Genomic DNA, 71804 nt, shown 5'->3' with positions numbered 1-71804 from the left:
ATCGGCGCATATTTATGCCGCCGTAGCGTATCTTCTTTACGCTACGCCGACGCAGCAAAGAGAGGCAAGCCCCGAATTCACAAAGCACTTGCCACCAAATCTGCGCTGGGTTTCTTAGGCGTAAGTCCTCGTAAGTGGAAGTGGGCGTGAGCCATGCAAATGAGGCGTGACCCCATGCAAATAATGGCCCGAGCGCCATAAAGATACGAATAACGAACGGCGCATGCGCTGTCCCGTGGATGCATCCCAGTGTGCATGCTCAGAATCACGTCGGAACTACTCCCTAAGATACGGCGAATCACTGCCTATGACGTGAACGTAACCTACGCCTAGTCATATTCACGTATAACGTAAACGACATAAGATACGACAGCTGTGTTCCCTGGTCCATACCTTTGCATGGGTTGCGCCTCCTGTATGGGGAATAACTTTACGCCAGACATACGACTTACGCAAACCGCGTATATTATGCGCCGGGCGCAAGTACGTTGGTGAATCGACGCATCTCCCTCATTTCCATATTTGGATAGGAAATCAATGGGAGCGCCCCTTGCGGCCAGCGTAAATATGCGCCCACGATACGCCGGCGTAGGAAAGTTCCATCGGTCGGATGAAGCCTACTTTCAGGCGTATCTTGGTTTCAGAGTCCGGGGCATAGATACGACGGCACATATTTACACTTACGCGGCGTATCTCGAGATACGTCGGCGTAAGTGCTTTGTGAATCCGGGCCTTGTTTGTACAAAGAGTGGGAACAAAAAGCTGCAGTTTCTCTAATTCTCCACAAGATGGCCACATCACTTACACTGAACAGCAGCCACAGACAGGAAGTGGCTGGGACCAATGGAGAGGAAATGATGTCATACAAAGGGGAAGTTGTGGAATGTACAGACAGGAAATGAACTAACAGACAGGAAATTGTGGGTGAGGGGAATTGTTGAGATGAAATAGAGGAGACATTGCTGAAACTGGCAGCAGAGAAGGTAATAAGATTTTACATTAATCGCTCACATCAAAATCTGTACCGGAGGAGCTTACACTCTAATGTCCCCTCCCCCACAGTCACACACTATTATTATTATTATCATACATTTGTATAGCTCTGACATATACCGCAGTGCTGCACAGAGATCACTGAGCCAGTCACATCAGTCTCTTTACCAGAGGAGCTTACACTGTAATGTCCCCTCCCCCACAGTCATACACTATTATTATTATACATTTATATAGCTCTGACATATACCACAGTGCTGTACAGAAATCACTGGGCCAGTCACATCAGTCTCTGTACCAGAGAAGCTTACACTTTAAGTGTGCTTTTTCCAGGACCAGCAAGGTTAGGGTGTTAAGAGCTTGGGAGGGGGTGTGAGGTTCAGGGACATAGGGAGGGTGGGCACTATGTGTAGGAGCGAGAAGGGGCGGCATGCAGCAGAGGTGTAGTAGAATTAGGAGAAGAGTGCACAGGGATGGTGATGAGTATGGATGAGCTCCGGCATGTTTGCATAGAACATGTGAGGAGCCCGCCAGGAAGTCGGCACCCGCGCTGCGCTAATCACAGCCAGGGAGACGTCCGATGCTCGGCTGCAGAGATCGGGAAATGTCTCCCTGGCTGTGATTAGCGCAGCGCGGGTGCCGACTTCCTGGCGGGCTCCGCACGTGTTCTATGCGAACACGCCGGAGCTCATCCTTAGTGATGAGTGTGTGTGTGGGGTGGGGGGTGAGGTTCAGGGACATGGAGGGGGAGGGTGGGCACTATGTGTAGGAGCGAGGTGAGAGCGAGGAGGGGCGGCATGTAGCAGAGGCGTAGTAGAATTAGGAGAAGAGTGCACAGGGATGGTGATGAGTTTGTGTGTGTGTGTGTGTGTGTGTGGGGGGGGGGGGTGAGGTTCAGGGACATGGAGAGGGAGGGTGGGCACTATGTGTAGGAGTGAGAAGAGAGCAGGGGGTAGTAGTAGAATTAGCAGAAGAGTGCACAGGGATGGGATTAAAGGTGGGGGGTGAAGTTCAGGGACATTGAGAGGGAGGGTGGGCACTATGTGTAGGAGTAGTAGTAGAATTAGGAGAAAAGTGCACAGGCATGGTGATGAGTGGGGGGGGGGGGGTGGGAGTGAGGTTCAGGGACATGGAGAGGGAGGGTGGGCACTATGTGTAGGAGTGAGGTGAGAGCAGGGAGGTGTAGGAGAAGCATGCACAGGGATGGTGACAGTAGGAATACTAGCAAGGTAGTGGAGGGAAGGCACGGGAGTGGTATTGAGAGGTGCAGGGATGGGATGAAAAGTGGGGGGGTGGGGGCTGTGGGTGAGGTGGTGGGGAAGGCGCATTGGTAAAAGTGGTGGGAAAACAATGCAAGAGATGTTGCATTGATGAGAGGAGAGGTAAAGGCTCAATAGTGAGAGGTTGGCAGTGAGGGTATACAGACGCACTGTGTTAAGGGTGGGGGCATTACCTGCCCTTCTTTAGAGAATGGGGTGTGGTTAATGATGGTGGCCCTGCAGAAGTGATGGGGGGGCGTGCTATTTCGGTGGTGAGAGCAGGCGATCTGCAGGCATGATGGAGGAAGAGCATGCAGGCAGTGGGGGGGCACCAGTACATGTGCACTGGGTAGGGGGCATGTGGGCATTGACATGGGTAGTGGTGAGAGTCCAGTAAAAGAGATTGCTTTGGAGTGCGGCTATCCATTTTCTCTTCCATGTTCCTGTTTGCAGCAGGGCCTGCACCCATCAATGCCGGGGGATATGGAGCAGCAGGGCAGGTGATACAATCCTAGAGCGATACTATCGATCCTTTATGGATAGTGGTGAGAGTGGTGTGGTGCAAGTATGACCATGAGAAGGGGGGCAGCATGCAGGCACAGTGGTCAGAAGGGAGGGTACAGACATATGGGTGGGAGGAAGCGTGCACACCAGTAAAAAAAAAAGCACAGTGGGTGCTAAAACAAGGGGGAGGCTCAGGGGTGGGAAGAGAAGGGGAGGTTCAGGTGCAGTGGGTGGTGAATGGTAAGAAAAGGTGGGCGCAGGCACTCTTGGTAGTAAGTCTAAAGCAGAACTGTCAGAGGTCCTCCTGGTCAGCTGCGGTGGAAATCGGTGGTTTCTGTAAACTGCTGTCACAGGAAGCCACAAGTATCCCAAGGCAGCCAGGGCTGGAGATTGGGGTGGCTCTGGGTGTTCTCCACACTACTTGGGTCACCAGTATTACTGTTGTGTATCTGTTGGGAACCGGTCCATCCTCAGTCTATGAGAGGAGCTAAAGCTGGGGGTGGGGAGCCCAGTACCAGCACCTCATTGCAGCAGACCTCCGGTCTTGGTGCCAGGACCAAGGCCGAAGACCGCAGTCCATCTGTAGGAGGGGTTGGGACTTAGGGCTGGATGAGGTAGGCGGTTTTACTTTGTGGTCACATTCCAAAAATGTACAACGGAAGACTATTGGTTGTTGGGGGGGCTGCAAAGACAGACCGTGTTTCAGACACATTCATAACAATTATGAATAGTCTGTGTAAGGCTCAGAGCCCTTATCAGATACTAATATGGTCTACAGTGCTTCACTCCACATAATTCACAACTTCTTATCAGTCTACAGAGAGGAGTGTCCTGTATACATCACATGACCACATCAATAAGAATGGATAAGAAGCGGAGTCACATGACCGAGAGGGTACTGGACCTCACTGTGGAGATCATCTACCTGCTGACCGGAGAGGTGAGGAGGATTCTGGGAGGTCACATGACATCACTCTTATCTCTATTAATAAAACACAGACCTGACCGGAGAGGTGAGGAGGATTCTGGGAGGTCACATGACATCACCTTTATCTCTATTAATAAAACACAGACCTGACCGGAGAGGTGAGGAGGATTCTGGGAGGTCACATGACATCACTCTTATCTCTATTAATAAAACACAGACCTGACCGGAGAGGTGAGGAGGATTCTGGGAGGTCACATGACATCACTCTTATCTCTATTAATAAAACACAGACCTGACCGGAGAGGTGAGGAGGATTCTGGGAGGTCACATGACATCACTCTTATCTCTATTAATAAAACACAGACCTGACCGGAGAGGTGAGGAGGATTCTGGGAGGTCACATGACATTACTCTTATCTCTATTAATAAAATACAGACCTGACCGGAGAGGTGAGGAGGATTCTGGGAGGTCACATGACATCACTCTTACCTCTATTTATAAAACACAGACCTGACCGGAGAGGTGAGGAGGATTCTGGGAGGTCACATGACATCACCTTTATCTCTATTAATAAAGCACAGACCTGACCGGAGAGGTGAGGAGGATTCTGGGAGGTCACATGACATCACCTTTATCTCTATTAATAAAGCATAGACCTGACTGTAGAGGTTGAGGAGGATTCTGGGAGTGTGGGTAGCAGTAATGATTAGTGTTTGCTTTAATAGGATTATGAAGTAGTGAAGAAGACTTCTAAGGCGCCACTAACGTCAACCAGTCGTCCTCATGTTCCACCTCCACCCAAACCCAGGAAACCTAATAAGCGCAACATTCAGAAGATTCTGGAAGCCACCTACAAGATGATTGAGCTGCTGACTGGAGAGGTGAGCGGTGCCGGGAATTCTGGGATATTATGGGATGTGTGATGGCTTTGTCGTTGTGTAATCCAGTCTAAATAAGGAGAATCCTGATGACGTAATGAGGCATATCAGGTGGACTCCAATGATGTATGGATGGACTTGAAATAATCTCTTGTCTATTCTCAATCCTAGTATTCCATAGGGTTGACTGTCCACAATAGGACCAGCCATGTGTGTTTGCAAGTGTTTTTGTGTCGCGTACACACGGTCGGAATTTCCAACAACAAATGTTCGATGGGAGCTTTTTGTCGGTAATTTAGACCGTGTGTAGTCCCCATTGGACATTTTCCGGCTAAATTTCCAACAACAAAAGTTTGAGAGCTAGTTCTCAAATTTTCCGACAACAAAATTCGCTCTCCTAAATTCCAATCGTGTGTGGACAATTCCGACGCACAACATTCTACGCATGCTCTGAATCAAGTACGGGATGGAAGCGCTCGGTCTGGTAAAACCAGGGTTCGTAATGGAGATGGCACATTCATCACGCTGAAACGGACGGAAAGCATGAATCGTCTCTCACCAAACTTCTACTAACACGACTGGTATTGAACTTCTCTTTAATAGTTCCGTCATACGTCTTGTACGTCACCGCGTTCTTGGCGTTCGGAATTTCCGACAACATTTGTGTGACCGTGTGTATGCAAGACAAGTTTGAGCCAACATCCGTTGGAAAAAAATCCACGGTTTTGTTGTCGGAATTTCCGATCGTCTGTACGCGGCATTAGTGTGTAAAAATATCAAAACTATGTTCCTTCTTGCTTCCAGTAGAGATCCATTCCAGGTTCTTCTGATATTTTCCTTCTTGGCCAGAGAGAGGGGAATTATTTGTTGTATGTGAAAGCAGCTCCTGCGGTTTTGTATTGTTTAACTTTAGATAGGTTTCTTGATTTATTATTGCTATATTACTGTGCTCCTCAGGTTCCTTTAAAAAGCCAAGATGCCGCTGAGCAGTGGGAGGATTTGGAAGAACACAAGGATTTCTTCAAGGACGTCATGATGGAGAATCAGCCGCCCCTCACATCACCGGGTAGGAGGAGACTTTATTATAAAAGGAGGAGAGCAGTCCACCTGGAATTCCTTTGACCCCCGAAACGTGTTTGCCGTCGTTTAACATAACATCAATCTATGAATTTGGACTTTTATCTTTTGGTCAGGTGCTACTTCCAAATATATAGTCTTCCCCATTGTATTCAGTCAGTGTGTTTGTTTTACCTACAGGTGGCTCCAGTACCAGAAGTCCACCAGAGAGATGTCCCAGCCCTGTTTATTTCCAGGATTCCACACAGGAAGATTACAACATGCCCCAACAATACCAGGTACACAGCGTCAAACATCTAGAACTCATAAAGGGTTTTGGAGCAGTTCTTGGAAAGAATTTGGGGTTTATGTGTTATAGATGTTTTATTTTCTATTTTAGGGGGAAGACCTGATTGTTATGAAAGTTGAGGAGAAGGATGAAGAAGAGGAGACATATATGAGGCCTGATCAACAGATTACAGAGGAGGAAGAAATCATGGTTAATATTAAAGAAGAGGAATTTCCACTAGACATTAATACAGGTAAGCAATGAATACTAAATGTAGAGAGGGGTTGTCACATTGTTATTGTACTTTAATACTTTTACAAATGGACAATGAGTAGAGTTTCAAATTGTCAATGAAGTTGGAGATGAATGGGAATCTATTACTCTAAATTACATCATGTTCCCAACAAATGAGGAGGAGATACTGTACACCATATGAAAGGTCCGTCTCCATTCCTCAATATAACGTCATGTTCCCAACAAATGAGGGGGAGATACTGTACACCATATGAAAGGTCCGTCTCCATTCCTCAATATAACGTCATGTTCCCAACAAATGAGGAGGAGATACGGTACACCATATGAAAGGTCCATCTCCATTCCTCAATATAACGTCATGTTCCCAACAAATGAGGAGGAGATACGGTACACCATATGAAAGGTCCATCTCCATTCCTCAATATAACGTCATGTTCCCAACAAATGAGGAGGAGATACTGTACACCATATGAAAGGTCCATCTCCATTCCTCAATATAACGTCATGTTCCCAACAAATGAGGAGATACTGTACACCATATGAAAGGTCCATCTCCATTCCTCAATATAACGTCATGTTCCCAACAAATGAGGAGGAGATACTGTACACCATATGAAAGGTCCATCTCCATTCCTCAATATAACGTCATGTTCCTTACAAATGTTGATGTCATGACTGTACATTACTCCCCGTTGACTAAAAGACTTTTCTGAATGTGTTCTGCAGCAGGTGGATATAATGTCCAGGATACATTGGAGAGACAACTTTCTTCATCGGATTGTAATGCAGAAGATAATATCACAGAAGAATTTTCCCCGGGAGTAAACCTATACTGTTCAGATGGGTCACCAGGCCCCTCCCATCTCGAAGAGTCCTTCGAAAATTCACACGCTGTTAACAAAATAATCTACCCAAGACTTCTTCATAGTGTAGATAGATCTTCAAGTCTTCAGAGTTCCTCTTCCGGTAAATTAGAGAGTGTTACTAACCCAGATGATAAAATATCCGCAGGTTCTGAGATTGATATAGGTTTACCATCAGAAATCGGTGAAGAAGAAGGCGCAGATAATTGTGAGGGACCATTCACGTGTCCAGATTGCGGAGAATGTTTCGCGTGGAATAGGGACTTTCTTAAACACCAGAAAACCCACACGGGTGAGCGCATTTTCCCCTGCACAGAGTGCGATCAGAGTTTCACTCGGAAGGAACACCTTCTGAGGCACCGGCGACTTCACACAGGTGGGAGTCTCTTCTCATGTGGAGTGTGCGGGAAATGTTTCACTCGGAATGAGCACCTTCTTAGACACCAAAGATGTCACACGGGCGAGCGCCCTTTTTCCTGTCCAGAGTGCGGGAAATGTTTCACCCAGAAAGGAAGCCTTGTTATACACATGACGAGCCACTCGGACGAGCGACCTTTCTCATGTCCAGAGTGCGGAAAATGTTTTACTCGCAAAAGGATCCTTATCGTCCACCAGAAGAGTCACACGGGTGAGCGTCCTTACGCCTGTCCAGACTGCGGGAAATGTTTTACTTGGAAAAAGAATTTTCACAGACACCAGAGAAGTCACACAGGCGAGCGCCCATTTTCTTGCTCAGAGTGCGGGAAATGTTACACTCAGAAAGGAGACCTTCTTAGACACCAGAGAGGTCACACGGGCGAGCGTCCATTTTCGTGCTCGGAGTGCGGGAAAAGTTTTATGCGGAAAGCAGACCTTCTTACTCACCAGAGAAAGCATACCGGTGAGCGTCCTTTTTCGTGTTCAGAGTGCGGGAAGTGTTTCGTCGAGAGGGGACACCTTCTTACGCACCAGAGGATTCACACTGGCGAGCGCCCTTTTTCATGTTCGGAGTGCGGGAAGTCTTTCACTCAGCAAGGAAACCTGCTTACGCACCAGAAGATTCACATGGGAGAGCGCCCTTATTCGTGTTCAGAGTGCGGGAAATGTTTCACTCTAAAATCGCATCTAATGGCACATCAGAAAACCCATACGACAACTTCATAGACTGTTCCATCCATTGAACGGTTGTATAGTTTTAATAGCCGAGGGGCTTACACATGCACTATATTGTCAAAAGTATTGGGATGCCTGCTTTTACACTCACATGAACTTTGATGGCATCCCAGTCTTGGTCCGTAGGGTTCAATATTGAGTTGGCCCCACCCTTTGCAGCTATAACAGCTTCAACTCTTCTGGGAAGGCTGTCCACAAGGTTTAGGAGGGTGTCTATGGGAATGTTTGACCATTCTTCCAGAAATGCATTTGTGAGGTCAGGCACTGATGTTGAAGGAGAAGGCCTGACTCAAGGGCCCAGATTCTCAAAGGGCTTACGACGACGCAGCGCCATGTACGCCGTCGTAAGTCCTAATCTGGGCCGTCGTATCTATGCGACTGATTCTTAGAACCAGTTACGCATAGATGACCATTAGATCCGACAGGCCTAAGGCTCTTACGCTGTCGGATCTTAACGATCGGTTTTGACCTATTGGTTAGGCGTCCATCGGTTCAATTTTAAAGCAAGTTCTAATTTTTTTGACCGAAGGATAACTGACCGATGGGGCCCACACACGATCGGTTTGGACCGATGAAAGGGTCCTTCAGTCTGTTTTCATCGGTTTGACCGATCGTGTGTACGCGGCCTTACAGGTAAGCCTTAATCTAGGCTTACCTGTAGGTGTCACTTGTCCCCGAGGGTTTACAACCACTTTAAGGCGTCGGCATACCAAGACGTTTTGGACAATTTTATGCTCCCAACTTTGTGGGAACAGTTTGGGGATGGCCCCTTCCTGTTTCAACATGACTGCCCACCAGTGCACAAAGCAAAGGTCCATAAACACATGGATGAGCGAGTTTGGCGTGGAGGAACTTGACTGGCCTGAACCTCAACCTGATAGAACATGTTTGGGATGATTTAGAGCGGAGACTGCAAAGGGTGGGCTAACTCAATATTGAACCCTACAAACTAAGACTGGGGTGCCATTAAAGTTCATGTGTCTGTAAAGGCAGGTGTCCCAATACTTTTGACAATATAGTGTACGAATAATTACATTGCATTAGCCCCCATTAACCTTTAAATGCTTCTTAGGATTTTGCCTGGCATTGTGTACTATTATCGAGCTTTCTGTCTACAAATATACTCCGAACCCCTTTTTCTATTTTAGCTTTCCCCATTGGTATTCCATTTAGCCTCTAATAATGGCATATGTTACTAAAGTCCTGTGTACACGATTGTTACCTACATCGTTTGCCATTTATATTACCCATAATTCAAGTTTTCAAAGGACTTTTGTAGTGATATCTGCAGTATGATGTATAACCCTACATATGGTCAATGTCTTCTGTGACTTTGGACACCATCCTGTAAAGGAAATCAAGCGAGACACAAAGAAAAATATTAAAGGGAATTATGTAGAGCAGGGGGGGGGGGCTCCAAACTTTCCAAACAAAGACAGTTTAATGTCCTTCAGACTTTACCGGGGGCCGGACTGTGGCCATTGGAAGTAGAAACTGTCCTGGCATCAATGGGAAGAAACAATGCCCCCTTTTTGGTGTCGGTAAGAGAAATTGTGGCCCATCGTTGATGTCATTGGGTGAAATCAATCTTTCCCCATCGTTGATGTCTTTGGGTGAAACCAATCCTTCCTCATCGTTGATGCCATGGGGTGAAACCAATCATTCCCCATCGTTGATGCCATTGGGTGAAACCAATCCTTCCCCATCGTTGATGTCTTTGGGTGAAACCAATCCTTCCCCATCGTTGATGTCATTGGGTGAAACCAATCCTTCCCCGTCGTTGATGTCATTGGGTGAAACCAATCATTCCCCATCGTTGATGTCATTGGGTGAAACCAATCGTTCCCCGTCGTTGATGTCTTTGGGTGAAACCAATCCTTCCCCGTCGTTGATGCCATTGGGTGAAACCAATCCCTTGCCGTCGTTGATGCCATTGGGTGAAACCAATCATGCCCCAATCGTTGATGTCATTGGGTAAAACCAATCATGCCCCATCGTTGATGTTATTGGGTGAAACCAATCATGCCCCATCATTGATGTCATTGGGTGAAACCAATCACGCCCCATCTGTGATGTCATTGGGTGAAACCAATCCTTCCCCGTCGTTGATGCCATTGGGTGAAACCAATCATTCCCCATCGTTGATGTCATTGGGTGAAACCAATCATTCCCCGTCGTTGATGCCATTGGGTGAAACCAATCATGCCCCATTGTTGATGTCATTGGGTGGAACCAATCCTTCCCTGTCGTTGATGTCATTGGGTGAAACCAATCCTTTCCCGTCGTTGATGTCATTGGGTGAAACCAATCGTTGATGTCACTGAATTGTGCCTCATCACTGGTGTCCTTGGGAGGAACTGTGCCCCTTCATTGATGTCAGTGAGAGGGAATTATGCCCCATGGTTGGTGTCAGAGGATAAAATATTGCACCATGAGACAGATAAAAACAAACGAAGACCCACAACTTTGGAGACCACTGACGTAGAGGTTTTGTAAATATTTTCTTTATTATATGATTGGGTCTAAAACATTTGTTAGGTTAGAAAATCTGAAATGTCGCATATTACCATTTTTGTATTCTTCCATCCTCCTGATATCTAATGCTATAATAATTAGTTCTCATGGATGGATTACATTTTGACAAGGTAATACATGTATCTTTTTATACGCTGTTTAAACTTTTTTTTTATTATAGTAGAGTAGAAAGTTAAATAAAACACGAAAGTGGGCACACCGGAAGTAGAAAAATTGAGAACGTTTTCACAATGTACTTTGATATATTTGATGATGTACATGCTGATGTATTGTATAATGAGCATAAATGAAAGTTATCGCACTGCTCTGGGAGTCGTTATTGTGTGATTGTGACAAGATGAAATCATATTTATATAAATATAGAGAATTCAAGTTGCAAAAAATAGTATTGGGTTTTGGGCAAGAAGAGCATGTGGAGGAAGGAGGACGATGGAAAGGTAAGTAGGGAAGGAAGGATGGGTGCGCGATGGCTGCAGTTCCTGAAAGTAAACGAATATCGTTTTATATGTGTAATTAGATGTGCCATCATTATGAGGCTCTGCTTTCCATAACACCCGGGGGAACAAGTGTTTTACAAGATAATGATGCCACTTCTCATCATTCTACTCTGCTTCTCGCTGTCCGCTCTACTTCTCATCATCCACTTTACTTTTCATCTCACTCTACTTCTCATCGCCCTCTTTATATCTTATTGTCCTCTTTACAGATCATCTCACTCTACTTCTTATTGTCCTCTTTATTTATCATCTCACTCTACTTCCCATCGTCCCACTCTACTTCCCATCGTCCCACTCTACTTCCCATCGTCCCACTCTACTTCCCATCGTCCCACTCTACTTCCCATCGTCCCACTCTACTTCCCATCGTCCCACTCTACTTCTCATCCTTCTACTCTACTTCCCATCATCCCACTCTACTTCTCAACATTTGTTCTACTTCTCATCCTTCTACTCTACTTCCCATCGTCCCACTCTGCTTCTCATCATTTGTTCTACTCTACTTCCCATCATCCCACTCTACTTCCCATCATCCCACTCTACTTCTCATCGTCCCACTCTACTTCTCATCATCCCACTCTACTTCTCATCGTCCCACTCTACTTCCCATCGTCCCACTCTACTTCCCATCGTCCCACTCTACTTCCCATCGTCCCACTCTACTTCCCATCGTCCCACTCTACTTCTCATCCTTCTACTCTACTTCCCATCGTCCCACTCTACTTCCCATCGTCCCACTCTACTTCTCATCCTTCTACTCTACTTCCCATCGTCCCACTCTGCTTCTCATCATTTGTTCTACTCTACTTCCCATCGCCACACTCTACTTCTCTTTGTCCTACTTGAATTCCCATCACTCTGCTTCTCATCATTTGTTCTACTTCTCATCCTTCTGCTCTGCTTCTCATCATTTGTTCTACTCTACTTCCCATCGTCCCACTCTACTTCTCATTGTCCTACTTGACTTCCCATCGTCCCACTCTGCTTCTCAACATTTGTTCTACTTCTCATCCTTCTACTCTACTTCTTATTGTCCTACTCGACTTCCCATCGCCCCACTCTGCTTCTCAACATTTGTTCTACTTCCCATCGTCCCACTCTACTTTCCATCGTCCCACTCTACTTCCCATCGTCCCACTCTACTTCCCATCGTCCCACTCTACTTCCCATCGTCCCACTCTACTTCTCATCCTTCTACTCTACTTCCCATCGTCTCACTCTACTTCTCAACATTTGTTCTACTCTACTTCCCATCGCCCCACTCTACTTCTCATTTGTCCTACTTGACTTCCCATCGCCCCACTCTGCTTCTCAACATTTCTTCTACTTCTCATCCTTCTACTCCTACTTCTCATTGTCCTACTTGACTTCCCATCGCCCCACTCTGCTTCTCAACATTTGTTCTACTTCTCATCCTTCTACTCTACTTCTTATTGTCCTACTCGACTTCCCATCGCCCCACTCTGCTTCTCAACATTTGTTCTACTTCCCATCGTCCCACTCTACTTCCCATCGTCCCACTCTACTTCCCGTCGTCCCACCCTACTTCCCGTCGTCCCACCCTACTTCCCATCGTCCCACCCTACTTCCCATCGTCCCACCCTACTTCCCATCGTCCCACTCTACTTCTTAACATTTGTTATACTCTACTTCCCATCGCCCCACTCTACTTCTCATTGTCCTACTTGACTTCCCATCGCCCCACTCTGCTTCTCAACATTTCTTCTACTTCTCATCCTTCTACTCTACTTCTCATTGTCCTACTCTACTTCCCATCGTCCCACTCTGCTTCTCAACATTTGTTCTACTTCTCATCTTTCTACGATACTTCCCATCGTCCCACTCTACTTCCCATCGTCCCACTCTACTTCCCATCGTCCCACTCTACTTCCCATCGTCCCACTCTACTTCCCATCGTCCCACTCTACTTCCCATTATTCTACTCTACTTCCCATTATTCTACTCTACTTCCCATTATTCTACTCTACTTCCCATTATTCTACTCTACTTCCCATCGTCTCACTCTACTTCTCAACATTTGTTCTATTTCTCATCATTCTACTCTACTTCCCATCGTCCCACTCTGCTTCTCATCATTTGTTCTACTCTACTTCCCATTGTCCCACTCTACTTCTCAACATTTGTTTTACTTCTCATCCTTCTACTCTACTTCTCATCTCCCCACTCTGCTTCTCATCATTTGTTCTACTTCTCATCCTTCTGCTCTGCTTCCCATCGTCCCACTCTGCTTCTCAACATTTGTTCTACTCTACTTCCCATCGTCCCACTCTACTTCTCATTGTCCTACTTGACTTCCCATCGCCCCACTCTGCTTCTCAACATTTCTTCTACTTCTCATCCTTCTACGATACTTCCCATCGTCCCACTCGACTTCCCATCGTCCCACTGCATCTCAACATTTGTTCTACTTCTCATCCTTCTACCCTACTTCTCATTGTCCTACTCTACTTCCCATCATCCCACTCTGTTTCTCAACGTTTGTTCTACTTCTCATCCTTCTACTCTACTTCCCAGAATCCCACTCTACTTCCCATCATTTGTTCTACTTTTCATGCTTCTGCTATGCTTCTCCTAGTCCCACTCTACTTCTCATTATCCCACTCTACTTCTCATAATTTGTTCAACTTCTGCTCCTGCTCTGCTCCTCACAATTTGCTCTATTCCTCCATGTCCTGCTCTGCTGCTTATAGTCCATTCTGCTTTTAATTCCCGAGCTCTGCTTCTCATCGTCCTCTTTACGTATTGTCTCACTCTACTCGTCATTGTCCCACTCAACTCCTTATTATTCATACTCTACTTCTCATCACCCTATTCTACTGTTTACAGGCCCCCTCAACTTTTCATCATCAGCTATACCTAGAATCCATTGATCTTCATTCAAAACTTGGGGGGGTACTGGTTAGATAGAGCAAGAGCAGTGATTCTAGCACTAGACCTCCTCTCTAACTCAAAACTGGTAACCCTTATGCCTCGTACACACAATCAGTTTTCCAGATGGGAAAACTGCGATGGAGCTTTTGGCCAGGAACCCCGGCCGTGTGTATGCTCCTCGCAGTTTTTCCGACAGGAAAACTGCTCAAAAACCGCTGGACAAAAAAAGAGAACCAGTTTTTTTTTTTTCCCGCCGAGAAAACCAGCTGACTTTTGCCCGGCAGTTTTTGCCAGCTTTCCTATGGGAGCATACACACGGCCGGGCTTCCCAGCCAAAGCTCCATCGCATCCATTTCCTGTCGGGAAAACCAGCCGTGTGTAGGGGAGAAAGACTGAACCAAGCAGGTTCTCGGCTTTCCCCTCGGGATTTCCGAAAGAAAGAACTTTTCCCGTCGGAAATCCTGCACATGTGTACGGGGCATTAGATATTTTTAAACGTCGCCTATGGAGATTTTTAAGGGTCAAGGTTTGTCACCATTCCAAGAGTGGGTTCAGTTTTGAAGCATGACATGCTGGATTTCAATTTACTCGGTGTAACATTATCTTTCACAATATGAAAAAAAATGGGCTACCTTTACTGTGTTACTTGTAAGAACACGCTGAGGGAACACACTTAACCCCTTGATCGCCCCCTAGTGTTAACCCCTTCCCTGCCAGTGTCATTTATACATTGATCAGTGCAATACGGTGTGACAAAGTATTGCAACGACCGCCATTTTATTCTCTAGGGTGTCTGAAAAAATATATAATGTTTGGGGTTCTACGTATTTTTCTAGCAAAAAAAAAAAAAGATATTAAATTGTAAACACCAAGTCTGAAAAATGCCCGGTCCCTAAGTGGTTAAGGGGACACACGGTCTCTGCCTGCAAATGGCAATTTCTAGAGCTTGACTGAGTCATTGTTGGGCCTAACCATGTGCTAGCTGTACCTGGAAGTGAAGTGCAGGAGAGAGAGCGAGAAACCGTCTGCAAGCAAGTGTTGTGCTGGAGGAGACTGGAGCTGTAAAGTGTATATACTGTAGTGGCTCAACGGATTGAAAATTCAATCAACCAATTGTTTGTTCTATTGGGCATCCCATATACTCCTATCCCTATCCAAGTTCAAATCCCTCAATAAAATAACAAAACAAACATCTAGACCGCACCCTGACAAGCAACGCCGGTTACACGGCAGGATGTAACACAGCGATCCCGCTGTGTCACGGAGATCACAGTGTTAACAGTTCTGGCGCGCTGTGATAAATGTCCCGCCCTCCTCCTAAAATAGCTCGTGTGATAGAGCCAGTGTTCTGTCTATCACACGAGCTGGTCTAGGAGGAGGAGGGCGGGACATTTATCACAGCGCGCCAGAACTGTTACCAACACTGTGAGCTTCATGACACAGCGGGACCGTCACACAGCGGGACCGTGACAGCAGTTTGGCACAGTAAGGAGTAAGGCTGTGATGGGCTTACGATGGTGAGGTGAGGGAGGGGGGGGGGGGCTTGCGATGGTGAGGGGGGCTGATGATGATGGTGGGGGGGGGCGGATGATGATGAAATGATGATGATGGTGGGGGGGGGGGGCTGATGATGATGAAATGATGATGGTAAGGGGGGCTGATGATGATGATGGTGGGCTTGCAATGAGGGGCTGATGATGTAATGATAAAGGTGGGGAGGGGATTGCAATGGTGAGAGGGGGTTGCAATGAGGGGCTGATGATGGTGAGGGGGGGTTGCAATGAGGGGCTGATGATGATGGGGGGGGCTTAAAATGATCTTGATCGGCTTGCAATTAGTGATTGCGAGGGGGGGGCTTGCAATGAGGGGCTTACAATGAGGATGGCGAGGGGGGGCTTGCAATGAGTGGATGATGGTGAGGTGGGGGGGCTTGCAATGATCATGATCGGTTTGCAATTAATGATTGTGGGGGGGGGGCTTGCAATGAGGGCTTATAATGATGAAGGGGGATGGTTGCAATGATCGTGAGGGGCTTGCAATGGTGAGGGGGGGGGGGGCTTGAAATGATGGCTTGAATTTGAAATGGTGGTGAGGGGGGCTTGCAGTGATAGTCTGAAATGACGGTGAGGGGGCTTGCAATGTTGGTCTGAAATGACGGTGAGGGTGGGCTTGCAATGATGGTCTGAAATGACGGTGAGGGTGGGCTTGCAATGATGGTCTGAAATGACGGTGAGGGGGCTTGCAATGTTGGTCTGAAATGACGGTGAGGGTGGGCTTGCAATGATGGTCTGAAATGACGGTGAGGGTGGGCTTGCAATGATGGTCTGAAATGACGGTGAGGGTGGGCTTGCAATGATGGTCTGAAATGACAGTGAGGGTGGGCTTGCAATGATGGTCTGAAATGACGGTGAGGGGGGCTTGCAGTGATGGTCTGAAATGACGGTGAGGGGGGCTTGCAATGATGGTCTGAAATGACGGTGAGGGTGGGCTTGCAATCATAGTCTGAAATGACGGTGAGGGGGGGCTTGCAATGATGGTCTGAAATGACGGTGAGGGGGGGCTTGCAATGATGGTCTGAAATGACGGTGAGGGGTCTTGCAATGATGGTCTGAAATGACGGTGAGGGTGGGCTTGCAATGATGGTCTGAAATGACGGTGAGGGTGGGCTTGCAATGATGGTCTGAAATGACGGTGAGGGAGGGCTTGCAATGATGGTCTGAAATGACGGTGAGGGGGGGCTTGCAATGATGGTCTGAAATGACGGTGAGGGGTCTTGCAATGATGGTCTGAAATGACGGTGAGGGTGGGCTTGCAATGATGGTCTGAAATGACGGTGAGGGTGGGCTTGCAATGATGGTCTGAAATGACGGTGAGGGTCGGCTTGCAATGATGGTCTGAAATGACGGTGAGAGTGGGCTTGCAATGATGGTCTGAAATGACGGTGAGGGGTCTTGCAATGATGGTCTGAAATGACGGTGAGGGGGGCTTACAGTGATGGTCTGAAATGACGGTGAGGTGGGCTTGCAATGATGGTCTGAAATGACGGTGAGGGGGGCTTGCAGTGATGGTCTGAAATGACGGTGAGGGTGGGCTTGCAATGATGGTCTGAAATGACGGTGAGGGTGGGCTTGCAATCATGGTCTGAAATGACGGTGAGGGGGGCTTGCAATGATGGTCTGAAATGACGGTGAGGGTGGGCTTGCAATGTTGGTCTGAAATGACGGTGAGGGTGGGCTTGCAATGTTGGTCTGAAATGACGGTGAGGGTGGGCTTGCAATGATGGTCTGAAATGACGGTGAGGGTGGGCTTGCAATCATGGTCTGAAATGACGGTGAGGGGGGCTTGCAATGATGGTCTGAAATGACGGTGAGGGGTCTTGCAATGATGGTCTGAAATGACGGTGAGGGGGGCTTGCAGTGATGGTCTGAAATGACGGTGAGGTGGGCTTGCAATGATGGTCTGAAGTGAGGGTGGGCTTGCAATCATGGTCTGAAATGACGGTGAGGGGTCTTGCAATGATGGTCTGAAATGACGGTGAGGGGGGGCTTGCAATGATGGTCTGAAATGACGGTGAGGGGGGCTTGCAATCATGGTCTGAAATGACGGTGAGGGGGGCTTGCAATGATGGTCTGAAATGACGGTGAGGGTGGGCTTGCAATGATGGTCTGAAATGACGGTGAGGGTGGGCTTGCAACGATGGCTTGTTCTTCATTTTAAATAATGTATTTGTTCCCATTTTGTTTTTTCACTTCAAAATAACATATGTGCAGTGTGCATAGGAAATTGTTCATAGTCTTTTTTTATAGTCCGGCCCTCTAACAGTCTGAGGGACAGTGAACCGGCCCCCTGTTTAAAAAGTTTGAGAACCCCTGTTCGAATTCAGCGATCACTTAGCGCCCTGACTGATCCCCAGTACAATGGATGACTTTCTACTCAAACCTCAGCTGCACGATTGTACAAAGGGCTGCAGTACCTCCACCCACCACAAGGTATACAAGGTGGAACGCATATACAGGAAGTAGTGGAACAAAGACCTAAATCGAATGATGGAACAGACAGGAAGTTCCGGGTTAGAGGAAGTAGAGAGGAGACATTGCTGGAACTGGCAGCAGAGAAGGTAATAAGATATTATTTTATATTTACACCCAGTAACCCCCGTCATGTCCGTCCTCTTCCTCCATAGTCACTGTGACGTCTTTTATCTCCAACAGATGATGATATATATATGTATAGTACAAAAAATATAGATTATATAAGTCTTTAATAGGGATGAGCTCTGGTGTGTTCGCACACTCCACGTGCAGAGCCCGCACGACGCGGCACGGCGCTTATCACAGGCAGGGAGACGTTCTCCCGATGCTCTGCTGCGGAGATCAGGAAATGTCTCACTACCTGTGATTAGGGCAGTAAGGATGAGCTCCGGCGTGTTCGCATAGAACACGTGCAGAGCCCGCCAGGAAGTCGGCACCCGCGCTGCGCTAATCACAGCCAGGCAGACATTACCCGATCTCTGCAGCCGAGCATCGGACAATGTCTGCCTGGCTGTGATTAGCGCAGCGCGGGTGCCGACTTCATGGCGGGCTCTGCACGTGTTCTATGCGAACACGCCGGAGCTCATCCTTATAGGGCAGCGCAGTGCCGACTTCCTGGCGGGCTCTGCACGTGGAGTGTGCAAACACACCGGAGCTCATCCCTTGTCTTTAATAGCTCTGACATATACCGCAGCGATGTACAGAGATCACTGAGCCACTCACATCGGTGTCTGTACCAGAGGAGCTTACACTCTAATGTCCCCCCCCCCCCACCCCACACTATTATTATTATACATTTATATAGCTCTGACATATACTGCAGTGCTATACAGAGAACACTGAGCCAGTCACATCAGTCTCTGTACCAGAGGAGCTTACACTCTAATGTGTCCCCCCCCCCCAGTCACACACTATTATTATGATTATTATTATACATTGATCATGCTTAATACTGAAAGGTCTATTTATAAAGCAATTAATAGGATTCTCCCATGTGTTTTAAATGACAATGATTGGTTCTCCACTAGGGTGACCACATGTCCCGGATTGCCCGCATTTTGCAGGTCTGTCCCGGGCACATTCATTCCAGGACAATACAATGTCCCTGAATGAAACTGACACAGCCAACCCCCCAGGCCAATCTGATGCCCCCAAAAAAGGCCTCCACATCACCGCTTTACTCACTGACAGTACTTGTCCTGGCCGGGAATGCCTGGGGAAGCACAATCCCATCCCCTGATTGTGATTGGAGAAATCATAAATCCCGCCTCTAGTGTCCAATCACTGTGCTGTGATTCGTTACAACACAAGCTGATTTTTGGGAAGGGAGGGTGTCCCTAAATGGTAGTTTGGAAATGTGGTCACACTATTCTCCACCTGATAATTTTTGATGAAAGTCCCGTTAGAGAGCTCAGCACACAGAGTCCCGAAATTGATAGAGTTTATTACCTTGTATGCACAGAGGTGAAGCAATGAGGATGGAGAAGGGCCGAAGTCCCATGACCAAGAGGATTCTAGATCTCACCTTGGAGATCATCTACTTGCTGACCGGAGAGGTGAGGAGGATTCTGGGAGGTCACATGACATCACTCTTTTCTTTAATAATAAAACACAGACCTGACCGGAGAGGTGAGGAGGATTCTGGGAGGTCACATGACATCACTCTTATCTCTATTAATAAAACACAGACCTGACCGGAGAGGTGAGGAGGATTCTGGGAGGTCACATGACATCACTCTTATCTCTATTAATAAAACACAGACCTGACCGGAGAGGTGAGGAGGATTCTGGGAGGTCACATGACATCACTCTTATCTCTATTAATAAAACACAGACCTGACCGGAGAGGTGAGGGGGATTCTGGGAGGTCACATGACATCACTCTTATCTCTAGCACTAAAACACAGACCTGACCGGGGAGGTGAGGAGGATTCTGGGTAACCTGGTAAATCTTAGTACCTATTTAAATAGGCCTATGAAATGGTGAAGAAGACATCTAATCTGGTCTTGGCACCGAGCAGCTGTCCCCATATACCAACCCTAGCTGACTACTTGGTACCTGAAACATATAACAAGAAGATTCTAGAAGTCACCAAGAAGATGATGGAGCTGCTGACAGGAGAGGTGAGCGGTGCCGGGAATTCTGGGACATTATCCAGTAACAGACAAGGGATGTGTCTGGATGGTGACGGTATCATTGTGTGTGTCAGGTTCCTATAAGGTGTCAGGATGTCACTGTCTATTTCTCCATGGAGGAGTGGGAGTATTTAGAAGGACACAAGGATCTCTACAAGGACGTCATGATGGAGAATCAGCCGCCCCTCACATCACCGGGTAAGAGGAGACTTTATTGTAAAGGAGAGAGCAGTACGGAGAGTCCACCTAGATCCCCCATCATCTGATAAACACATAGAAACAATGTATTCAGTCAGTGTGTGTGTTTCCTACAGATGGATCCAGTAATGGGAACCCACCAGAGAGATGTCCCCGTCCTCTGTATTCCCGGGATTCCACACAGGATGGTCACACCATCCCTCACCATCATCAGGTAGGTGGGACTGAGGGACTAGAACCATAAAAATAATTCTAAGCTATAAGAAGACATCTTTCTATGTAATCTCTTGTTACCTATTACCTGCGTATTCTACCGTTTTTGGGGTTTAGGCCACAGAACTGAAAGACCTCAAAATTGAGATTAAAGAGGAGGTGGAAGAAGAAGAGACGTTTGTGTGTGGAGAACAGCAGTCTACAGAGGAGGATGGTCCTCTGTGTTCCCAGGGTCCCACACAGGAACATCACACCATCCCTCACCATCATCAGGTAGGTGGGACTGAGGGTCAAAAACCCAAAATTAATAAAAACTGTGAGATTATAGGCTGTGGATCAGGGCTGACCTTTTAAATATTTTTTTTTCTTACATTTTTTGGCTTAGGATGAAGGACTGATTGATAGGAATGTTGAAATTAAAGGAGGAGAAGAAGAAGAGACATATATGATGGGTAATCAGCAGTCTATGGAGGAGGTTGGGATGACTGACAGAATTAATATGGAATGTTCGATAGAAATTAGCACAGGTAAGTAATAAACACTAAATGCAAAAATGGTCCACATTTTTATCTAATTTTTGAAGTTATGCAAAAATTTTCAAGATTGATTGAAATTCAGACAATCATTTATATCATCTTTTCAACAAATGATGAGGAGATACTGTACATCATATGAAAGGTCCATCTCCATTCCTCAATATAACGTCATGTTCCCAACAAATGAGGAGGAGATACTGTTCACCATATGGAAGGTCCATCTCCATTCCTCAATATAAGGTCATGTTCCCAACAAATGAGAAGGAGATACTGAGATTTCAGGCTTGGCTGGCTTAAATCAGGTTTGGTCTCCACCCAGAGACTGGCCACATTAATCACCTTGCAGGTGGACAGACAGACATGGAGGAGGCCATATGAAAGGTCCATCTCCATTCCTCAATATAACGTCATGTTCCCAACAAATGAGGAGGAGATACTGGACACCATATGAATTAAACCAAGATCCTGGGTTCCACTAGTGTGCTTTATTTCTATTGGCATATCGTGTGTAAATACTATCTAACATTATGCCTGTGCCATGTGTAATTGCTGACTGTTATTCTAGCATACATGACTCCTGAGTTGACAAATAAAAAAAAAAACTCATGTCCTTTAATTATATCCAATAGGTGGGACCAAGGTCCAGAACACATTTGAAGAGGGTCCTACATTACCTCAGAATTCTAATACTGCACACAAGGACATCACACAATCCTCTAAGATGCCTACTTCCCAGAGATCATCTTTTGTTAATCTGGGTTTTGAATTAAAAAAATGCTTTTCATCAAAATTATCCGTTCACGAAGATCAAAGGACTCACCCACAGCTTCCATTTCAATGTGCAGAGTGCGGGAAATGTTTCACTCAGAAAGGCGACCTTCTTGCGCACCACAGAATTCACACGGACGTGCGGCGATTCGCATGTACGGAGTGCGGAAAAAGTTTCGTACGGATGGGCCACCTTCTGGCACACCAGAGAATTCATACTGGCGAGCGTCCTTATTCGTGTTCAGAATGCGGGAAATGCTTCATACAGAAACCACACCTACTTACGCACCTGAGGAGCCACACGGGCGAGCGGCCCTATTCATGCACGGAGTGCAGGAAAAGCTTCACTCGTAAAAGACTACTCACTGCTCACCAGAAAAGTCACACGCACCATTATTCTTATTCTTGTTCACAGTGCGGGAAACGTTTTGCTCAAAAAGTACATCTTGTTGAACACTACAGGAGCCACGCGGGCGAGTTACCATTGCCCTCTACGTAGTGCGGGAATTGTTTCAACCAGTAAGAGCGCCTTATGGCACACCAGAGGATTCACACCGGCAAGAGTCCTTTTTTTTGCTTAGAGTGTGGGAAAAGTTTCTTGCAGGAAGGGTCGCCTGTGCACACACCAGGAAAAGCACTAAGGAGAGTGTTTGTCACGTTTAGAGTGCAGGAAATCTTTTAGGCTGGATTCACACCTGAGTGGAGCGATTTTTCTTTGAGAGTTGTTGAGTGTTTTTAGACGTGTATTACAGGCGTTTTACAGCATTAGGTGTTGTTGTTTAACCAATAGAAAGCACTCCCGTGCTGTTTTAGGGGGTGCTCCCAGGAGGGCTCCATGGCGCATATTTGGTGGTCCTGCCCGCGGGTGTGCAGACTGTGGATTAGAGCAGGGGTCTCCAAACATTCTAAACAAAGGGCCGGTTTATTGTCCTTCAGACTCTTGAAGGGCCGGACTTTGGCAAGCGGGGGTTGGAAATTTTCCTGGCATCAGTGGGACTTAACATCTGGTATTAGGGGGAGAAATAATGCCCCATTGTTTGTATCATAGGGAGGAATAGTGCCCCATTAGTGGTGTCAGTGGGAGAAATGGTGCTCCACTGTTGGTTTCAGATGTCAGAATAGTGTCTCATATAAATGGGAGGGATACTTCCGCAAGGGCCGGATAAAGGCAAGCAAAGGGCCGCATCCGGCCCTTGGGCCGCAGTTTGGAGACCACTGGATTAGAGTATACACTCTCCTTCGTAATCTATTTCAGATTACCATTAAAAGGGACCCTTATGTAGCACTCCTTGTTAAGCCTATCGTGGAATTACTGTGTCCTGAAAGGCAACTAGCCCAGCATCACTTTACTGCGACTCGGCTGACAATTGCGAGAGCTTGGAAGACCCCTACACTTAGCTTTGAGGCAGTCAAAAACCGCCCGAATGATGTCATGGTTAATAAGAAACTAACGGCTGTCCTTTGATATGCACGACAAGTTTCTCAGGGTTTGGCAACCTTGCATCACATACTACCACCCTTCTAGGTTTGACACCGCATTACTGTCAATATAGGCCTCCTCTTGCGCACACCCCGTGGACCTTCTACCCCCTTCTTTTTTCTCTCCCACTTCACCTTCTATTCTTCCTCTCACTCTTTTCCACTCCTTTACAGTCTCCTCCTTGGCTGTTATCTCTTTGAACTTTTTCTAGAGGATGCTAACTTTCAGATCTTTTTGTTGTTGTGAATTGCACACTCATTCTACAGGTTTACAGACAGCCGGGCGATGCCCGGACTTTAGACCATTTTGTTCTATTGACTTTTTCATCTCTCTTTTCAATAGAGTATAACATAAGACCTTGCTTCCTGTATGCTGATGTTGGCTCTCGGGTCCGGATCTATTTTATACTTTGTATGCTATAACACTGTTGTGAACTTGTACTGTTGGTTTATATGACAATAAAACCTTTGTAAAAGAAAGCACTCCCGGGAGAGGTCTAGAACCGGCCGTGCACAAATTTGCGGCCTCTCTGCGTTTAGTCCTTAGTGCCGAGGGGGCGCGTAATTGCGTTAATTGCTGCCAATACACCTGTGCTGAGAGCGTGTGCGCTGCGCGCCCAAGTCACAGTTACCGTCACCTAACTGAAAGCAGTAGATCGCTCCTTGCGATCGGGGGGCTTCGGAGCAGGTGACCGTCGTGATTGGCTGTCATGGCAGTCACGTGCTTCCGAAGCCTCCCTATAACGTGGATTAGAAGCATTTCGAAAGAAGAGAAACTTTTTTTTTTTTTTATCTGACTCGGTTTGTTGTCTCGCAAAACGAGCAGAATTCAAGCTAATGGGGCCTGCAGTACCGCCTTTGGCCTGAGGTGCGGGGGCGCCGGAGCAGAGCCGATCGGAGCTGTTTGGAAATACTCCGTTCCTGGGTGTTTCCGAGCCTTTCTAAAGGTCAGCCGCGCTGTCCTCAGGCCTTTCCGAGTGTTACCGAGGCTCTCCGGCGCTACCCCACATCTGGCCACATGCGGTATTGCATGCCATTGAAGTCAATGCCGAACAAATTATTTTAGTTTCCATTGACTTCTATGGGCAAACTCGCTTAGATATTTGAGTATTTTGGATTACGAGCATTCTCCTGGAACAGATTGTGCTCGTAATCCAAGGTTCCACTGTGTGTGTGTATGTATATATATATATATATATATATATATATATATATATATATATATATATATATATGTATATATGTATGTATATATATATATATATATATATATATATATATATATATATATATATATATATATATATATAAAATCATATTGCATTTATTGTAGTGGCTGTTGAGGACCATTCTTAAAGAAATAAGTTGTGTAAGTAGCCTAGGACAGAAATGTTTACGATATTTATTTGAGAGATACAAGACAGCTATTCAGCAAACCTTAGCAATATCATGGAAGTTGGCTATTCCAATGGTACAACGAGTCAAGTGGAAGATGTCTTGGTACTTGATTAATGGGGATATTGCACAACTCTATATCTACATTTCGAAACGTTTGGAGAACGCTTCCAAACATCTGACAGGCTCTGGACCGTATACTTTGCAGGACTACACCACCCCGGGTCTCCCTTCCCACCTTCTTTCCTTTATCCACTCATTCCCCCTCTGGTGCAACTCTGTCCTTTCTCTTGTTGTACTTGTCTTCACTTTCCCCCTTTCTTCTCCTTGATCCTCCTTCCGCTCTCTCCTTTTTTCCATAACTCATCTTCTTCCGCTTCTAAGTTGGCACCTGCTGCACATAATAGGCCAACAAGTCCTTCACCCCCAGGTTCATCACACCATGGAAGGAAATGTAACCTGTAGACTGCAGTGCCTTGTTTAATTCTTGTGAAACTCAATAACATTTTATTGTCAGAAATATCAGAAAAATCTTTCTTTTTTTTTCGTACCAAGTGGCAATATTTAGTAACACGTCTATACTTCAACTGATCCATCTTCATGGCCACTGAGGGAATCCTCTGCAGCCTTGGTACCCAACCTGCGGTTCAAGGACCACATGCGGCCCTATGGTATATGATGTGTGGCCTTCTTACCTCAGTAGTCTGTAGTGGGAACATTGGTTAGGACAGGGGTGTCAAACTCTATTTCATCATGGGCCACATCGGCAATATGGTTGTCCTCAAAGGGCCAGTTCTATCTGTAGGACTGGATGTCCAGAGCACCACACACCCACTTACACCAGATGTTAAGAGCCCCCCCACCATCAGAAGTCAAGAATCCCTCACCCTCTCTTACATTACAGTTCACCCCCCTTACCTTGTGCTGCTCCCGGGAAGAAGCTGGGGGTGGAGCTGGGAAGCAAAAAGTACAGGGTCTGGAGGAGGACCAGAGGAGTGTTGGAGCCAGCTGAATGGTGAGGGCAGAGACCAGGGGGTGCTGCGGCTAGATCGGTAGGAGGAACAGGATCAATAGAAGGAGTTCTGGCCTCCTCTCTGCTGCCAACTGCTGAGATGGGAAGGGGGACAGACACGAACCTCTCTGCAGCTGCACAGAGAAGGGCAGGATCTGTCCTCCTCCCTGCTGTCGACTGGTGAGACAAGGTGGGGGCAGGAACAAGGAGGTTGTCACAGCTGCAAGAGAGGTGCGAGGGCCAGATAAAAATGGCCTGGAGGGCCGGATTCAGCCCGTGGGCCTTGTGTTTGAGATAAGTTTGTGGGTTAAGATAATAGAATTGATCTCTGCTAGCCTCATGTAATGTCTTCCTAGGTTTGTATTGTATTCCCAGCCAACTATGAATCCTGTCCTCACTCTCTGACCCTCATTTCCTCTATTAGGGCTGCAGTCTCTGACAGTCCTATTCAGCATTACATATATTGATTGTTATTGTTACGGTTCTCTGATTAATGCTCTCCTTTCGGATAATGGAGTTATGAAGTGCGGAAACCGCCATGTTTCCAACAAATGAGGAGGAGATACTGTACACCATATGAAAGGTCCATCTCCATTCCTCAATATAACGTCATGTTCCCAACAAATGAGGAGGAGATACTGTACACCATATGAAAGGTCCATCTCCATTCCTCAATATAACGTCATGTTCCCAACAAATAAGGAGGAGATACTGTACACCATATGAAAGGTCCGTCTACTCAAACACAGAGGAAGAGATCACAGATCATCAGGGTGCAGCACCGTTTTTTAAGATATTAACTAGCAAGGCCCCAATAAAAAGGATAACATAAAGAAATAAAATAAAACAAATGTCACTGTAAAAATATAAATAGGATTGTGGAAGAATGAGAGGGATTAGCGGTGCCATTTAAACAAATCGTACAACATAATCAAATCAAAATTATAAATATAAACATTTTATTGATAAATGTAAAAATATAAACTTAGCTTACCTTTAAAGTTTGCTTCACTGAGAAATGTGGTATTCCCTTTCATGCACAATTTTGAGTCCATCATGAAGGAAGAAGAACGGTACTGTAGGCTGACTTTTTCAGCTAGCTTTAGGCTTGGCTGGACTGAGTTCTGGCCTGAGATCTGACCCGACTGGTTGGCTTGAGTTCTGGCTTGGCTGACTAGTTTTCGTTCTGACTTTGCTGGGTGGCTGGAGTTCTGTCCTGAGCACTGACTAGTTTTAGTTCTGACATTGCTGACTGGCTTGAGTTCTGGCCTGGCTGTCTGGTCCTAGTTCTGGCCCGACCGGCTGGTTTGAGTTCTGGCCAGGCAGGTTTGAGTCCTGGCCTGGTTGGCTAATCTTAATTTGGCCTGGCTTGTTGTGCGCGGTCTGACCTGTAAAAACAATATACATTTGGGCTAGTACAGTTCAAGGGACAGTAGTATGTAATGAAAAGTGTAGGAGTCAGGAGGAAGTAACACAGATTGCAGAGGACATGAGTAGGTAACAGAGTTGTGTGTACAATAGTTGGTTAATGCAGAGTCGAGGAGTCAGAAGTAACACTCATGCCGCGTACACACGATCATTTTTCGGCATGAAAAAAAACGTAGTTTTAAAAATGTCCAAAAAACAAAGTTTTTCCAACTTCATCATTAAAACGACGTTGCCCACACACCATCGTTTTTAAAAAATGATCTAGCAAAGCGCGGTGACGTACAACACGTACGACAGCACTCTAAAGGGGAATTTCTATACGCTTTTGGGCTGCTTTAGCTGATTCCGTGTTAGTAAAAGACGATTCGCGCTTTTCTGTTACAGCGTGATGAATATGCTTACTCCATTATGAACGCTCGTTTTACCAGAACGAGCGCTCCCGTCTCATAACTTGCTTCTGAGCATGCGCGGGTTTAAAACGTTGTTTTTGCCCACACACGATCATTTTTTACAACCCGAAAAACGACATTTTTAAAAACAACGTTAAAAAATGCAGGATGCTCGAATTTTTTTTTTGATGTTTTTTAGAAGCCGAAAAATGATGTGAAGCCCACACACCATCATTTTAAATGACGTTTTTAAAAACGTCGTTTTTTTTCATGCCGAAAAATGATCGTGTGTACGCGGCATTAGTGCAACGATCAGGAGTAAGTAATGCAGAGGTCAGAAGTAAGTAATACAGAGTACACAGGCCAGGAGTGAGGCCCCATACACACGACCGAGTTTCTCGGCAGAATTCAGCCAGAAACTCGGTCCGAGCCGTATTCTGCTGAGAAACTTGGTCGTGTGTACACTTTTCAGCGAGGAAGCAGACGAGGAACTCGTCGGGCCAAATAGAGAACATGTTCTCTATTTTCTCGTTAGTCAATGGGAAAAGTCGGCCCGCCAAGATCCTCGGCAGCTTCAACACTGAACTCGACGAGGAACTCGATGTGTTTGGCACGTCGAGTTCCTCGGTCGTGTGTACGGGGCCTGAGTGTTGCAGAATGTAGAGCGTAGGAGTAAGTAGTGCAGAGGTCATAAGTAAGTGAAGCAGATAGCAGAGGCCAGGAGTAAGAAACAGATTTCAGATGTTTGTAGTATATAAAACAGACTGCAGTAATCATGAATAAGTAAGGCATAATGTTTAGGCACGACGGACCATCAGTCAGCTTCATCGGTTAACCGATGAAAACGGTCCATCGGTCCGTACTCATCGGATGGACTGATCATGTGTACGCGGCATAAATCTCATGCTTCCAACAAATTTGATGGTACTGACCCTTGTCTATTCCTCAACATAACAATATAATAGGTGTATGTACACTGAAACCTAGTGTATTATTGCTGGTTTGGTTACAGTTTGTGTTTTATTCCTATTTTGTTGTTAGTGTTACAGTAGTACCCAAAAGTTAACTTGAGATTTGTGGAACTGCTCAAACATAGATGATTCCTTGAAACAACAAAAGTCAAAAATGAATGTCCTTTTGATATTTTCATCAGGTGGACCTAAGATACAGAATACCCTGGAAGGACATCTTAGGGCTCTTTCACACGGAGCGGACCGTTTCCGGGTCCGCTCCGTGTGTCTGCCAAAGCTCAGCGGGGATCCCCGCTGAGCTGTCGGCGGATAGGGCAGTCCCCGCACACAGTGCAGGGACCGCCCTGTCTGTGCTCCGCTGTCCCCTATGGGGGACCGGATGCAGACGGACCGTCTGTCCGTCTGCATCCGGTCCGTTCCGCCGAACGGAAGAAAAATAGGGTTTCTTCCATTCGGAAAAGCGGATCCCGAATGACGTGGACGCTAGCGGATGCTCCATCCGCTAACGGACGCGTTCCCATAGGGATTCATTACAGGTCCGTTAACAGACTTGTAATGAACGGACGAACGGTCCGCTGATGTGAAAGGACCCTTATGGTATCTTCAGATAAGAATACACAACAAATCAGTTCTCCTAGATCAGTGGACACCTCTGTTCTAAAAGATTGTCGCAAAAAGTCACAAACTGTCACCAGAAAATTCCATCCAAGCTTACACAGTGGCCGGTGTTTGTCTGATCTGCCAAATCCTCCGAGATCCTCTTCTGGTCATTTAGGTTCTAAAGATCATAAATCTTTCTCGTTGAAATCATCTGTTGGTGAAGATCAAAGAACTCTCACACGAGAACATTCATTTTCGTGTTCAGAATGCGGAAAATGTTTTAATCAGAAAGGAGACTTCCTTACACACCAGAAAATCCACACCGGTGAGCGCCCCTTCTCGTGTTCAGAGTGTGGGAAGTGTTTCGCACAGAGTGGAAACCTTAATGCACACCAGAGAATTCACACGGGCGAACGTCCTTTTTCCTGCTCACAGTGTGGAAGGTGTTTCCTACGTAAAGGACACCTTCTTATTCACCAGAAAAGTCACACAGGTGAGCGTCCATTTCCATGTTCAGAGTGCGAGAAAAGTTTTACTCACAAAGGAGACCTTCTTACTCACCAGAGAAGACACACTGGTGAACGTCCTTTTTTATGTTCAGAGTGCGGGAAATGTTTCTCTCATAAAAGAGTACTTATTGCTCACCTGAAGGGTCACAGGGGAAATTATACCTTTTCATGTTCAGAGTGCGGGAAATGTTTCACTCAGAAAGCACACCTTCTTACACACCAGAGGAGCCACACAGGCGAGCTTCCGTTTTCCTGTATGGAGTGTGGGAAAAGTTTCACTCAGAAGGGCCTCCTTCTTATACACCAGAGAAATCACACGGGCGAGCGTCCTTTTTCATGTACGGAGTGCGGAAAATGTTTAATGCGAAAAGGACACCTTCTTACACACCAGAAAAGTCACACAGGAACGCGTCCCTTTTCCTGTACGGAGTGCGGGAAGTGTTTCGTACGGAAAGGCCATCTTCTTACACATCAAAAATGTCACACTGGGGAGCGACCTTTTTCATGTTCAGAGTGCGGGAAATGTTTTGCACAAAAGGCAAACCTTCTTACGCACCGGAGAATCCACACAGGAGAACGGCCCTTTTCATGTACAGTGTGTGAGAAATGTTTCGTTCAGAAAGGATACCTTCTTATACACCAGAAAAGACACAATGCTAATAAGTCACAGCCTGGTCCATCCACAGAAGAATCCTAAGATGAGAAAAGTTAAATGTTTGTGGTTTTATTTATTCTTTCGCACTTTTACGTTATATGATGTAAATATAATGAATCCATTCAGCAAATCTCTTGTCTGGCCACATCTACTGTGTGTTGTGCAGAGTTCCAGGCTCCTATGTATTATTATTATTTATATCAAACAATAAAAACTTGACAGAAACCTGATGGGGTGAAGAGTTGTTTATTTTACTGGGCAGACACTTTACCGAAAATCAGATAATTAAACTGGGGATATTTTATTTTGATGAAGGATCAATTAGAATGTGAAATAGCAACTGCTTTATCGTACTGGAAAATGACATGGTGGGAAGATGGGCGTTGAGTTTCATGAGATAGAAGGAGATAAGGAAGGTAAATGGAAGTGTGGTTGCCAAGCACGGGAAGGAGAAGGGCGGGAAACAGCCAGATAAGTAAATGGCGTTTGAAGGGTTCGGGGAAACTCCAGACTAGTGCCCAACATCTACAATGTTTAAAGAAAAACTCCACAAAGGAAGAAAAAAAAAACAGAAGATGGACTCTAGTGGTATAGCAAGTTTCGGAGATCAGGTAAAAATGGTTGATGATTTCAGAGACCAGGTAAAGATGGTTTAGGATTTTGGAGATCAGGTAAAGATAGTTGATAATTTCGGAGATCAGGTAAACGTTTTTGATGATTTCGAAGACTATAGATGGTTAATGATTCTGGAGACCAGGTAAAGATGGTTGATAATTTCAGTGACTGTTTAAAGATGGTTGATGATTAAGTAGATCAGGTAAAGATGGTTGATGATTCTGGAGACCTGGTAAAGATGGTTGATGATTTTGAATATCGGGTAAAGATGGTTGATGATTCTGGAGACCTTGTAAAGATGGTTGATTGTTTCAGAGACAAGGGACCAGATTCAGGTAGGGCGGCGCATGTTTAAGCCGGCGTAGCGTATCTCATATAAGCTACGCCGCCGTAAGTTAGAGAGGCAAGTGCTGTATTCACAAAGCACTTGCGTCCTAAGTAACGGCGGCGTAGCGTAAATGTCCTGGCCTAAGCGCGCCTCATTCAAATTGTGAAGAGGTGGGTGTGTTTTATGCAAATTAATCGTGACCTGACGTGATTGGCGTTTTTACGAAAGGCGCATGCGCCGTCCGTGGACATATCCCACTGCGCATGCTCCAAATTACGCCGCAAAGACCTATTGGTTTCGACGTGAACGTAAATTATGTCCAGCCTGATGATTTCGAAGACCAGGGGGTAGATCCACGTACAACGGCGCAATATTGCGGCGGGCGTAGCGTATCTAAGATACACTACACCGCTGTAACTTACTTTTTTTTGTTTCAAATCCTCAACGAATTTGCGCCGTAAGTTACGGCGGCGTAGTGTATCTTTTGCGGCGTAAGGGCGCGGAATTCAAATGAAAGTGATGGTGGCGTGTTTTGTGTAAATACGTTGTGACCCGACGTAAACAATGTTTTTTCTACGCGGGAAGGACGGCCATACTTAACATTGAGTACGCCTCAGAATAGCAGTGTCCCGCGATCGGTCACCGGAGCTGAAGAACGGGGAGAGGTGTGTGTAAACACACCTTCCCCATTCTTCACTGTGGCGCTGTCAGTGATCGTCTGTTCCCTGATATAGGGAAAGACGAACACTGACTTCACACGTCCAGCTCCGCCCCCCTACAGTTAGAAACACATATGAGGTCACACTTAACCCCTACAGTGCCCCCTATTGGTTAACTCCTAAACTACAATTATTATTTTCACAGTAAACAATGCATTTTTATAGCACTTTTTGCTGTGAAAATGACAATGGTCCCAAAAATGTGTCAACATTGTCCGATGTGTCCGCCATAATGTTGCCGCCATTAGTAGTAAAAAAATAAAATATTAATAAAAATGCAATAAAACTATCACCTATTTTGTAAACGCTATAAATTTTGCGCAAACCAATCAATAAACGCTTATTGCGATTTTCTTTGGTTGATTTTCTTTGGTTTACCCAAAGGTAAAAGCATAATGGGCTACTATGCGATGCCATAAGTGTCCATTATGTGACACTTACCTACAGGAGAAGCCCGCAATGTCCCTGTCTTCCTCGTTGGCAGCGAGCATCCATTCTTCATTCTTCACCCCTCTTCCTTCCGGGGCCGCGAACTCCGGCTCTGTGACTGGCATTGAAGCTGCCTGTAACGGCATTATCCGAGCTAGAAACAGCACAGCGTGCCCTTTCTAACTCTGGCGCATGCGCAAAAGAAATCGCTGTATGGCGATTTGTAAATATCTCCTAGACCGTGTAGATCTAGGAGATATTTCAAGCACCTACAGGTAAGCCTTAATCTATTCTTACCTGTAGGTTGAAGTGGTTGTAAAGGGTTTACAACCACTTTAACTACTTTAGACCTGGGATATAGTCAAAAGACGGCCTCCCGGTGGCTCTATAAACCCGGGAGGCCGTCTTTTGACGTCCTCGCGTCCTCCGGCCACTGGGGGGCGCACGCACCCGGCGCGTCACCAAAATGCCGATGCGTGTGCCTGGCGGCCGCGATGTTTGCCAGGTACCTGCGATTGGCAATGAGATTTTTTTACCAAAAATATGTAGAATACGTATCGGCTTAAACTGTGAAAAAAAATAGTTTTTTTTAAAAAAAAATTGGATATTTATTATAGCAATAAGTAAAAAAGAATGTGTTTTTTTTTTCAAAATTGTCGCTCTTTTTTTGTTTATAGCGCAAAAAATAAAACCGCAGAGGTGATCAAATACCACCAAAAGAAAGCTCTATTTGTGGGAAAAAAATTACGAAAATTTTGTTTGGGAGGCACGTCGCACGACCGCGCAATTTTAATTTAAAGCGAAGCAAATTTCGCCTGGGCAGGAAGGGGGTATATGTGCCCTGTAAGCAAGTGGTTAATAGGGGGTGTTTTGGCATTGAAGTCAATCGGAATGCGATTTTGCATTGAAGTCAATAGGGGGGCATTTTTGGATTGAAGTTAATGGGACGTGATTTTATATTGAAGTTAATAGGGGGGGGGGCATTTTTGCTTTACGGTCAATGGGACACAATGTTGCATTGAAGTCAATTGAACGCGATTTTGCATCGAAGTCAATTGGGGTCATTTTTGCATTAGCGCCCCCTATTGACAACCGTTTGGTGTATAAGTGTCTCGGGGACAGGAAGTCTAGAAATCTGCTCAGCAGGGTAACACACAGAAATAATCACCAGGAAGGAATTGCACTTCACTCAATATTACCTGAGGAGAATTTTAGATGAGACACGTTTTGCTTTGAAGTCAATAGGGGGCGTTTTGCGTTAAAGTCAATCGGATGCGATTTTGCATTGAAGCCAATCAGACGCAATTTGAATTGAAGTCAATTGGACGCAGTATACCGTTATTGGCACTTTTTTTTTTTATCTGCAAAACTTCGATAACACTATTTTCGGCCGATAATTTTCAGTTTCCGATATATTGGTACATTCCTAGTTACAACTGCTGACCATGTTTCCGGTGTCAGCCCCACCCCCCTTTAAGTCTATGGGTGTCACGGGGACAGGAAGTGAGGAGAAATTTCCTCACCGGGCGGAATAGTACTTCACCCAATATTACCTGAGGAGAATGTACAGACACTGTAGAGAGGGATGAGGGGATAATACACTATGAAGGGTTAATGTACACTAACTACAGGACACAATGAGGGGTTCATAGTTCTACTCACCATGAAGGGTTAATGTACACAGACTAAGGAAGGCAATGAAGAGGTTAATACACGCTATGAAGCCGGCAATGAGGGGTTAATGGAGAGTGAACTCCATACGCTCAGTTCTCTCACACAGCTCCTCCTCCCATAGAGCACCACCCCGCACTGTGCTCTCCTCACAAAAATGTCTCCAGTCCGGGGATATCTCTAGGCGCTGGCGGCCATTTTGTTGAAGAACACTTTCTATTTCTAGCAATAGGCCTGACCCCAGAAATATGGCTCCGCTCCTAGGATACATTGGGTTTGCTGTAGTGATAGCTAAGGGAGGCTCGGTGATTGGTGGAAGGATAGTCATGTGACTTGACACTGTGCTTCTGACTGGGTCTGTTCCGTGAGGAGATTCCCGCCAGAGGTATATACCAACAGTTAAAAGTGAGGGGGGACTAGGTCTGTACCATCTGCAGCTTGAGGGGAACGTTTTCTGCCTAATAACTTCAATGAGCTTCTCTAGGCATGTTTGTCGCTCCTGCTCCCTTTTTTTTGGGGGGGGGGGAGCTTTTCACGATTTTGAGTTGCTGGGGGGCAAAATTACACCCAGTTTGGGGGCGCCATTAAGAATTACGGCACCCAAAACATGCGTTACGCATTTTACAGCCGCTGTTCTGCCATTCCAAATCTCCAAGCGTGAACTTTTTGCTTCAAAAGTTTAAATTAGTTATTTCTTCCTAGAAAATTATTTAGAACCTAAAACATTACTATTATTATTTTTTTAGCAGACCCTAGAGAATAAAATGGCGGTTGTTCCAATATTTTATGTCACACGGCATTTGCGTAGCGGTCTTTCAAGCGCATTTTTTAGGGATTTTTTTTTTTTTTATGATTTTTATTAAGAAAACACCATAGATAACCCGTTATTTTTGTATAATGTGACAAATAATGTTACACCAAGTAAATAGATACTTAACGTGTTACACTTTAAAATTGCGCACACTTTTGGAATGGTGCCAAACTACGATACTTTAAGTGATTGTAACGTGTTTTTATCCACTTCAATACCACTTCCCTCTTCCTGCCCAGGACAAATTTTAGCTTTCAGCGCTGGCACACTTTGAATGACAATTGCGCGGTCATGCTACATTGTACACAAACTACATTTTTATCATTTTGTTCCCACAAATAGAGCTTTATTTTGGTGGTATTTGATCACCTCTGATTTTTTTTCTTTGTTTCCGTTTTGTAAATAAAGCTGCTTTCACACTGGGACGGGCGGGCGTTGACGCTTTACCGTAATTTTAGCGGCGCTATTCTGCCGCTTGCGGGCGATTTTATCCCCGCTAGCGGCCAAAGAAGGGGTTAATACAGCCCGTGTATCGCTTTGCAGGCGCTTCGGCAGTGGTGCCCATTTATTTCAATGGGCAGGAGCGATGTATACACCGCACAAAAGATGCTGCTTGCAGGATATTTTTTAACAACCAGTTCATCGCCTCAGTGTGAAAGCACTCTGGCTTTCACACTGAGACTGCAGGAGAGCCGTTTTACAGGCGCTTTTTTTAGCCCAAAAGCGCCTGAAAAACACCTCCAGTGTGAAAGGGGGTCTACGTTAGTTTTCTCCTTCCCCGATGGGCACTGATGAGGCTGCACTGACGAGGTGGCACTGATGATGGGCACAGATATGCGACACTGATGGGCACTCATAGGCAGCACAGATGGGCACTGATAGATGGCACTGATAGATGGCACTGATGGGCATCACTGCTATGGAGGCACTGGCAGGCATTGCTGATGGGCACACATCGCCATCATATGTGGCCACAGATTGTCCTCCCATGGGTGGCAATCCCTGGTGGTCCCCTTTCCCCAACCAAGTTATATCCCCCAAATAAACAAAGCAAATGACTGTTCATTGGGCCATATTCACATACATTTGCGGCCGTGTAACGTAACCCGTTTACGATACACCGCCGCAAGTTTCCAGTTTTAGTGCCCGATCCACAAAGCACTTACCTGGAAACTTGCGGCGGTGTATCGTAAATACGTCCGGCGCAAGGCGGGCCAATTCAAATGGGCGTGTGCCATTTAAATTAGGCGCGCTCCCGCGCCGGACCTACTGCGCATGCTCCGTTTCGCAATTCCCGTCGTGCTTTGCGCGCAGTGACGTCATTTTTTCGAACGGCGACACGCGTAGCGTAATTCCGTATTCCCGGGCGGCTTACGCGAACAACATTCATTTTTAAATTTCGACGCGGGAACGACGGCCATACTTTATACAGCAATACGATTGCTGTGTAAAGTTAGGGCACCAAAAACGACGACTAACTTTGCGACGGGAAACTAGACTAGCGGCGACGTAGCGAACGCGAAAATCCGTCGTGGATCGCCGTAACTCCTAATTTGCATACCCGACGCTGGTTTACGACGCAAACTCCCCCCAGCGGCGGCCGCGGTACTGCATCCTAAGATCCGACAGTGTAAAACAATTACACCTGTCGGATCTTATGGATATCTATGCGTAACTGATTCTATGAATCAGTCGCATAGATAGAAACAGAGATACGACGGCGTATCAGGAGAAACGCCGTCGTATCTCTTTTGTGAATCTGGCCCATTGTCTCTGAGAGTGATATAACGAGTAGCAACCGTCTTCTACAGATGGGCTCGGGACACCCAGAGCCCACCCAGTTGTGTGACAATAGCGAATTAATATTCGCTATAGTCTTCCTGATTCTCCTCCCGGCCAATCAGAAGGACCCATTTCCTGAAAGGAGAAGCTATTGGCCTTGGAGGAGACGCAGGGGAAGCCGGCGCCCCTGGAGAGAAGCGCTGGCCGCGCCATAGGGTGCATGTGACCCGCCACTGATTGCCAGAATGTCACAGCAAGGATTGTTCAGGTCCCGGCCTGTATATTAGAAAGGAGAAGTATAAAAGCCAATAGAAGTAGGCAGTACATTGTGCTGGGAATGACGGTGATCTCCAGTAAAACAACTTCCAGTCCGTCTTTCTAAATCTTGAATAGAGGCTGAAGTTCCTATATTCACCACTAGGAGGGGACATCACTGAGTGGAATCTATAGACAGGCAACCGTGGAAGGGGGGAGAGGAAATAATCCTACCAAGAGACAGGATATTCCGGTTGAGCAGACGAAGAGAGGAGACATTGCTGGAACTGGCAACAGAGGAGGTAATAAGATATTATTTTATATTTACACCCAGTAAACCCCGTCATGTCCGTCCTCTTCCTCCATAGTCACTGTGACGTCTTTTATCTCCAACAGACAACACGTATAGAACTAAATATTACTTATTTTATTGCTTTTTATGGCTCCAACATATACCGCAGTGCTGTACATAGACCACTGAGCCAGTCACATCAGTCTCTGTACCAGAGGAGCTGACACTCTAATGTCCCCTCCCCCACAGTCATACACTATTATTATACATTTAAATAGCTCTGACATATACCGCAGTGCTGTACAGAGAACAATGAGCCAGTCACATCAGTCTCTGTACCAGAGGAGCTGACACTCTAATGTCCCATCCCCCACAGTCATACACTATTATTATTATTATTATACATTTAAATAGCTCTGACATATACCGCAGTGCTGTACAGAGATCACTGAGCCAGTCACATCAGTCTCTGTACCAGAGGAGCTTACACGATAATGTCCCCTCCCCCACAGTCATACACTATTATTATTATTATACATTTAAATAGCTCTGACATATACCGCAGTGCTGTACAGAGAACACTAAGCCAGTCACATCAGTCTCTGTACCAGAGGAGCTTACACTCTAATGTCCCCTCCCCCACAGTCATACACTTCTATAGCTCTGACATATACCGCAGTGCTGTACAGAGAACACCGAGTCAGTCACATCAGTCTCTGTACAGAGGAGCTTACACTCTAATGTCCCCTCCCCCACAGTCATACACTATTATTATTATTATACATTTAAATAGCTCTGACATATACCGCAGTGCTGTACAGAGAACACTGAGCCAGTCACATCAGTCTCTGTACCAGGAGGAGCTTACACTATAATGTCCCCTCCCACACAGTCATACACTTCTATAGCTCTGACATATACCGCAGTGCTGTACAGAGATCACTGAGCCAATCACATTAGTCTCTGTACAGAGGAGTTGACACATGACAACCCTGTTCTTTATTTCTGAACTTCCTGAAGATGTCCAATCAGGGCGAAACCGGTCGAGGTGTGGTCTACGTATGATGTCATTCTTTATTTCTAACCTTCGAAGGAGGATTCTGGAAATGTTGCATGGCATCCCTTTTATCTCTGTGAATGAAGATCAAACAAGACCAAAGATGTGCAGAGAACTTTGGGAATGCAATTAGTAATATTTATTAGTGTCTCCTTTTCATAGGACTAAAGTAGTGAAGAAGACATCCGATGAGTGATTTACACCCAGCAGCCATCCCAATATTGCATCCGTTCCTCATTCGCTGACATCAGAAGAAAACGGCTAGAAGGTCCTAGAAGTCAACAACAAGAACCACAGGACGTCATGATGGAGAATCAGCCGCCCCTCACATCACCGGGTAAGAGGAGACTTTATTGTAAAGGAGAGAGCAGTACGGAGGCTCCACCTAGATCCCCCATCATCTGATAAACACATAGAAACAATGGGCCAGATTCACATAGAATTGCCCAGGCGCAGCGTATCAGAGATACGCTACGCCGCTGTATCTTACCTGGCTCTAAGTCGAATCCAGGAAGATTTAGCGCCGTAAATTACGGCGGCGTAGTGTATCTCTTGGCGCGTATTTCAAATTGGGCGGGTAGGGGGCGTGATTCATTTAAATGAAGCGCGTCCCCGCGCCGATTGAACTGCGCATGCTCCGTTTTGAAATTTCCCGCCGTGCTTTGCGTGAAATGACGTTGCACCGACGTCATTTTTTGAACTTAGACGTGAGTTACGTCCTTTCCTATTCACGGCCGACTTACGAAAAAAAAAAAAATTCTAAATTCGACGCGGAACCGACGGCCATACTTTAACATGGCAAGTCTATCTATACGCCGCAAAATAGCAGCTTTAACTATACGCCGGGAAAAGCCGACTAGCGACGACGTAAGAGAATGCGACGGCCGCGCGTACCTTCGTGGATCGATGGAAAAAGCTAATTAGCATACCCGACGCGGAAAACAACGCAAACTCCACCCAGCGGAGCGGCAAAGTATTGCACCTACGATCCTAAGGCGTACGAAGCCGTACGTCTGTCGGATCGAAGCCAGAAGCCGTCGTATCTTGGTTTGAGGATTCAAACGAAAGATACGACGCGGGAAATTTGAAAGTACGCCGGAGTATCAGTAGATACGCCGGCGTACTCGCTATGTGAATCTGGCCCAATGTATTCAGTCAGTGTGTGTGTTTCCTACAGATGGATCCAGTAATGGGAACACACCAGTGTAATGTCCCTGTCCTCTGTATTCCCAGCTAACCGTGGGGCCCAAACTGTAGGGTGGTGCACATTATTGTAAAGGAGAGAGCAGTACGGAGGGTCCACCTAGATCCCCCATCATCTGATAAACACATAGAAACAATGTATTCAGTCAGTGTGTGTGTTTCCTACAGATGGATCCAGTAATGGGAACTCCCCAGAGAGATGTCCCCGTCCTCTGTATTCCCGGGATTCCACACAGGAAGATCCCACCATCCCCCACCATCATCAGGTAGAAGAATGCACAACATAACATTTGGGTCTGTGTTTCATTCGGTTTATAAACATTAAAAAATATATTATTATTAAACACAGAGCGGAGATCTGCAGTATTTAAAAATCATTGTTAAAGAAGAGATAAAAGAGGAGTATGATGAGGTTGGTGTGATGGAAGAGTTTTCAGAAGGCTACAAGGAGGTTATTATGGAGCCACCCAATACCAGGAACCCACCAGAGAGATGTCCCCGTCCTCTGTATTCCCGGGATTCCACACAGGAAGGTCACACCATCCCTCACCATCATCAGGTAGATAGAACAAAGCGTCCAAACTGCGTGAGATTAATCTTTTTTAAGTGCTCAGGGTTTGAAGATTTTAACTCATTCTGTTGTTTTAGGGTGAGGGGGCAAGTCATATTAAAGCTGAAGAGGAACAGCTGTGTGACCAGCAGTCTGTGGAGGAGGTTGGAGTGAGGATGAATATTAAAAAGGAGGAAACCTCTCTAGATATTGGGTCAGGTAAGTCATATTGTGATGTGATACAAGAGATAATGTTCCTCTGCAGGCGATCATCACCACAAATCATCCGAGAGTTGGCTCCATGCGTCTGCTGGTCGCTAAAATCCATAAAATCCATAAAAAATAAAAAATCACAAAGAAGAGAGAAAGCCGCTGACTGTTTTTAAAGCTGATTCAACACTGCAACTGGATCACAGCCACCCCAAGACCTTCCACTCTAACTAGAGCTTACTCATATGTGGTTGCTTTTTTGGGGGAAACAAACCTAGCCCTGGGTGGTAGAAGGCCACTTGTTCCCCGCTGGGATTATCTTGCCTATGAGGGTATGGACCCTCCATCAGGGCAGCAGTGTACAAATAAATGCCTCTACCTTTCAGGATTTGTACCTGGGCTTTATCCTGAATTATAGACTTTCGGCAGACCTCCCATGGTCCATCTGGTTTCGGCCAGATGGACCATGTGAAAGTACCCCAGTCCCGGTCTGGAGCCTAATGCCCCGGGGGATCAGGGCAAAGGCTCTTCGGAGGAGGACCATATGTACACCCTGTACACTTTTTGTGTCTCACTTTTTGTTGTGCATTTATTTTTTTGCACCGGGTGGAGTTTTTTGACCACTGGCTTTAAAAAAAAAAAAAAAGCAGTGTACTAATAAATGCCTCTACCTTTGAGGATTTGTACCTGGCTTTAACCTGAATTACAGACCTCACTTAGGCCCCATACACACGATAGAATCCATCCGCAGATAAATCCCAGCAAATGGGTTTCTGCGGATAGATCCTATGGTATGTACACGCCAGCGGATCCGTTTCCGCGGAGAAATCTCCTCTGGGATGGATTCCAGCAGATCGGATATTTGCTGACATGCACAACAAATCCATCTGCTGGAATCCATTCCAACGGATGGATCCGCTCGTCTGTACAGACTTACCGGATCCATCCGTCCAAAGGGATTCCCCGCACGCGTCGTAATGATTTGACGCATGCGTGGAATTCCTTATATGACAGCGTCGCGCCGTCGCCGCGTCATAATCGCGGCGACGGCGCGACACGTCATCGCCAGAGGATTTCCGCGCGGATTTCAATGCGATGGTGTGTACACTCCATCGCAGAGAAATCTGCGGAAATCTTTGAGAGGATTTATCCGTGGAAACGGTCCGCTGGACCGTATCCGCGGATAAATTCTCTCGTGTGTATGGAGCCTAAGAATAAATTACTCCTGCTACAAGATGCCTTGGGCATCTCTGTCTAATTTTAAACTTATTTGACAGAAAAAACTGTATATATATATTCTTATTTAACAAATAATTTCAAGGTGCGATGAAAAAATACCGTACAAAGCTGTATATAAAGAATATAGTCAACGTACCTACCCCTACCACTCAATGGCCCGGATCCACAAAGGACTTACGCTAGCGTATCTATTGATACGCCGCGTAAATTATAAGATGCCCCGTTGTATCTTTGTTTTGTATCCACAAAACAAGATACGACTGAATGTGGGCTCAATCCGAATGACGTACGTCTTAGTACGCCATCGGATCTTAGGTGCATATTTTACGCTGGCCTCTAGGTGGCGCTTCCGTTGATTTCCTCGTAGAGTATGCAAATTAGCTAGATACGTTGATCCACAAACGTACGTCCGCCCGGCGCATTTTTTAACGTCGTTTACGTAAGGCTTTTTTCGGCGTAACGTTACCCCTGCTCTATGAGGCGTACGCAATGTTATGTATGGACATCGGGCCAGCGTCGAATTTTCCGTCGTTTGCGTAAAACGTTCGCGAATAGGGCTTTGCGTAAATTACGTTCACGTCGAAAGCATTGACTATTTGCGACGTGATTTTGAGCATGCGCACCCGGATACCCCCACGGACGGCACATGCGCCGTTCAAAAAAAACATAATTTATGTGGAGTCAAGTTGAATTTACATAAAACACGCCCACATCTTAGTCATTTGAATTACGCGCCCTTACGCCGACACATTTACACTACGCCGCCGTAACTTACGGCGCAAATTCTTTGTGGATATGGAAAATACGCTGTAAGTTACGGCGGCGTAGTGTATCTGAGATACGCTACGCCTGCCTTAAAGATAGGCAGATCTTTGTGGATCCGGGCCAATGTGTCTAACAAATGAGGTGGAGGTATTGCACACGATACAGTAGATCATTCTTCAGTTCTTTGTGTCTACTGTACTACCTAATGTTCCCAACAAATGAGGAGGAGATACTGTACACCATATGAAAGGTCCATCTCCGTTCCTCAATATAACGTCATGTTCCCAACAAATGAGGAGGAGATACTGTACACCATATGAAAGGTCCATCTCCATTCCTCAATATAACGTCATGTTCCCAACAAATGAGGAGCAGATACTGTACACCATATGAAAGGTCCATCTCCATTCCTCAATATAACGTCATGTTCCCAACAAATGAGGAGGAGATACTGTACACCATATGAAAGGTCCATCTCCATTCCTCAATATAACGTCATGTTCCCAACAAATGAGGAGGAGATACTGTACACCATATGAAAGGTCCATCTCGTTTCATTAATATAACGTCATGTTACCAATAAATGAGGAGTAGACACTGTACACCATATGAAAGGTCCATCTCCATTCCTCAATATAACGTCATGTTCCCAACAAATGAGGAGGAGATACTGTACACCATATGAAAGGTCCATCTATATTCCTCAATATAACGTCATGTTCCCAACAAATGAGGAGGAGATACTGTACACCATATGAAAGGTCCATCTATATTCCTCAATATAACGTCATGTTCCCAACACATGAGGAGGAGATACTGTACACCATATGAAAGGTCCATCTCCATTCCAAACTTTATGAACAATCAATGTGGTTTATAAAATGAATAAAAAACTTCTTTCCCACAGATGGACGCTATGTCTGGAATACCTCAGAAGAAAATCCTATCCGGTCCTCAGATTGTAACACAGAATATGGGATTGTAAAAAATTCCCTAGGAACAATCCAAACTCCCCTGGATACACATCGCAGACCTCACTGTGCAAATAGACCATTGGCCTCCTCTAATCCTGAAGACTCCTTTGATAAATCACATAATGATACCAGCAGAGTATGTCCCTTACTTGGCAGTGTGGATAGATCTCCTGATAAATCTGATCCCCAAAGAACTTCTAGAAATGTAGATATGCACATTGATGATAAAGTATCTCTGTGTTCAGAATCTGTAGAACAAGAGACCCCAACACGTGAGCGTCCATTTCAATGTCCACAGTGCGGGAAATGTTTCAGTGTGAAAGGAAACGTGCATCAGAGAACTCACACTGGTGAGCGCCCTTTTTCATGTTCAGACTGCGGAAAAAGTTTCACTCGAAAAAGCGTACTTACCGAGCACCGGAGGATTCACATGGGCGAGCGCCCTTTTTCATGTGCAGAGTGTGGAAAATGTTTCACTCAGAAAGGAGATCTTCTTACACACCAGAGAAGTCACACAGGAGAGCGTCCTTTTTCATGTGCAGAGTGCGGGAAATGTTTCACGCGGAAAGAAAGACTTCTCACACACCAGAGAAGCCACACTGGTGAGCAACCGTTTTCATGTTCAGAGTGTGGAAAACGCTTCACTCAGAAAGAAAACCTTCTCACACACCAGAGAAAACACACGGGCGAGCGCCCCTTTTCATGTTCAGAGTGCGGGAAAAGTTTCAGCCGGAAAGAAACGCTTCTCACACATCAGAGAACTCACACTGGTGAGCGCCCTTTTTCATGTTCAGACTGCGGAAAAAGTTTCACTCGAAAAAGCGTACTTACCGAGCACCGGAGGATTCACATGGGCGAGCGCCCTTTTTCATGTGCAGAGTGTGGAAAATGTTTCACTCAGAAAGGAGATCTTCTTACACACCAGAGAAGTCACACAGGAGAGCGTCCTTTTTCATGTGCAGAGTGCGGGAAATGTTTCACGCGGAAAGAAAGACTTCTCACACACCAGAGAAGCCACACTGGTGAGCAACCGTTTTCATGTTCAGAGTGTGGAAAACGCTTCACTCAGAAAGAAAACCTTCTCACACACCAGAGAAAACACACGGGCGAGCGCCCCTTTTCATGTTCAGAGTGCGGGAAAAGTTTCAGCCGGAAAGAAACGCTTCTCACACATCAGAGAATTCACACGGGTGAGCGTCCTTTTTCCTGTTCAGAGTGCGGGAAATCTTTCACTCAGAAAGAAAACCTTCTCACGCATCAGAAAAGCCACAGGGGCGAGCGCCCGTTTTCATGTTCAGAGTGCGGAAAATCTTTTACTCGGAAAGAAACCCTTCTTGTACACCAGAAAAACCACACAGGAGAGTGTCCCCTTTAAAGTTCAGTATGAGGAGAATGTTTTCACCCTGGAAGAATTAGAATCGTCCTTTTTCTTTTTCAGAATCTGAGATGGGTTTCTCTTTAAAATAATTAAATACTTAATTTTTAAATTCCAGAGAAGTCACAAGGGTTATATTTTTTTGCAATATAAAAAAAAAAAAAAAAAGATCAAATAAAAAACAATACAAAGAAAACAATGTTTTTTTAATTTCTGCTATAAAACATATCCAATAAAAATAAACAAGAAGCTAATTTCTTCATAAATTTTGGCCAAAATGTATTCTGCTACATGTCTTATTATTTAAAAACATCCCAATAAATGTATATTGATTGGTTTGCATGAAAGTTATAGCGTCCACAAACTATGGGATATATGCTGGAATTTTTATATATTTTATACTACTAATTGGACTGCGATAGTGCGGCGAACGATCTGACACTGGGGGGGACTGACTAACTGACACTGACCACCAGTGACACTAATACAGTGATCAGTGCTAATACTATACACTGTCACTGTACTAATGACACCGCTGGGAAAGGGGTTAACATCTAGGGGCGGGCAAGGGATGTATAAAGTGTGCTGCTTTTTAATACTAGATCTCTCAGTTTCGGAGAAACTGGCAGATTATTATTATTATTATACAGGATTTATATAGCGCCAACAGTTTGCGCAGCGCTTTACATCAGGGAAGACAGTACAGTCACAATACAAATCAATACAGGAGGGATCAGAGGGCCCTGCTCGTTAGAGCTTACAATCTAGAAGCAGATCGCTTCCTCTGTACAGAGATCTGTGTTGATTATCAACACAGAGCTCTGGCTGTGATTAAACACAGCCTATCATTGGCCGGGACTTGCTGACAGGCTCCCGCTGTGTACAACCACAGCAGGAGCCAGGCGGGGAGGGGGGGGCATGCATGCACGCACCCTAAACCCAGAAGTAGGCAGCGACATACGGGTCCGTCACTTTGCCTATAGTGGCCGCTCACCCACATTACATTGTGGGAAGGCGGTCGCCAACTAGTTAAAATGAACACAGGAAGTACCAGCAGATGTTTTGTGAGCAGAAAAATGGTTTGTTACAGTGGAGGTCCACCCTAAAAAAAAATAGCCAAAAAGGCAAAAAATTAAAATAAAAAAATATTTTAAACTTACCAGAAAAGGCTGTTACTAGGCAGATTGTCATAATCTGCCTCTTCCTCGTCCGCGGTGAGGTTCTGTGTTCTCCTCCTCGCGTTGCCTCCTGGGAAATGGAGGCGCACTGCCTTCTGGGACACACAGGACGGTGTGCCCATTCACAAAAAGCCACACGACTCGTGCATGCACAGTAGGAAACGGGCAGTGAAGCCGCAAGGCAAGTAAGCTTTTGCCCCCATTATCTGAGCTGTTCTGGCTGGGGGTTAGTCAGCGTGCTCGCCCCCTCCCTTGGGACTACATCCCTGCGGGGAGACGCTGTGTTCTCCCTGCAGGGATGTAGTCCCAAGGGAGGGGGCGAGCATGTTGACTAACCCCCAGCCAGAACGGATCGGATGATGGGGGCAAGCTTACTGAGGAGAAACAGGAAGTGAGAAATTCAGGTAAAGAAAAAAAACATTTAGAATGAAAATCGAAGGAAAAGTCAAGTGAACCAACAATGCACTAGCTTAAAGGAACCTATTTAGAAAATAAAAAACGATATAAATATAAAACACCTTTAAACTTTTATTTTTAGGTTAATTATCCTTTAAGGGGCATGATTGGGTGTGTTTCCTATGCCTACATACTTTCACCAGTAGGTGTCCCTCATTGCATTCTCAAAAAGTTGGCAGGTATGCAGGTGCCCGCATCCACTGATTCCTTAACAACTATTGACAGCAGAAAGAAAAAGCTGTCCTAGACGAAAATGGAGGGAAGATGGGAAGACCTCAGGTTACTGGAGTGGCAACCACCACCACTGTAGGGACCTGTGTTGGTACAGCCGTCCCTGGGAGGGGTTCCTCAGACTTTGTGTTGAATCTTCTCCTAGGAACAGCCACTTGTCTTGTTTGTCCAACTACATTGATAGTTGTTGATTCAGAAGCTGCAGAAAGGTAGTAAAACAAATACTCTTGCGCACAAATGTGTTGACCAGGCGACCCAAAGTTCAGAGTGAATAATATCTCAGACCTTGCTGCCCTCCAGGATAGGGGTATCCTAGCAGTCGGAAAAGAAAGTCGAAAAAAGAGAGGAAGAAGGTAACCCTTCGAAATGCGTCAGTCAGCAGTGGTTCGCATGTCCTCTCTTTAAGATCTGGAGACTGCTACCAGTAGACCAAAAGATTGTTACATTGTGGTTTTCTTTCGATGCTTGTGAGTAGCTTTTAATAATTTTTATTTTAATAAATACATCAAAGTATAATACACAAGGCTGCTGTGCCCTCTCTTTTTTCTACTTTCTTTTCCGGCTGCAGAAAGGTAAATAGAGGGCTGATGGGAAGACCCTATGGTTACTGGATCGAACTGGGAGCTTTTCCCTAGTGAAGAAAAGCATATGTAATAGAAGAGTTTGTATCTTTTAAAAATTATCCTTTGTCCTGAAGTTTATCTGTGTCTGAGACTGTCACTTGTGTTGAAAGTGGTCACACCGACCTTGTGACCACACGCCTCATCCAATGCAGTAGAGTTTTGGTGGTAGTAGAGTCGGTGTGCCCAAGAGTGGTTCAGTATGTCTGCATTTTGCTTACACTGTGTTTACTTACCGTATGACATTAAAAAAGTATATTTCAAGCTTAGCATTTATGGTATGGTGTTTCTATTTTATTATAACTTGAGGTTGCAGGCGTAGAACTTATCTTCCCCACATAGATTATCAGTACGAGCCCAAACCAACAGAGCAAAAGTGAAGGGAGCTCCTCCGATATGTAAAGAGAAGGTTCATAACTCATAGACAGGGATATGGGGCATGTGACGATGAGAGAGGGTCTGTGAGACACGGAAGGAGGATAGGAGTGTAACTGTGAGACATGGAAGGAAGGGCAACTGAGAGATATGAAAGGAAGGAGGATGACCAGGAGACATGGAAGGAAGGACAGGAATGTGACTGAGAGACATGAAAGGAAAGAGGAACGGAATGTTACTGAGAGAAACGTAAGATAGGACAAAGGGAATGTGACTGAGAGAAACGGAAGATAGGACAAAGGGAATGTGACTGAGAAAGATAGAAGGAAGAAGGATGGGAAGGTGGTGGCTGAAAGACATGGAATGAAGGAGGATGGGAATGTGACTGAGAGAGATGAAATGAAGGAGAATAGGAATGTGACTGAGAGAGATGGAATAAAAGAGGATGGGAAGGTGACTGAAGGATGTGGAAGGAAGGAGGATGGGAATGTGACTGAGAGAGATGAAAGGAAGAAGGATGTGAAGGTGACTGAAAGACATTGAATGAAGGAGTATAATAGGATAACCAAGAGAAATGGAAGGAAAGAGGACATGAATGTGACTGAGGGACATTGAAGGAAGGCAAACAGAAATATAACTATAAGGCATGGAATGAAGGAGGATAAGAGGATAACCAGAAACATGAAAGGAAAGAGGACATGAATGAAACTGAGAGACATGGAAGGAAGGAGGAGGGGAATATAACTGAAAGACATCAAATGACAGAGGATAGGAGGATGACTGAGAGACATGCAAGGAAGGAGGACGGACATGAGGCTGAGGCCCCGTACACACGACCGAGTTTCTCTGCAGAATTCAGCCAGAAACTCGGTCGGAGCTGGATTCTGCCGAGAATCTCGGTCGTTTGTACACTTTTCAGCGAGGAAGCCGACGAGGAACTCGTCGGGCCGAATAGAGAACATGTTCTCTATTTCCTCGTTGTTCAATGAGGAAAGTTGGCCTGCCGAGATCCTCAGCGGCTTCAACACTGAACTCGACGAGGAACTCGATGTGTTTGGCACGTCGAGTTCCTCGGACGTGTGTACGGGGCCTGAAAGACATGGAAGGAAGGACGACGGGAATGTGACTGGAAGACATGGATGGAAGAAGGAAGGGAATGTGACTTAGATATACGGAAGGAAGGAGGATGTGAATTTCACTGAGAGACATGGAAGTAAGGCGAACAAGAATATGACTGAAAGACATGGCATAAAGGAGGATAACCAAGAAACATGGAAAGAGGGAGGACATGAATGTGACTGAGGGACATGGAAGGAGGGAGGATGGGAATGTGACTTAGCTATATGGAAGGAAGGAGGATGGAATGTAAATGAAAGACATGGAATGAAGGAGAATAGGAGGATGACTGATATACATGAGTGGGAAGAGGACATAAATGTGACTGAGGGACATGGAAGGAAGGAGGATGGGAATGTAGCTGGAAGACATGGACAGAAGGAGGAAGGGAATGTGACTTAGAAATACGGAAGGCAGGAAGGAGGATGGGAATGTCACTGAGAGACATGGAAGGAAGGCAAACAAAAATATGACTGAAAGACATGGAATAAAGGAGGATAACCAAGAAACATGGAAGGAGGGAGGACATGAATGTGACTGAGGGACATGGAAGGAGGTAGGATTAGAATATAACTGAAAGACATGGAATGACAGAGGATAGGAGGATGACTGAGAGGCATAGAAGGAAGGAGGGTGGGAATGTATTGGAGATACATGGACAGAAGGAAGAGAAAGGGATGACTGAGAGACGGAAAAGTGTGACAGGTAATGAGGGCAGAAGTGAGGCTGAGGGACATGGAAGGAAAGATGATGGGGATGTGATTGGAAGACATGGAAGGAAGGAGGATGGGAATGTGACTGATGAATATGGAAAGGAGCATAGATGGCTGACTAAGAAACATGAAAGGAAAGAGGATGGGGGGGGCTATACGACATAGAATGAAGATGGATTGGATGGTGGGAACCCCTCATAATGGGCAACTCAGTGGCAAGACCTCACCAAAAGAGTGTCTGAGATATATAAGAAGCTGTAAAGGGGTTTAACTCTCCAGCATCCACCAAACATTAAAATGTAAATTATGGTGATGATGATCACTGGGACAATGCAGAATGTCCCTAACATACGTCAGATGTAAAGCTGTAATGCCTTTGTTCCACACAAGGTGGAACTCTCATCCATATGGAATGGCCCGCACAGACAGGAAGTGATTTTCGAAGCAAAGAGGAAGTGATTGTACAGATAAACAGGAAGTTCTGGGACAGAGGTGAGTCATGAGGAAGTAGAGAGGAGACATTGCTGGAACTGGCAGCAGACGAGGTAATAAGATATTATATTATTTTATATTTACACCCAGTAACTTCCCCGTCATGTCCGTCCTCTTCCTCCATAGTCACAGTGATTTCTTACAAATATATAAGTAATAAGGTGTAGCAACATATGTATATAGTATTATTTAGACATAATATAAAGTATATATAAAAATATCTAGCTAGAGGCACTCCAAGTGATGGCAATCACCGCCATCGGTAGAGTTGGAGATCCGTGACAGTCATTCACAGAACAATCAGTGATTATAAAACTAAAGTCAATGATTAATTGATGTGGCTGTGTAGTCCAGAGAGCCCTAATAGGGTTGCCACCTCATCCCTTTAAACCCGAACACATATGGATTACACAGGTTCTGAGGCTAATTTAATCCAGACAAGGCACCAAGTGTGTTTAATTACCACAGAACCTATGTAATTAATATGTGTTCGGGTTTAAAGGGATGAGGTGGCAACCGTAAGCCCTTAAGTTCCAAAAAATGTCAGACTTTTACCCGTCCTACGGAGAGGAGCGTCCTGTATAGTTGATATGACCACCTTAATGAAGATGGAAGAAGAAAACTTGACTGGGAGAATATTGGACCTCACCCTGGAGATCGTCTACCTACTGACCGGAGAGGTGAGGAGGATTCTGGGAGGTCACTCAAACTCTTTATTTCTGTTTCAATACAGAGTTTCCCTGCTGTCAAGAAGGCTGGTGACCATACAACCATCAGAGTGCCTCCACTTCACTCTCTGGCTCCTAAGTGGCACCACAAGTGGAAGATTCTAGAAGTCACCAAGAGGATCACTGAGCTACTGGCAGGAGAGGTGAGGGGTGCTGGGAATTCTGGGACATTATCCAGTAGTGGTGCAACGGATCGTCATTGATCCGTGATCCGCACGGATCAATGACTTCGGATCGGCACACACGTGATTCGCGCCGTGCCGCAGGATTGCAGAGCAGAGAGGTAAAACACACATTGAAATTGTCTCCGCTCTGTTCGCACACAGCCCCGCCTGCTCCTAACCACGCTGTGATAGACAGAATGCGGGTCCAATGCGCGGATGTGTTCTTTCTATCACAGAGTGGGGTTAGGAGGAGGCGGGGCTGTGTGGGAGCAGCGTGGAGACCGTTTCAACATGCGGGTGGTGAGTTGCTTTCTAGCAGAGAATGTGCTCCCGTCCCTCCTCCCCTCCCCCCCCCCCCCCCACATACCTCTCTCGGCTGGCTCTGTCTTTGGGACTCTGTACCCCCCCTACTCCCCCCGGTTGCCGAGTCTCCTGTCCCTGCCGCCAATGCACACAGTGAGAGGGGTGAGCTGTGCTCTTCCCATCTCAGCTGTGACAGGAGTTCTAGCACAGTGCTATAGGACTCCTGTTTTTGGAGGTGACAGGGTCAATAAAGAGAACCTGTCACCTCCAATTGCTATCACACAGGGAATTGTTTTCTCCTGTGTGATAGCAATAAAGTTAAGTGTAAAAAAAAATAAGAAAAAATAATTCAATTAATAAAATAGGTAATTAAAAAGTAAAGAAATAGAAAAATAATATTAAAAATAAGAAAATTATACAAAAATAAAAAAAGTAAAAACGACAAGCTACAAAAAAAGTGATAAAGTAATAAAAAAAAAGAAACAAAAAATATTTGAACTAACCGTGCCGACACTGCCATCCAATTGCTATTCTCTGTTGATTGGGGGGAGGGGGTACATTGCGGAACCTGGCCTTGGGGTGGCAGAGAAAGGAAATCTGGCCCTGCTGTCCGCTCTCTCACTTCCTCTGCCCTGGCGAGGCGGCAATTGGGGGCACAGCGAGGCGGCAAATTTATTTTGCTGATCCAAAAAAATAAAAATTTGATCCGTGACTCTGATCCGAGGAACGATCCGAACCATGAGTTTTTTAACCTGTTGCACCCCTATTATCCAGTAACAGACAAGGGATGTGTCTGGATGGTGACTGTATCATTGTGTGTCAGGTTCCTATAAGGTGTCAGGATGTCACTGTCTATTTCTCCATGGAGCAGTGGGAGTATTTAGAAGGACACAAGGATCTCTACAAGGACGTCATGATGGAGAATCAGCCGCCCCTCACATCACCGGGTAAGAGGAGACTTTATTGTAAAGGAGAGAGCAGTACGGAGGCTCCACCTAGATCCCCCATCATCTGATAAACACATAGAAACAATGTATTCAGTCAGTGTGTGTGTTTCCTACAGATGGATCCAGTAATGGGAACCCACCAGAGAGATGTCCCCGTCCTCTGTATACCCGGGATTCCATACAGGAAGATCACACCATCCCTCACCATCACCAGGTAGAAGAACGCTCAACAAAACATTAATTTCTGTGTTTTAATTGGTTTATAAACACTGAAATTATTTTTTAATATTGAACACAGAGCGGAGATCTGCAATATTGTAAAATCCTTGTTAAAGAAGAGATAAAAGAGGAGTATGATGAGGTTGGTGTGATGGAGGAGTTTTCAGAAGGATACAAGGAGGTTATGATGGAGCAATGCATTGATAGAAACCCACCAGAGAGATGTCCCCGTCCTCTGTATTCCCGGGATTCCACACAGGAAGCTCACACCATCCCCCACCATCATCAGGTAGGTGTAACAAAGGGTCTGAAACTCCAAACTGCGTGAAATTATATTATGTATGTTATTTTTAGCTTTATGTGCTCAGGGTTTGAAGATTTTAAATCATTCTGTTGCTTAGGGTGAGGGGGCGAGTGATATTAAAGCTGAAGAAGAAGAGATGTGTGAGAGGGATGACCAGGAGTCTGTAGAGGAGGTTGGATTGAGGATGAATATTAAAAAGCAGGAAAGTTCTCTCGATATTGGGTCAGGTAAGTCAAATTGTCATGTGATACAGGATATAATGTTCCAGTGCAGGCAATTATCACCACGAATCATCTGACGCAAAGAGTGTAAAAAAAAAGCCTTGTTCAAGTCTATTTAACTCTGCAACATACAGACTGTTCCACCTGGATCACAGTCACCCCAAGACATTCCACTCTAACTAGAGCTTTCTCATAGGGAACATACGTGGTTACTTTTTTCGGGGGGGAAACCTAAAAACCCAACTCTAAGGTGGGTAGTCGGTGCTGCCCTGGGTGGTAGAGGGACACCTATTCTCCACCAGGGTTATCTGGCCAATGAGGGTATGGACCCTCTAGCAGGGCAGCAGTGTACTAATAAATGCCTCTACCTTTCAGAATTTGTACCTGGGCTTTATCCTGAATTACAGACTTCACTTAGAAAAAATTATTCATGCTACAGGCTGCCTTGGGCACCTCTGTCTAGCCTTCAATTGACAGATTCAACCTTAATTAATTTGAATTTTTGGACGAATGCATTTTATAACAAAATAAATAAAAACACATTTCGGGAGTAACTAAATATATTTTTTGGACGAAAACAAAATTCCGAAACGAAATATTTCAGTGTGCACATGTCTACTGTACACCATATGAAAGGCCCATCTCCATTCCTCAATATAACGTCATGTTCCCAACAAATGAGGAGGAGATACTGTACACCATATGAAAGGTCCATCCCCATTCCTCAATATAACGTCATGTTCCCAACCAATGAGGAGGAGATACTGTACACCATATGAAAGGTCCATCTCCATTCCTCAATATAACGTCATGTTCCCAACAAATGAGGAGGAGATACTGTACACCATATGAAAGGTCCATCCCCATTCCTCAATATAACGTCATGTTCCCAACCAATGAGGAGGAGATACTGTACACCATATGAAAGGTCCATCTCCATTCCTCAATATAACGTCATGTTCCCAACCAATGAGGAGGAGATACTGTACACCATATGAAAGATCCATCTCTATTCCTCAATATAACGTCATGTTCCCAACAAATGAGGAGGAGATACTGAGATTGCAGGCTTGGCTGGCTTAAATCAGGTTTGGTCTCCACCCAGAGACTGGCCACATTAATCACCTTGCAGGTGAACAGACATAAAGAAGGCCATATGAAAGGTCCATCTCCATTCCTCATTATAATGTCATGAATCTGCAGTAATGTTTCATGCCCTGTCTGTTCCCAACAAATCAGGAGGAGATACTGTACACCATATGAAAGGTCCATCTCTATTCCTCAATATAACGTCATGTTCCCAACAAATGAGGGGGAGATACTGTACACCATATGAAAGGCCCATCTCCATTCCTCAATATAACGTCATGTTCCCAACAAATGAGGAGGAGATACTTAGATTGTAGGCTTGGCTCGCTTAAATCGGGTTTGGTCTCCACCCAGAGACTGGCTACATTAATCACCTTGCAGGTGGACAGACAGACATGGAGAAGGCCATATGAAAGGTCCATCTCCATTCCTCAATATAACGTCATGTTCCCAACCAATGAGGAGGAGATACTGTACACCATATGAAAGGTCCATCTCCATTCCTCAATATAACGTCATGTTCCCAACAAATGATGTGGAGAAAGGTCTTCAGTTTCTTCTCCATATCATAACTTTACCAGTGTGTTGTAGCTGTTTTGGTTTCTAGTTGATATTGCTGTAATGATTTTTCGATGAAACTGCTGTCCAACAGAAGACACATGAAACATGACCAATTAATGTGGTTTAATAATGAATAAAAAACTTCTTTCCCACAGATGGACGCTATGTCTGGAATCCCTCAGAAGAAAATCCTTATCAGTCTTTGGATTGTAACACAGAATATGGGATTGTAAAATATTCCCTAGGAGCAATCCATACTCCTCCAGATACACATCGCAGACCTCACTGTGCAAATAGAGCATTGGCCTCCTCTAATCCTGACGACTCCTTTGATAAATCACATAATGATACCAGCAGAGTATGTCCCTTACTTGGCAGTGTGGATAGATCTCCTGATAAATCTGATCCTCAAAGAACTTCTAGAAATTTAGATATGCACATTGATGATAAAGTATCTCTGCGTTCTGAATCTGTAGAACAAGAGACCCCAACGCGTGAGCGTCCATTTCAGTGTCCGGAGTGCGGGAAATGTTTCAGTGTGAAAGGAGACCTTCTTACACACCGAAAAAGGCATATAGGAGAGCGTCCTTTTTCATGTGCTGAGTGTGGGAAATGTTTCAAACGGAAAGAAAGGCTTCTTACACACCAGAGAAGCCACACTGGTGAGCAACCGTTTTCATGCTCAGAATGTGGACAACGCTTCACTCAGAAAGAAAACCTTCTCACGCACCAGAGAAAACACACGGGTGAGCGTCCTTTTTCATGTCAGGAGTGCGGGAAAAGTTTCGCTCGGAAAGAAAGGCTTCTCATACATCAGAGAAGTCACACTGGTGAGCGTCCTTTTTCATGTTTAGAGTGCGGGAAATGTTTCAGTTTGAAAGGAAACTTTATTGTACACCAGAGAAGTCACATAGGAGAGCGTCCTTTTTCGTGTGCAGAGTGTGGGAAATGTTTCAAACGGAAAGAAAGGCTCCTTACACACCAGAGAAGCCACACTGGTGAGCAACCGTTTTCATGCCCAGAATGTGGAAAACGCTTCACTCAGAAAGAAAACCTTCTAACGCATCAGAGAAAACACACGGGCGAGCGTCCTTTTTCATGTGAAGAGTGCGGGAAAAGTTTCGCTCGGAAAGAAAGACTTCTCACACATCAGAGAAGCCACACGGGCGAGCGCCCTTTTTCATGTTTAGAGTGCGGGAAGTGTTTCAGTGTGAAAGGAAACTTTATTGTACACCAGAGAAGCCACACGGGTGAGCGTCCTTTCTCATGTTCAGACTGTGGAAAAAGTTTCACTCGAAAAAGCGTACTTACCGAACACCAGAGGATTCACATGGGCGAGCGCCCTTTTTCATGTGCAGAGTGCGGGAAATGTTTCACTCAGAAAGGAGACCTTCTTACACACCAGAAAATTCACACAGGAGAACGTCCTTTTTTGTGTGCAGAGTGCGGGAAAAGTTTCACACGGAAAGAAAGGCTTCTCACACACCTGAGAAGCCACACTGGCGAGCAACCTTTTTCGTGTTGAGAATGTGAAAAAGGTTTCTCTCAGAAAGAAAACCTTCTAACACATCAGAGAAAGCAAACAGGTGAGCATCCTTTTTCATGCAGCCCAAAAACTTGGAACATCCACCATGCTTCACAGTTGGCCACAGACAATCATTATTGTATTACTCTCTTGTCCCTCGCCTCCAAACCCAAGAAGTCACGTGGGAGTGCGTCCTTTTTCATGTTTGGAGTGCGGGAAATATTTCACTTGGAAAGAAAGGCTCCTTACACATCAGAGAAGCCACGTGGATGAGCATCCCTTTTCAAGGTTTCAGTTGGAATGTTGGAAAGTAGACCTTCTTTCACTCCAGAGAAACCACACAGTTGACCGTCCTTTTTCCTTGGTCAAACAAATTACTCAGAAAGCAGCAATTGCTGAATAACAGAAATGTTTGAATGGTTGGACTTACTTTTCAGAGTGCGGAAGAGGTTTCACTCAGCAGATCTTCTTCCACAGCAAAGAAGTCTCATAGTTGAGTCGCTTAGCCTTGTTTCCATGTCCTATGCACAAAAACATAAGGACTGGGGTGCAGAAAAATGACAGCAGGTGCTCTGGACTGATGAGTTATCAGGAGGCAGTTTGTTGGGGGGAAATCTGGAGAGAGGTACAATAATGAGTGTCTGCAGCCAACTGTGAAGCAGGGTGGAGGTTCCTTGCAGGTTTGGGGCAAATGAAGTTGGAGATTTGGTCAGGATCAATGGTGTCCTCAATTCTGAAAAACACAGGCAGATAGATATTTATCCATCATCCCATATCATCAGGGAGGCGCGTGATCGGCTTCAAGTTTATTCTGCAGCAGGACAACGACCCCAAACATACAGCCAATCTCGTTAAGAACTAACTTCAGTGTAAAGAAGATGCATTTAATCGCACCAGGACTGGTATGATTAAATGCTTTTTATTTTTAAAAATGGGACCTTTACTTTCGGGTAAACCGGAAGGGATGTAAGGACAGGACTTCCAGTTATATCATAGTGGCGAAAAAAAGCGGTTCCGGTCTTTGTACGTCTCCAGCATCTGCTGCAGGCATCATCCCAATATAACTACTTGAAGTCCAACGATGTACTGGTCATCAAGCGGTTAAGAAAGAAGCCTCAGTGGAGATTTGATTTGGATGGGAGGGGAGGGGGGGAGAGTGTCTACAGCCAACTGTGAAGCATGATGGAGGTTCCTTGCAAGTTTTGGGCTGCATTGCTGCAAATGAAGTTGGAGATTTGGTCAGGATCAATGGTGTCCTCAGTGCTGAGAAATACAGGCAGATACTTATCCATTATGCTATACCACCAGGGAGGTGTGTGATTGGCTCCGAATTTATTCTGCAGCAGGACAACTACTCCAAACATGCAGTTAATGCCCCGGATTCACAAAGCACTTACGCCGACGTATCTCGAGATACGCCGCGTAAGTGTAACTATGCACCGTCGTATCTGTGCGCTGTGCCTACAATCTGAGATACGCCTAAAAATAGGCTTCCTACGGCCGACGTAACTTACCTACGCCGTCGTATCGTGGGCGCATATTTACACTGGGCGCATTTTCCGCTCCCATTGATTTTCTATGCACATATGCAAATGAGGGAGATACGCCGATTCACGAACGTAGTTGCTCCTGGCGCATAATATACGCGGTTTGCGTAAGTTGTACGTCCGGCGTAAAGTTATTCCCCATATAGGAGGTGCAACTCATGCAAAGGTATGGACCAGGGAACAGAGCCGTCGTATTTTACGTCGTTTACGTCGTACGTGAATATGACTAGGTGTAGGTTACGTTCACGTCGTAGGCAGTGATTCGACGTATCTTAGGCAGTTGTTTTGACGTGATTCTGAGCATGCGCACTGGGATGCGGCCACGGGACGGCGCATGCGCCGTTCATTTTAAGTACTACTATGGCGCTTGGCCCATCATTTGCATGGGGTCACACCTCATTAGCATGGCTCACGCCCACTTCCACCTACGCCGGCTTACGCCGAGGAAACCCACCGTATCTTTAAGAGCGAGTGGGAGCAAGTGCTTTGTGAATCCAGTGCTTGCCTCTGTGCGCTGCGTCGGCGTAGCGTATATTAGATATGCTACGCCGGCATAAATATGCGCCAATGTATGTGAATCCGGGCCAATGTCATTAAGAACTATCTTCAGTGTAAAGAAGAGCAAGGAGTTTTGGAAGTGATGCACTTAATTCTCCAAGATGTTTGAACAACCTACCTGCCAAGTTCCTTCAAAATCTGTGTGCAAGTCTACCTAGAAGAAGGCTAAGGGTGGTCACACCAAATCCATGATTGGATTTGGATTTCTCTTCTGTTCATTTTACTTTCCATTTTGTTAATTGATAAAAAATAAACTAATAACGCTTCTACTTCTGAAAGCATTCTTCATTTACAGCCTTTCTTCGCACCTTGCCTAGAAATTTTGCACAGTAGCATTGTGGCCCTTTGGTGATGTTAGGCCCCGTACACACGACAGAGGAACTCGACGTGCTTGGCACGTCGAGTTCCTCGTCGAGTTTTGGGATGAAGCCGCCGAGGAGCTCGGCGGGCCGGCTTCTCCCATAGAAGAACGAGGACAACGAGAAAATAGAGAACATGTTCTCTATTTTCTCTTTGAGTTCCTCGGCGGCTCCATCGAGCCAAAACTGTACAGACGACAGAGTTTCTTGGCAGAATCCGGGTTTTGACCGAGTTTCTCGATGAATTCTGCCGAGAAACTCTGTCGTGTGTACGGGGCCTGAGAGGCCGCATTTGAGACCCCTTTAACTCATAAGTTGATAAGCATTGGTTTAACGGTCTTCATCTTTTATATAAAAGGAACACATTCTTTCTTGCACTTCGATCAACTTTTGTCTTATCTTTCCCCCAGGCTCTGCTCCTTTTCCTGTTCTCAGTCTTACTTATCTCATTTCTCCCTCTTCCTTCTGCATTTCAAGCATTACTTTCCTTTCCAGCTCAAACACACTTAACCAGGATTTACACCACTGACGCCAGCATACTGCGGGCTTTACACCTCTGACACCATTGTAATGTGGGCTCTAAACCACTGACATCAGTATAACACAGGCTCTATAGCTCCAACACCAGTGTAACGTGGGTTCTATACCTCTGACGCCAGTGTAACGTGGGCTCTACACCTCTGACACCAGTGTAATGTGGGCTCTACACCTCTGACACCAGTGTAACATGGGCTCTATACCTCTGACTAGACATGTGCACAGCAAACATTTTCGTTTATTTCTGTTTCGTTTCTGTTCGTTTATCGTGATTCGTAACGAGTCGTAATTTCGTAAGACGTTAGTTATCGTATTCGTACTCTTTAGTATTTTCGTAACACTTTTTTTTCTGTTTCCGTTTTTTTCTGTTAGTTTATTTTTCGTTGAATCGAGATTCGTATTTTAGTTATATTTTGTATTCTGCCGCGTTCGTATTTTTAAAATGATTTTATTCGTTCCTTCGTTTTTACGTTAGTTTAATTTTCGTTGTTTTCGTATTTACATTATATTTTCCATCATGCCGCATTCGTATTTTCGTAAGAAATATATTTTCGTTGCTTTATGATCATTCGTATTTTCGTGTCTAATTTCCTTTGATTGTAAAAATGTACTTTTTTAGATTTTATTGCATTCGTAATTCTGTTAGAATACATTTTACGTTTATTCGACACACTACTCATCGCAATTTTGGAATTCGTACTTTACTGTGATTGACTTGACTGTCTTAGCACACACACCCTGTCTAGAATGAAGTCTGACGTAGAAGAAAACTAAAATATGTCAGATATTACAAATACAAATCTAGAAATTAGATGCACTGCAGTCTAACACAGAAAAAGACACAAGGAGCCAGGAGGTAATGAGAAAGAAGCTCATTGGGGGAAGGAACAAACCTCTTCAGAGGAAAGGGACAGCGCTCAGTGGCTATTGGTCAATGTCCAGAAATATTTCAGTACTAACAAAAGCTAATTTACATTATTTTGTATTTTTGTTGTTTTCATTTCCGTTTTCCGAAGATTCGTAATTTAGTTTTGATTTTCGTTTTTTATTCTTTGTTCGGCATTTCGGTTGTTTTCTTTTCGGTCATTCGAATATTAGTAAGTTTGCATTTTCGTTCATTTTGTTTTTCGTAATTATTATTTTTTTTGGGTTCGGTATTTTCGTTGTTTCTATGTTTTCGTTTCTTTCATCTTTCGTATCTTCCTTGTTTTTCATATTCGTTATTTTGAAAATATCGTTATTCGTTATTAATTGTGCTAAATTGTTCGTTCATTCGTATGTTAACGAATCAACTAAAATAACGAAAATTGACGGAAAACGTATTCATAACTTAAAAAATTGCACATGCCTACCTCTGACACCAATGTAACGTGGGCTCTACACCTCTGACACCAGTGTAATGTGGGCTCTATACCTCTGACACCAGTGTAACGTGGGCTCTACACCTCTAACACAAGTACGTGGGCTCTATACCTCTGACACCAGTGTAACATGGGCTCTATACCTCTGACACCAATGTAACGTGGGCTCTACACCTCTAACACCAGTGTAACGTGGGCTCTATACCTCTGACACCAATGTAACGTGGGCTCTATACCTCTGACACCAGTGTAATGTGGGCTCTATACCTCTGACACCAATGTAACGTGGGCTCTATACCTCTGACACCAGTGTAATGTGGGCTCTATACCTCTGACACCGGTGTAATGTGGGCTCTATACCTCTGACACCGGTGTAATGTGGGCTCTATACCTCTGACACCGGTGTAATGTGGGCTCTATACCTCTGACACCAGTGTAATGTGGGCTCTAATGAAAGACATGGAAGAAAGGAGGACCGGATGGGAACTGAGAGGCATGAAAAAAAAAAAGAAGGATGGGAGGGGGACAGAGACATGGAAGAAAGGAAAACAGGAAGGGAAATGAGAGACATGGAAGAAAAGAGGACGGGAGGGGGACTGAGAGACGTGGAAGAAAAGAGAATGAGAGAGAGACATGGAAGAAAAAAAAGAGGATGGGAGAAGGACTGAGAGACTTGGAAGAAAAGAGGATGGGAGAGGGGCAGAGAGACATGGAAGAAAAGGAGGATGGGAGAGGGACTGAGAGACGTGGAAGAAAAGAGGATGGGAGAGGGACTGAGAGACGTGGAAGAAAAGAGGATGGGAGAGGGACAGAGACATTGAAGAAAAGAGGATGGGAGAGGGACTGAGAGACATGGAAGAAAAGAGGATAGGAGAGGGACTGAGAGACTTGGAAGAAAATAGGGTGGGAGAGGGACTGAGAGACATGGAAGAAAAGAGGGTGGGAGAGGGACTGAGAGACATGGAAGAAAAGAGGATGGGAGAGGGACTGAGAGACATGGAAGAAAAGAGGATGGGAGAGGGACTGAGAGACATGGAAGAAAAGAGGATGGGAGAGGGACAGAGACATTGAAGAAAAGAGGATGGGAGAGGGACTGAGAGACATGGAAGAAAAGAGGATGGGAGAGGGACTGAGAGACATGGAAGAAAGGAGGATGGGAGAGGGGCAGAGAGACATGGAAGAAAAGGAGGATGGGAGAGGGACTGAGAGACATGGAAGAAAAGAGGAGGGGAGAGGGACTGAGAGACTTGGAAGAAAAGAGGATGGGAGAGGGACTGAGAGACGTGGAAGAAAAGAGGATGGGAGAGGGACTGAGAGACGTGGAAGAAAAGAGGAGGGGAGAGGGACTGAGAGACATGGAAGAAAAGAGGATGGGAGAGGGACTGAGAGACATGGAAGAAAAGAGGATGGGAGAGGGACTGAGAGACATGGAAGAAAAGAGGATGGGAGAGGGACTGAGAGACTTGGAAGAAAAGAGGATGGGGGAGGGACTGAGAGACATGGAAGAAAAGAGGATGGGAGAGGGACTGAGAGACATGGAAGAAAAGAGGATGGGAGAGGGACTGAGAGACGTGGAAGAAAAGAGGATGGGAGAGGGACTGAGAGACGTGGAAGAAAAGAGGATGGGAGAGGGACTGAGAGACATGGAAGAAAAGAGGATGGGAGAGGGACTGAGAGACTTGGAAGAAAAGAGGATGGGAGAGGGACTGAGAGACATGGAAGAAAAGAGGATGGGAGAGGGACTGAGAGACATGGAAGAAAAGAGGATGGGAGAGGGACTGAGAGACACGGAAGAAAAGAGGATGGGAGAGGGACTGAGACTTGGAAAAAAAGAGGATGGGAGAGGGACTGAGAGACACGGAAGAAAAGAGGATGGGAGAGGGACTGAGAGACACGGAAGAAAGGAGGATGGGAGAGGGACTGAGAGACATGGAAGAAAAGAGGATGGGAGAGGGACTGAGAGACATGGAAGAAAGGAGGATGGGAGAGGGACTGAGAGACACGGAAGAAAAGAGGATGGGAGAGGGACTGAGACTTGGAAAAAAAGAGGATAGGAGAGGGACTGAGAGACCTGGAGGAAAAGAGGACAGGAGATGGGAGAGGACTTGAGAAACATTGAAGGAAGGAGCATGGGTGAGGGACTGATAGACATGGAAGAAAGAACAGGAGAGGAACTTAGAGGTTTAACTTTCCAGCATCTGCCAAACACTGAAATGTTTTTTTGGGTGGACCAATCATATCATGGTGATTACTAGCAAAATGCATAATGTTCCCCACATACTTCCGACGTAAAGCTGCAATTCCTTTGTTCCACACAAGATGGCACTCTCGTGCATATGGAATGACCCGCAAAGGCAGGAAGTGATTTTAGAAGCAGACGGGAAGTGATGTCATATATAAACAGGAAGTTTCGGGTCAGAGGTGAGTCAGGAAGAAGTAGAGAGGAGACATTGCTGGAACTGGCAACAGAGGAGGTAATAAGATATTATTTTATATTTACGCCCAGTAACTCCCGTCATGTTCGTCCTCTTCCTCCATAGTCACTGTGAGATTTTACAAAAAATAACATATAAATGTACAGATACTTTCTTCACTTAACACTCCATGCCCACAAGTACAATCATTACTTCCCTCATTCAACCCGCCACTATAGACAAGGGGCCAGATTCACAAAGAGATACGACGGTGTATCTACAGATACACCATCGTATCTCTGATTTTTACTGGTCCTATCTATACGCCTGATTCATAGAATCAGATACGCATAGATAGGGCTGAGATCCGACAGTGTCACACTGTGTTACACTGTCGGATCTTTTTTTGGATTTAAAAATGGCGCCGGGGGCGTTCCCGCTGATTTACACTGAATAATATGTAAATCAGCGAGATACGCGAAATTCACGAACGTACGCGGACCCGACGCTGTGTTCTTACGTCGTTTCCGTAGCGCGGTACCCGTCGTATACTTACCCCTGCTAAAAGCAGGGGTAAGTATTGTTAAGTATGGCCGTCGTTCCCGCGTCAATTTTGAAATTTCCTACGTCGTTTGCGTACGCCGATTCACGAACACGCGCGTCGCAAGTCCCGCTCACGTCGCAACCACTGACGTCCTATTGACGTCAGTGGGAGCAATGCACGCCGGGAAATTCCCCGGACGGCGCATGCGTATTTAAATCGGCGCGGGAGCGCGCCTGATTTAAATAGTACACTCCCCCAGCCGCGGAATTTGAATTCCGCCGGGGGAGTTAGGATCCGCCGTCGCAAGTTTGGAGGTAAGTGTGTTGTGAATTTGACACTTTCCTCACAAACTTGCGAGGGCGGATCTTAAAACACATAGGTTACACGGATCTAAAGATCCGCTAACCTTTGTGAATCTGGCCCAAGGTTACTAAATGTATTTTCTAATGTCCAGCTAACCACCTGTCCCCTGGACCCTTGCAAATGCTACGTTCGCCCTCTGGCTCTATTCTACACTCTCTAACCCACATCTTCAATCTCTCCCTCTCTTCTGGCATCCTCCCCCAGCCCTCACTAGACTCCACCAATCTTAACCTACAATCTCCTTGCCGCCCTATCGATCCAAACGCCTTGAATGTCTGGTCTGCAACCGACTGAGGGTCCATCTCGCCGAGAATAACCTTGTTGATCACCTTCAGTCTGGATTTCGCCCTCAAACCTCCACAGAAATTGCCCTCCTAAAACTAACAATAGGTCTACTAATGGCCAAAACCAGTGGACACTATTCTGTACTTCTGGACCTTTCTTCTGCCTTTTGATACGGTTAATCACCCCCTCCTCAAAAAACTCCACACCTTTGGTCTTCGTGACTGTACTCTTTACTGGTTCTCTTCCTTCTCATCCAACCGCACCTGTAGCGTTACTTACAATTCTACTTCCTCCTCTCCTCTTCTTTTCTCTGTTGGGGTCCCCCAAGGACCCATTCTTGGTCCTCTCCTATTCTCAATCTACACCCCCTCCCTGGGTCAGCTGATACCCTCCCATGGCTTCCAATACCATCTCTACGCCACCTAAATTTATGTCTCTACCCCTCAGCTGACTCCCTCCATCTCCTCACGTATCACTAATTAACTAATGCCTTGTACACACGAGTGGAATTTCCGTCGGAAAAAAGTTGGATGATTTTTCCAACGGAATTCCGCTCAAGTCCAAAATAGAATGGGATGAAAGGTGACCACTCCGATAGACCAAAAGAATTCTCTCACCAAATCCAAAACCCTGGGTGCCGGCAATGCAATGCCTTGCACATTAGCTATGATTAAAGCGGGAGTTCACCCATTTAAAAAAAAAAAAAAAATCTCCCCTTAGCTTCCTGCTCGTTCGGTCTAGGGGAATCGGCTATTTATATTAAAATATAAGCAGTACTTACCCGTTTTCGAGCTGCATCTTCTTCCGTCGCTTCCGGGTATGGGTCTTCGGGAGCGGGCGTTCCTTCTTGAGTGACAGCCTTCCGAGAGGCTTCCGACGGTCGCATCCGTCGCGTCACTCGTAGCCGAAAGAAGCCGAACGTCGGTGCGGCTCTATACTGCGCCTGCGCACCGACGTTCGGCTTCTTTCGGAAAATCGTGACGCGATGGATGCGACCGTCGGAAGCCTCTCGGAAACCTGTCAATCAAGAAGGAACGCCCATTCCCGAAGCCCATACCCGGAAGCGACGGAGAGGATGCATCTCGTAAACGGGTAAGTACTGCACATATTTTAAAATAAATAGCCGATTCCCCTAGTAAAAACGAGCAGGAATCTAAGGGGGAAAAGTGCCCTCTAAGGGTGAACCCCCGCTTTAAGCACTGTATGACAGTGTGAAACGCGTCAGCTGTGTTTTTCTGATTTCTGCTGTGACATGTCAGTTTTGTGACCTATTTTATTAAAAAGGAACGCTTTGTGCGGCTGTCCTAGTCTTCCTTATCAATTTTTGGAATTCCTCTCAAGCTTGGCTTGCATACACACGGTCACACAAGTTCTCTGAACTTTCGAACGTTAAGAACGCGGTGACGTACAACACTACGACGAGGAAAGAAAAAGAAGTTCAGTGCTTCCGAGCTTGCGTCGAATTGTTTCCGAGCATGCATGTTTTTTTCCCGTCGGAATTCCATATAGACGAACAGATTTTACGATAGGATTTTTTTCCGTCTGAAAAATTGAGAACCTGCTCTCTAGCTAAGTCCGTCGGGAATTCCGACAGAAAAAGTCAGATGGGGCATACACGACGGTCGGAATATCCGATGAAAAACTTCCATCTGATTTTTTCTATCGGAAATTCCAACCGTATGTACGTGGCATAACAGATATATCAGTCTGGATGTCACAACACTTCCTTGAAACTCAATCTATCCAAAACCATAATTCTTCCTCGCCCACATGCCCCTTTCCCTGATGTCTCTTTTAAGATCAATAGAACCACTATGAGTCCATGCCCCCCATGCCAAGATTCTAGGTGTAATCCTGGACTCTGATCTATCCTTTAGGCCTCACGTCCAATCACTGTCCAAAACATGCCCCTTCCTAACCAATGTCACCACAAAGCTCCTAGTTAACTCCCTGGTCATCACTCCCCTTGACTACTGCAACTCCCTTCTCATTGGCTTACCTTTACATAGGCCATGGGTCTTCAAACAACGGCCCTCCAGTTGTTCAGGAACTACAATTCCCATCATGCCTAGTGATGTCTGTGAATGTCAGAGTTTTGCAATGCCTCATGGGATTTGTAGTTCCGCAACAGCTGGAGGGCCGTAGTTTGAGGATCCCTGACATAGGCTATCCCTCCTTCAGTCCATTATGAATGCTGCTGCCAGGCTCATCCACCTTATCAATCCCTCAGTGTTTGCTACTCCTCTCTGTCAATCCCTCCATTGGCTTCCGCTCACCCAACAAATTCAATTCAAAATACTAACAACTACTTACAAAGCCATCCAAAATTTAGCCTCAGCTTCATCACTAGCCTAGTTTTAAAATACCAATCTACTCATCCCCTTCGTTCCTCTCAAGACCTTCTACTCTCTAGCTCCCTCGTCACATCCTCCCATTCTCGCCTCCAGGACTTTTCCTGAGCCTCTCCCCTCCTATGGAACTCCCTACCCCAATCTGTCCGACTATCTCGTACTCTGTTTGCTTTTAGATGATCCCGCAAACCATCATCTTCAGAGAAGCCTATCCCTCCCACACCCAACAACTGTACTTTTATTTCCCCCATCACCTCATCCCCCACAGTTTATACCGTTTGTATCACTTGACCCTCCCTCCTAAATTGTAAGCTCTAAGGAACAGGGCCCTCTGATTCTTCCTGTATTACATTGTATTGAAACTGTGCTGTCTGCCCCATGTTGTTAAGCGCTGCACACATTGGGGTAGATTCAGAGAGCAATTACGCCTGCGTATCCATAGATACGCAGCGTAATTGCTAAGTAGCGCCGGCGTATCTACTTTCTGTATTCAGAAAGCAAGATACACCGACTGTAGCCTAAAATACGACTGGCATAAGTCTCTTATGCCGTCGTATCTTAGGGTGCATTCTGAAGCTGGCCGCTAGGTGGCGCACCCGTAGTTGTCAGCGTAGAGTATGCAAATTACATACTTACGCCGATTCACAAAAGTACGTGCGGCCGGCGCTCGTTTTTTACGTCGTTTGCGTACGTCGTTTTCGCCGTAAGGCTGCTCCTGCTATTAGGAGGCGCAGCCAATGTTAAGTATGGACGTCGTTCCCGCGTCGCGATTTCAAAATTTTACGTTGTTTGCGTAAGTCGTCCGTGAATGGCGCTGGACGCCATTTACGTTCACGTCGATACCAATGACGTCCTTGCGACGTCAATTACCCCGCAATGCACGTCGGGAAATTTAAGGGACGGCGCATGCGCAGTACGTTCGGCGCGGGAGCGCGCCTAATTTAAATGATCCACGCCCCCTACGGGATAATTTGAATTACGCGCGCTTACACCGGCCCCTTTTACGCTACGCCGCCGCAACTTTACAGGCAAGTGCTTTGTGAATCAAGCACTTGCCTGTTAAAACTTGCGGCCGCGTAACGTAAATGTCATACGTTACGCCGCCGCAGTTTTGCGCGCCCCTACCTGAATCTGGCCCACTGTTGGCACTATATAAATCCTGTATTATAAATAATAAGCTCTAGCTACATACAGGAGGTAGAATAAAATGTATAATCTGCACATACTAATATCCAGATACATATAAAATGTAAAGTGTGTGTGTGTGTGTGTATATATATATATATATATATATATATATATATATATATATATATATATATATACACTATCTATCTAGCTAGAGGCACTAATGGTAGATTTGCAACAATCATATACAGACCAGTCGGTGATTATAAAACTAAAGACAATGATTAATTGATGTGGGCTTTATAGTCCAGAGCCCTAAAGTTCAAATATTTCTCAGATTACACATCCTACAGAAAGGAGAGTCCTGTATAGATCACATGACCACCTGAATGAAGATGGACGAGGAAGATTTGACTGGGAGGATATTGGACCTCACCCTGGAGATCGTCTACCTACTGACCGGAGAGGTGAGGAGGATTCTGAGAGGTCACATGACATCACTTATATATCTATTAATAAAACACAGACCTGACCAGGGAGGGGAGGAGGATTCTAAAAGGTCACTCAACATCTTAATTTCTGTTCCAATACAGCATTTCCCTGCAGTCAACAAGCTTGGTGACCATACGACCATCAGAGTGCCTCCACTTCACTCCCTGACTCCTAAGAGACACCACAAGTGGAAGATCCTAGAAGTCACCAAAAGGATTACTGAGCTGCTGACAGGAGAGGTGAGCGGTGCCGGGAATTCTGGGACATTATCCAGTAACAGACAAGGGATGTGTCTGGATGGTGACGGTATCATTGTGTGTGTCAGGTTCCTATAAGGTGTCAGGATGTCACTGTCTATTTCTCCATGGAGGAGTGGGAGTATTTAGAAGGACACGAGGATCTCTACAAGGACGTCATGATGGATGACCACAAGAACCCTAAGGATTGTCAGGTAGAAGCTTAACAATAGATGCAATTAATGGTTCGGCCTGTACACGTTCTGCCTCATTACTATTATTATTCTTTTTTCTTTATACATTCAGAGCGAAAGCCTGAGTTATTTTAATGTTATTGTTAAAGAAGAGGTTAATGATGAAATAGATGAGGATGATGTTACAAAGGAGTGGAAGTATTTAGAACACAAGGATCTCTACAAGGACGTCATGATGGACAATCAGCCGCCCCTCACATCACCGGGTAAGAGGAGACTTTATTGTAAAGGAGAGAGCAGTACGGAGGCTCCACCTAGATCCCCCATCATCTGATAAACACATAGAAACAATGTATTCAGTCAGTGTGTGTGTTTCCTACAGATGGATCCAGTAATGGGAACCCACCAGAGAGATGTCCTCATCCTCTGTATTCCTGGGATTCCACACAGGAAGATCACACCATCCCTCACCATAATGTAGGTGGGACTGAGCCTTTGAGAACTCTAAACTAATTCTAATCTGTGTGAGATCGTATTGCTCCTTTGAAGTCTTGGAATAATCTTGCTCAGAACTTGACCATCTTTTTTATTTTTTTTCTGTTATTTTTTGATTTTAGGGTGATGAACCAATTGACATGAAAATTGATGTTAAAAAGGAAGAACAGATGATTGTGGGAGGTAATCAGCAGTCTGCAGAGGGGGTTGGACAAACAATTTAAAAAGGGAGTAATGTTTTTGCGATATCGGCATCATTCCTCAATATAACGTCATGTTCCCAACAAATGAGGAGGAGATACTGTACACCATATGAAAGGTCCATCTCCATTCCTCAATATAACGTCATGTTCCCAACAAATGAGGAGGAGATACTGTACACCATATGAAAGGTCCATCTCCATTCCTCAATATAACGTCATGTTCCCAACAAATGAGGAGCAGATACTGTACACCATATGAAAGGTCCATCTCCATTCCTCAATATAACGTCACGTTCCCAACAAATGAGGAGGAGATACTGTACACCATATGAAAGGTCCATCTCCATTCCTCAATATAGCGTCATGTTCTCAACAAATGAGGAGATACTGAGATTGCAAGCTTGGCTGGCTTAAATCAGGTTTGGTCTCCACCCAGAGACTGGCCACATTAATCACCTTGCAGGTGGACAGACAGACATGGAGAAGGCCATATGAAAGGTTCATCTCCGTTCCTCAATATAACGTCATGTTCCCAACAAATGAGGAGGAGATACTGAAATTGCAGGCTTGGCTGGCTTAAATCAGGTTTGGTCTTTAACCAGAGACTGGCCACATTAATCACCTTGCAGGTGGACAGACAGACATGGAGGCGGCCATATGAAAGGTCCATCTTCATTTCTCAATATAACGTCATGTTCCCAACAAATGAGGAGGAGATACTGTACACCATATGAAAGGTCCATCTCCATTCCTCAATATAACGTCATGCTTTTAATGATGAACATATTGGTCAGAATGCCTCAAACACATATTTTTTATCTTCTCCCCAGAATTGAAAGAAGATGATGTCATAATACAACATTCTACAGAAGTAAAACATGTTACTCAAAATCTACATCCAGGACTTTACCATGAAAACAGATCATCACATCTGCCTAATACTCAATTTTCTCCTAATAAGCCTCGTACTGTTTCGAAAAAAGTACAACCAAAAAATAGCAGTTTGGATAGATCCTCTGATCCCTCTAAACCTCTTGGGATTACTTTTGGTAGTTTAGATAATGATATACTTGGAGAAGATAACAAGTCCCCAACCTCTGAAGCTGATAAATGTCTAATATCAAAATCATCACTTGCTGTAAATCAACAGACAAAGGAACAGGAAGTTCCATATCCATGTTCGGAGTGTGGGGAAGGCTTCAATTCGAAAGAGGACCTCCTTAGACACCAGAAAAGTCACACGGGCGAGCACTCTTTTTCGTGTTCAATTTGCAGCAAATCTTTCAGCCGTAAAGTGTACCTTCTTACCCACCAGAGAAGACATACGGGCGAGCGTCCTTTTTCTTGTGCGCAGTGCGAGAAATCGTTTGCTGAGAAAGCGTCATTCATTATTCACCAGAGAAGTCACACGGGGGAACGTCCTTATTCCTGCCCAGAGTGCGGCAAATGTTTCACGCAAAAAAAGTTAGTGACTATACACCAGAGAAGTCACACGGGCGAGCGTCCTTTTCCCTGTACAGAGTGCGGTAAATGTTTCACATACAGAGGAGACCTTCTTAGACACCAGAAGCGCCACACGGGGGAGCGTCTTTTTTCGTGTACAACTTGTGACCAGTCTTTCTTTCGGAAAGGGCACCTTCTTACCCACCAGAGAACACACACGGGTGAGCGACCCTATCAATGTCCGCACTGTGAGAAGTCTTTTGCCTATAAAACAGCGTTTGATGCTCATCAAAGAGTTCACACGGGCGAACGTCCTTTTTCGTGTTCGGCGTGCGGGAAAAGTTTCACTCGGAAAGATAAACTTCTTACACATCAGAGAAGTCACACGGGCGAACGGCCTTATTTATGTTCAGAGTGTGGGAAATGTTTCACTCAGAAAGAAAACCTTCTAACGCATCTGAGAAGTCACAGTGGCGAGCGTCCTTTTTCATGTTCAGAGTGCGGGAAATCTTTTACTCAGAAAATATCCCTTCTTCTACACCAGAAAAAACACTCAGGAGAGTGTCCTTAATAAAGTTTGGTATGAGGAAAATTATTTCACGCTGAAAGAATGGTTTCAGGACAAGCCCCCTTTTTCCTTTTAAGAATCTGAGATGAGTTTCTCTTTAAATAAATAAATGTATAAATTCCAAAGAAGTCACAAAGGTCTTAATGATGGGTGAAAAGAAGATGTAGAAGGACATCGTGAAGCTTGATGGTGGTCGGGGGTAGGGGGGCATTTTACTAGTCAAAGAGGTGGAGGGTTTATTCTGAAGATCAAAGCATATTTAGAAGGACGTCCCTGTGGAGGTTTAATACGTTTCACCTTCGAAGTCTATTGTTTAATAATAACATATACCAGGGCTCAAAATTTCAAGCCCTGAGCTACTAGCCAGGCCTCAAGAGTTACTCGCCACCAGTTGCCCCACCTAATTCATACACTGCTCCACGCCTAATTGCGCCCCTAAACACGCCCTCGTAGATTATCTCATGGAATGACACTTAAATGTTTTATGCAGAATCAAGTTACACAATTAAATATTACCAAAAACAACTTTAACAAAATGGGACAGGGCACTGGGGTCAGACCAGAGGGACAGGGCACTGGGGGCAGACCAGAGGGACAGGGCACTGGGGGCAGACCAGAGGGACAGGGCACTGGGGGCAGACCAGAGGGACAGGGCACTGGGGGCAGACCAGAGGGACAGGGCACTAGAACTGGATCTCTTCCCCATTCTATTGCTGTCTCCTCTGCAACTCCCATCCATCCTCTCTCTCTCTCCCATTCATCTCATCATCAGGAGCCTGTGTGTGCG

General features: G+C 45.4%; 4 protein-coding genes, 2 long non-coding RNA genes and 1 pseudogene across 6 annotated transcripts; all 7 read left to right on the top strand.

Moving 5' to 3' along the window:
* Positions 1-877: 877 nt before the first annotated feature.
* On the top strand, positions 878-8296 carry LOC120910024 (zinc finger protein 260-like). Its single transcript, XM_040321862.1, has 7 exons — positions 878-983; positions 3570-3696; positions 4411-4566; positions 5521-5629; positions 5821-5918; positions 6020-6161; positions 6890-8296. Exons 2-7 carry the CDS (start codon positions 3601-3603, stop codon positions 8167-8169), a joined length of 1881 nt encoding a protein of 626 aa, XP_040177796.1. The 5' UTR covers positions 878-983; positions 3570-3600; the 3' UTR covers positions 8170-8296.
* A 12349-nt stretch (positions 8297-20645) lies between these two features.
* LOC120910179 (gastrula zinc finger protein XlCGF67.1-like) lies at positions 20646-22941 on the top strand. The gene is made up of 4 exons (XM_040322061.1): positions 20646-20681; positions 20798-20953; positions 21066-21207; positions 21846-22941. Exons 3-4 carry the CDS (start codon positions 21126-21128, stop codon positions 22481-22483), a joined length of 720 nt encoding a protein of 239 aa, XP_040177995.1. The 5' UTR covers positions 20646-20681; positions 20798-20953; positions 21066-21125; the 3' UTR covers positions 22484-22941.
* A 13807-nt stretch (positions 22942-36748) lies between these two features.
* Positions 36749-39578, top strand: LOC120910255. The gene is made up of 3 exons (XR_005741460.1): positions 36749-37334; positions 38544-38718; positions 39559-39578. It is a non-coding gene; the product is annotated as an uncharacterized LOC120910255 (long non-coding RNA).
* Positions 39579-39828: 250 nt separating this feature from the next.
* On the top strand, positions 39829-56514 carry LOC120910551 (annotated as a pseudogene).
* On the top strand, positions 49594-51937 carry LOC120910258. Its single transcript, XR_005741464.1, has 3 exons — positions 49594-49931; positions 50612-50749; positions 51897-51937. It is a non-coding gene; the product is annotated as an uncharacterized LOC120910258 (long non-coding RNA).
* A 4998-nt stretch (positions 56515-61512) lies between the features above and the next one.
* LOC120910550 (high mobility group nucleosome-binding domain-containing protein 5-like) lies at positions 61513-62355 on the top strand. Its single transcript, XM_040322306.1, has one exon. The coding sequence runs from the start codon at positions 61513-61515 to the stop codon at positions 62353-62355; it is 843 nt and encodes a 280-aa protein (XP_040178240.1).
* Positions 62356-68752: 6397 nt separating this feature from the next.
* LOC120910137 (oocyte zinc finger protein XlCOF6.1-like) lies at positions 68753-71346 on the top strand. The gene is made up of 3 exons (XM_040322013.1): positions 68753-68785; positions 68926-68986; positions 69837-71346. Exons 2-3 carry the CDS (start codon positions 68944-68946, stop codon positions 71018-71020), a joined length of 1227 nt encoding a protein of 408 aa, XP_040177947.1. The 5' UTR covers positions 68753-68785; positions 68926-68943; the 3' UTR covers positions 71021-71346.
* Positions 71347-71804: the final 458 nt, after the last annotated feature.

The sequence above is a fragment of the Rana temporaria genome, chromosome 8 (assembly GCF_905171775.1).
Source record: "Rana temporaria chromosome 8, aRanTem1.1, whole genome shotgun sequence".
Lineage (NCBI taxonomy): Eukaryota > Metazoa > Chordata > Amphibia > Anura > Ranidae > Rana > Rana temporaria.
The sequence above is the reverse complement of the archived record's forward strand: the minus strand, read 5'-3'. Positions and strand labels throughout refer to the sequence as shown.

Excerpts from the sequence above, each read along its gene's own strand:
- LOC120910024 (XM_040321862.1), top strand. The coding sequence starts at position 3,601 with ATGACCACATCAATAAGAATGGATAAGAAGCGGAGTCACATGACCGAG. Across the intron at positions 4,567-5,520 it reads TTGAGCTGCTGACTGGAGAG|GTTCCTTTAAAAAGCCAAGA; the intron begins GTGAGCGGTGCC and ends TGTGCTCCTCAG. Across the intron at positions 5,630-5,820 it reads GCCGCCCCTCACATCACCGG|GTGGCTCCAGTACCAGAAGT; the intron begins GTAGGAGGAGAC and ends TTTTACCTACAG.
- LOC120910179 (XM_040322061.1), top strand. The coding sequence starts at position 21,126 with ATGATGGGTAATCAGCAGTCTATGGAGGAGGTTGGGATGACTGACAGA. Across the intron at positions 21,208-21,845 it reads TTCGATAGAAATTAGCACAG|GTGGGACCAAGGTCCAGAAC; the intron begins GTAAGTAATAAA and ends TATATCCAATAG.
- LOC120910550 (XM_040322306.1), top strand. The coding sequence starts at position 61,513 with ATGGAAGAAAAGAGGAGGGGAGAGGGACTGAGAGACTTGGAAGAAAAG.
- LOC120910137 (XM_040322013.1), top strand. The coding sequence starts at position 68,944 with ATGAAAATTGATGTTAAAAAGGAAGAACAGATGATTGTGGGAG. Across the intron at positions 68,987-69,836 it reads AGAACAGATGATTGTGGGAG|AATTGAAAGAAGATGATGTC; the intron begins GTAATCAGCAGT and ends TCTTCTCCCCAG.